At 38.2% G+C, this 72,089-nt stretch overlaps 1 protein-coding gene across 5 annotated transcripts; it reads right to left on the bottom strand.

Moving 5' to 3' along the window:
• Positions 1–35,924: 35,924 nt before the first annotated feature.
• Positions 35,925–60,131, bottom strand: VSTM2A (V-set and transmembrane domain containing 2A). 5 transcript variants are annotated; one of them, XM_061198319.1, is made up of 5 exons: positions 59,508–60,126; positions 57,555–57,721; positions 56,466–56,516; positions 53,339–53,675; positions 35,925–37,597 (listed from the first exon to the last, which is right to left on the bottom strand). In XM_061198319.1, exons 1-5 carry the CDS (start codon positions 59,581–59,583, stop codon positions 37,584–37,586), a joined length of 645 nt encoding a protein of 214 aa, XP_061054302.1. In that variant the 5' UTR covers positions 59,584–60,126; the 3' UTR covers positions 35,925–37,583. The 5 variants fall into 5 exon arrangements, with proteins under 5 accessions (XP_061054302.1, XP_061054297.1, XP_061054299.1 ...); XM_061198314.1 differs by lacking the exon at positions 35,925–37,597 and adding an exon at positions 37,608–37,863 and having other exon boundaries at positions 59,508–60,129; XM_061198316.1 differs by lacking the exon at positions 35,925–37,597 and adding an exon at positions 37,877–37,985 and having other exon boundaries at positions 59,508–60,131.
• Positions 60,132–72,089: the final 11,958 nt, after the last annotated feature.

Genomic DNA, 72,089 nt, shown 5'->3' with positions numbered 1-72,089 from the left:
ACACCCTTGTACATGTGTCATTGTGCGCAGGTACAGAGTTGGGGCGGAATTGCTGGGTGTAGAGACAGCACGTGTTCAGCCAGGTGGGACAGCAGAGCCGGGCTGTTTCCACGTGGCTGTAATCTCCTCCAGCGGGGATTAGGGGTCAGGTATAGCCTGAGTTTCAGATGGGTACTGTACTAAGTGCTTTACACATTCTATCCTGCTCAAGCCTCACCGCAGTTCTATATGAAGAGTAATAATATCCCCATTTTTATAGATGAGGAAACTGAAACTCCGAGTGGTGAATTAACACGCAGAAGTCCCTGCAAGAAGTAAATCCGGGAGTGACAGCAAGGTCTGTCTGACACAAGGTCTGTGCCTGTAAATGGGACACAAACCTGCAGAAAGAGCTATGATGACATTTACTGCATTGTTATTTATTCCTTCAACGATTTAGAGAAACCCTCAGTTTCCATCGATAGAAGCATATTTTTATAAATCACACTACCACTGTATTATGAAATATGCAGCCAGTAAAATAGGTTTGGGGAAGATATTTCAATAACATGGGAAACACTCATTACATAATATTAAATGAAAAGACTATGTAAAATGTACCTACCACATAATCCAAATGTACATATATATGTATTTATATAGAATAAATATAATTAATAAATATACATGTACTACACTTTTTTTCTGGATTGTGGAATGGTAGATGATTTTTTTTTCTTTTTCATTTATCCTTTTCTATATTTTCCAAGATGTCAACACAGAATATGTACTGTTTTCAAAATAAAAATAAAACTCACTAAAAAATAAAGATCCATGTTTGATGCCTGTTGCAGAATTTGGGGAAGCAGTTGTGATCTGAAAGACCGCTGAGTATTAGGGCACACTGGGTCAGTGGTTCTCACTCTTGCGTTGCTTCAGAAACACTTAGAGGGCTTGATAAAATATGGATGGCTGGACCCCCAGTACCAGAGATTTTGATCCAGTAGGTCTGGGAAGAACCCTGAGAATTTACCTTTTTAACAAGTTCTTCTCAAGTGAACTGGGGGCTGCTCTTTAAGAACCACTGATTTAGGCACAATGGTTATGAGGCTCTTTCTTGGCAGCAAAACTTATGGCAAATCTCATAGCTGCCTTCCTGGGATTTTCCTTCCCTTCTCTCCCCACAAGTCCCATGTCTTCCCATTTTTGGAGGCCTATTTTCTACTTTTCTCCAATGAAGTATATTCTCTAGTATCTTCCTGGGGTGGAGTAGATAGGAGGTGTTCTTTTTTATTATTATTATTATTTTTAATATTTATTTATTTATTTGGTTGAGTCAGGTCTTAGTTGTGGCTTGCTGGCTTCTTAGTTGCGGCTTGCTGGCTTCTTAGTTGCGGCTCGAGGGCTCCTTAGTTGCGGCTCGAGGGCTCCTTAGTTGTGGCATGCAAACTCTTAGTTGTGGCATACATGTGGTATCTAGTTCCCAGACCAGGGATCAAACCCTGGCCCCCTGCATTGGGAGTGCGGAGTCTAAACCACTGCACCACCAGGGAAGTCCCAGGAGGTCTTCTTCCTCCTCCTCCTCCCCTCTTTCCCTCCTCCTTCCTCTTCTTTGTGAGATTTTGCAACTTTGAACTCACTGCTACACTGTTTCCTGGCTTCTGTTGAGCTGCTGAAAAGTCAAATGCCAGACTGATTCCAATCCTTTGCAAAGTGACCAGTTTTCTTTCTGGGAGCTTTTAAGATTTGCTCTTTATCCTTGATGTTCTGAAATTCCAAAATCATGATCTTTCATGTGGATCAGTTTTCATTCATTTTCAATTTGACCAAGTTCTGTGAAAACTTGAATAGATGAATTTGGGATGCACTGACATCTTTACAATACTTAGTCTCTCCATCCATGAACACAGAATAAATCTCTCCACTTTAAGATCTTCCTTTATGTTTTGCAATAAAATGTTTTATAATTTCCTCTTGAACAGCTTTGCATTTCTTTTAGATACATTCTTAGGTATTCAGTATTCCTAGGTATTCCTTTTTTCTCCTATTGGAGATGTATTTTGTTAACAGTACATTTTATAATTGGTTATTGCTCGTACATAGACAAACTATTGAATTTTGTATATTGATCCTTAACTTACCAAAGTTAGTGGTAACTGTTCTAATAATTTTTCCGTGGAGTCTTTGATTTTCTTTGTAATCAGTCAAAGTATCTGTAATTATCTGCAAGTAGCAATTTTCTTTCTTCCTTTAATTGTAAACCTCTTATTCATTTTCATACCTAAATTTTTATTGATGACTAAGCAGCGTTAGCAGGTGTCTTTCACTGACACCTGCTAACGCTTTGTTCCTGACTTTAAACGGAAAGTGTCAACTACTCTAATATTAAGTAGGCTAATTGCTGGGGATCTTTAGTAGATACACTATTAGGTTCAAAAAATTCACTTTGATTCCTAGTTTGCTAAGTGATTTCTTTTTATCATAAGTGAGTGTCATATTATCCAATGCTTTTCCAGCGTCTGTTGTGGTGAGTATACTGTTTTCCTCACAGTATCTGTTAATAAGGTAGATTATATTAATTGTTTTTCTAATGCCTTGAGTACTCTTGGTACTGCCATCCCTCTGGCTGGGTTCACACTGCCTGTTCATGGCTTGGATCAACCACCAGTGGGCCCCAACTGTCCCCAACAAGACCAATTCTTCCCTCCCTTTCAGCACTCATCACCCTCAGGATTAATTCCATCCTGCCCTGCCTCTCTGTTTATCTCCATTACCAAAAGAAGCCCAGATCTTCTAGATCATCCTTTATCACCCAGACTCTTACCTCTGTATGGCTGTACATCTCCTGTTGTGATTCAGACTTTCATCTTCCTCAACCTTACATATCTTTCCAGGGTCTAGAGTCGGCAAAATGTTCCACATATTCAATTGCCTCTTTTAGCTTCTTGATGTAATTACATTTCCTGTTTTCCCTGAAGCCCTCTTACATGGTAGATGCTTTCTTTCCATAGTTCTACAATTGATCCTAGAGTTAAGGCGGTTGGCTGTGGCAGAGTACATTTTCCAGAGATGACCACATCATTAGATGTCTGATCCCTGTGTTCTTCGTACAGTAATGATGTTGACACTCCTTCATTGGGATGTGAGGTCTGAGTTCTTTTCTCTTGAATGTGGATGGACCTCTGTAACTGCTTCAGTCTCTAGAATGTGGCAGAGGTATTGGTGAGACAATAGAAGGCAATACCACCGCTGCCTGGCTCTCTCTCCCTTAGGGGGTGCTTGCCCCTGGGAACCCTACCATCATGCTGTGAGGCAACCCAGGCCACTGGGAGAGCCACGTGTGGGTGCTGCAGCCGACGGTCCCAGCTAGAAGGGAATGAAATGTCATGGATTCCAGCCCCTAGGCTTTATGTTTCTGGATGGGGCCCCAGACCTTTCAGAGTAGAGATTGACTGTCCCCGTCATGGCTTGTCTGAATTGACTCACAGAAACTATGAAGGATAACAAATGATTACTGTTCTTTTAGGTTTTGAGTTAATTTGTTATGCAACAATAAATAACTAATAGGGTTCCTTAATGTTTCTCATTTCTGTTTCCAGATCATTACCCCAGCTTCCTCCTCACAGAACCCAAGATTCTTTGAAGCTCATGCTGTTTCAGTACATCACGTGCCATTCTTATTTCTTGCTATCCCTCATCCCCGGGATATTTTAGCTCATTTGTCACCTCTTTTCCTAACAACTCATGAGTCATCCTTTTTGCTATGTCAGTATTCCCATAGGAAATGTTTCCAATACCCCCGGGCCTCTCATTTTGAGATTTCCACGTCCAATGCACCTGTCCTCTCTCTGTATCAGCCCTCAGGTTTTTACTTTCAATGTTGTCATTAGCAATAACTGCAGCCCCTCCATAACCTCAATTTTAAGTCTTTTACTTTCTGACTACCACCCTAAATCATTCCAGCTCACTCTCTCTACACTCCATTTTCAACAACGTTCATCCCAATGGGTCCTCCAACAAATTGACCCACGAACTTGTCCTTCAGATTCCACTCATGTTTCACTTCCCTTCTTCCCTAGGTTGGAGTTCATGGTCCATCACTGTAATCACTTCCAGATCCTTTGCCACTATTTCTTTTCATTCTTGGCAAAATCTCACACCTAGTTAATTCCAATTCTCCATGAACACTATACCTGCAACCATGAAGGAAAAGTAACCAGAGAAAAACATACAATGATACTGACTGGTTCTCACATCAGTCATGACCAGTACACTTAAAAGAGTTTTGGGGGCTTCCTGCCAATCATATGACATCTCCCTTATCTCTTTGACTTCCCTCTCTCACAGAAGTCTCTTTCCCTCTCTTCAGGCTCAAGTGATGACTTTTTTCTTGTTTCTATTTCTATGAGAAATATAAACATTAAGTGAGAGCATTCTCAGTTCCCACACCAATCTACCTGCATTTGTATATACATGTTCTGCCTTGCGCTATGCTCCCCTAACTGGTTCCTCCACTTGTGTAGTTATTTCCATTTCCTCTTTCTGACTCAAGCATGCACTTGAAACATCTACTTTTTTTGTATCAATAATTTCCTCACTACTGGACCATTGTCATATATGTATGCTTAAAAAAGAAAACTTACTCCCTCCAGCAATGTCCCACTTCTGTGTTCATTTATTTAGAAAAATGTTTGGAAAACATTTCCTGTACTTCCTTTCTCCATTTCATGTTCTCTAATTCTCTCTTGAACCCATTCCAATAAGCTTGCACTCCTACTATTGCACCAAAACCTCGCCTGACAAGGTCATCTATGAACTTTAAGTTTCCAAGTACAATGATAATTTCTCTTTCCTCATCTTTGTACCTGAGACAGCAGCAGGTAACGCAACTTGCTCTTCTCTGCTGTTTTAAAGGGTGTATACATCCAGCTATAAAAGGAATAAGTAATGGGGATCTAATGTAAGCTTAGTGATTATAGTTAATGATACCATATTGTATACTTGAAAGTTGCTGAGAGTAGATCTTAATGTGCTCACCACCCACATAAAAAGGTAACTATGTGAGGTGATGGATGTGTTAACTAACCTTATTGTGGTAAATTATTTTGCAACAAAGGTATATATCAAATCATCACAATATATGCCTTAAACATATACAATGTTGTATGTCAGTTATATCTCAATAAAGCTGGGGAAAAAAGTTCCTTCACTTGGTTTCTGGGAGTGATTTAAAGTTAATCTCCCACCTGTTGAATTATTTGTAGTGAGGTGGATGGACCTAGAGTCTGTCATACAGAGTGAAGTAAGTTAGAAAGAGAAAAACAAATACCGTATGCTAACGCATATATATGGAATCTAAAAAAAAAAAAGGTTCTGATGAACCTAGGGGCAGGACAGGAATAAAGATACAGACGTAGAGAACGGACTTGAGGACATGGGGAGGGGGAAGGGTAAGCTGGGACGAAATGAGAGAGTAGCATTGACATATATACACTACCAAATGTAAAATAGATAGCTAGTGGGAAGCAGCTGCATAGCACAGGGAGATCAGCTCGGTGCTTTGTGACACCCTAAAGGGGTGGGATAGGGAGGGTGGGAGGGAGACGCAAGAGGGAGGGGATATGGGGATATATGTATACATATAGCTGATTCACTATGTTATATAGCAGAAACACAGCATTGTAAAGCAATTATACTCCAATAAAGATGTTAATGTTGATCAAAAAAAAAAAGACTCCAATACTGAATGTTAGCAAGGATGGCAAGCAATGGGAACTCTCAGCCATGCTGCTCCGAATGTACAGCCACTTTATGAAGTAAATTGGACTTTTCTTGTAAAATAAAATATATACCTTCCAAAAAAAAAATAAAATAAAGTTAATCCCCCATCTCAAGGTGTTTTTGCCAATGTAGAATCTCTTCAAGAAAAATTCTTTAGAAGTCGGGTACCTCTAGGGAATTGTTAAAGAGATGCCATTTTTCATAAATAAAAATTACCTTTATATAAATGGAGGAGATGAGTAGGCATCGGTTATTTTTCTGGCTATAAAATTTGTTTACTCCCATTTGCCTACTTATCTCAGGAAAAAGCCATTTCATGGTCAGCAAAGTTGTCTCTTGTTTGATCAATGCAATTTCATTTTTGTTGTTCTGTTTAATAAGAATTTAAATCACACAGTGGGATGCAGATGGTGGTTTCTAATTGGATTGCTCAGAAGGAGGTGTCCTTACAGTGTGACTAGCTTTAGGTGGACAGAGTGGGATCTCTGATGGCAGTCATCTGGCCCTACTACTTACTTACACATACCACATACGAGATTTATGGCACCTTCAGAGGAAACTAAAATCCAAGTAAATAATAAACGCTAAAACTGGAAGTTTTAGAGAAAAAGAAAATAAACCGAACATGAAAACATAAAATGGTGCCAAGAATGAGGCAAAATTGAATGAACTGGGTCAGCCATAAACTTTTCAGCAGACAAAGCGAAAGGAAAATCTGTTAATTACATAATTCAGTTTCCTGAAAGTCAACTAAATTTTCAAAAGATGTACAACGAGTCTTTTATGAGTTCCGACGAGGACGTCCTCGCAGGGATAATCACTGCATGCAGTTAAAATTATCCTTGGCAGAATCATTTATATAAGCTCTATTAATATGTTTATAGCTTCTTTATTTTTCATACTGACACTCATTAGATGTATATGCTATTGCACTAAAGTGAACTAGAATGAACAAGAATTCTTGTGACAGGTGTGACACAGTCCAAATATACAGCTCCCAGATATTCTTTGACTTAGAGATGGAGGGCAAATATCTTCAGAGGAAGTTGGCAATCCTTCCCCTGAATTGTGGATTATCTCAACAAAGCTTCTGATAAGTACTGGGTAGCCACCAGCTCAAGGTTGTTTTCCCATGACGTGTAGTATGGGTGGACCTAATCCATGTTTCCTAATGGGAATCTGTCCTCATGATGCCGCAGATAATGGCTTGTGGATAAAGTTGATATTCTCTTTGAAAGTTTGAGATTTACAAGGCATCTGCCTGAATAAAAATATGCTTTCATCCATTTCAGTGAGACTGTCTCTTACAGGTAAACGAAGTGATCAGGAAACCGGAATGACAACAAAGAGGCTGGCTATTGAGTAAGAGCAAAAAATTACAGTTGTGTTAGGAAGCAGGGCATCAGTCAAGGAGCTTAACACTGGCTTGATTGTCCACACAGGACAATCGACCCATAGATAAGTTAAATATTTGCTAGGAAAGTGCAACATTCTAGTATTATTTTGGTGATTGAAGATGTTTTGGGGAGTTCTAAATGGCTCCAAATTAAAATTGGGTGTCTTTTCTATTCATAAATTTTAAAATGTCCCAATGTTTCCATCACCTCAGGCTCCATTTCTGGTTTCAGATACATGTTCAAGAGTTGTTGCTGATGCATATTTATAATAATGGAGTCTTCTAGATCGTGTTCAATTAAACAAATCACCAGTGCATGACAAACCGCTTCCAATCACATAAAATCACTCCTGCCTTGTTAAAATCTCATTTGTTATAGGAACTGTTACAAACATAAGGTGCCTCTGAGGAAAAATTATTACTACTCATATTGCAACAGGAAATAATGCTCTCCATAAATCAATACCAGCTGAGATGTTCTTATTAAAAAGGGATCCACAGGTCAATTGCTAATTTCCAGTAGACAGGATAATTTAGTAAGTCACACTGTGCCCTTATGGTGGTTAGTGATCATTTTCAGAAAGAGCAGGGGTTATTTTAGTCAGGTTCTGATAGAAGCAATTTGCAATAGAAATAAAATAGAATCAAAGTTTCATATACCATCTTGTTTCAGATATTTCCATTTTTAAAAACAGCTTTGTTGAGGTATAATTGATATACAAAGAACCGCACATATTTAATGTGTACAAATCTGATCTTTGGACACATGAAAATACCCATCAGCACAATCAAGATAATAGACATATCTAACCCTTTCCAAAATGTCTTTGTGTCCCTTTGTGGTTCTTGTTTTGTTTTGTTGTTTTGTGGGTGGTGAGAGCACCTAACGTGAGATCTACTCTGTGAACAAATTTTGAAGTGAACACTACTGTGCTGTTAACTGTAGGTGCTGTGTTGTACAGCAGATCTCTAGAACTCACCTTGTGGAATCGTACCTTCAGGCCCACTGAGCATCACTCTATTTCCCCCACTCCCCTGTCTCTGGCAACCATGGTGGTATTCTCTGCTTCTACGGATTTGACAGTTTTAGATTCCTCATATACGTGGAATCATGCCATACTTGTCTTTCTGTGTCTGGCTTACTTCACTTAGCATAATGTCCTTCAGGTTCATTCATGTTGTTGCAAATGGCAGAAATTCCTTCAATTTTAAGACTGAATAATATTTCATTGTATATGTATGCATATGTATATACATGTATATGTATGTGTATGTCTTCCATTGTATATATGTATATTATATACAAACTTTTCTTTATTCATTAATCTGTCAGTTGACACTTGAGTTGTTTCTGTATCTTAGCTAGCTATTGTGAATAATGCTGCAATGAACATGGGAGCTCAGATATCTCATTAAGATCCCGAATACAGTTATTTTGGACATATAGAAAGAAGTGGGATTGTTGAGTCATGTGATAGTTTTATTTTTAATTTTTTGAGGAACCTTCATACTGTTTCTCATACCTGCTATACCATTTCACATTTCTACCAGCAGTAGGTTCCAGTTTTTCCACAACCTTGTCAACACATTATTATTATTATCATTATTTGATAATAGCCATCCTAAGAAGTGTGAGGTGATATCTTAACTGTGGTTTTGATTTGCATTTCCCTGATGATTAGTGATGCTGAGCATCTTTTCATATACCTATTGGCAATTTGTATGTCTTCTTTTGAGAAATGTTTATTCAAGTCCTTTGCCTATTTTTTAATTGGGTTATTTATTTATTGTTGAGGAGTTCCACCTATATTTTGGATATTAGCTCCTTATCAGATATGTGGTTTGCAAATATTTCTTCCCATTCTGCAGGTTGCCTTTTCATTCTGTTGATTGTTTCTTTTGCTGTGCAGTAGTCATTTAGTTTGATGTCCAACTCGTCTGTTTTTGCTTTTGTTGCCTGTGCTTTTGGTATCACATCCAAAAAAGCATTACAAAGACCAATGTCAAGTAGATTTTCCCTATGTTTTTCTTTAGGAGTTTTACAGTTTCACTTCTTACTTTTAAGTCTTTAATCCATTTTAAGTTGATTTTGTGTATGGTATAAGGTAGGAGTACAATTTCATTTTTTTTTCTTTTTACACGTAGATGTCCAGTTTTCCAACACCATTTGTTGAAAGGAATATTTTTTCCCCATTGTGTGTTTTTGGCACCTTTGACCATATGTGTGTGGGCTATTTCTGGGCTCTCTACTCTGTTCCATTGGTCTGTATGTTTGTCTGGTAGATATGTTCTTTAGCATTAGAATTGAAATTGAACTATAAAGATAGTGACAGCTGATTGTCTTAGCTAGGCCAAGGGAATGTTTCACCAAAGGAAGCCGGGGCTCCTGAAGTCACAGGCCTAGGGATGATGCAAGGAAGTAAGAGAGGCATGAGATCGAGTTCTCTGACCTCAAGCCACTTCTTCTGTGCAGAGTGATACTAACATGCAGTCAAATCCCCTGAGAGATCTTGCTAAAATGCAGATTCTGATTAAGGTTGGGAGGCAGAATGCTGAGAGTCTGCATTCTAACAAAGTCCCAGGTGATGAAGGTGCTGCTAATCTAAGCAACACACTTTGAGTAGCAGGCTCTAGACTTTTCATTTTCGTCTGAGATAGCCTTCCCCTCTGTCCCCAAGAGTTACCCTTTTATAAAGAAACACTGTCAGGAAGGCATAGTGCTGCCTATTTTAATCCTCTGCTACTTAATTCCATAAATAAGAATAGTGGCTGACATCTCTTAACACTTTACTATATAACAAGTGCTATTCTAATGAAGAACTTTACACGAACATTACATTTGATTTAATCTTTACAAAACCCTATGGGGTAGGTGCCATTATTGTCCTTAACTTGTGAAGGTGGAAAGTGAGACACAGCACTTAAGTAATGATACCAGGCCAAGTGGTTAATGGTGGGGGCTGAACCGACACCAAAGTGTGGGTGCCTGAACCTAGGCTCCTAACATCTGTTCTTTGTTAAAACTACCTAAGAAATGAGTCTTAAGGGGTGAGTATCAAACTAACATTAATGCCATGATCTTGAATAAATTTTGCATAGTTTACTTCTTTTAGGTTTTAATGATTCCACTTGTCTGAATATTATTAATAGTTTTACCTTTTTACCCTATCTGGTTTAAAAGCATTATTTACCACTGTTTTACCAGTATTTAAAAATATATAAATATATGTTTATTTTAGATGTGAAAAAATACAACTAAAAGAATAAAGAAATCCTAAATATAAAGAATGGGAAACGTGTTCCCTAAGTTGAGTCAACTTGGTGACAGTTCAGTGCTGAGCCAAACTTCTCCTTTGATATGAATAAAATCCATTTTGATTTGGCTACACAATTATGCAGATGGTGTCTTTTATATCATATAAGTTCATTCTATCACCCACATCTGTGTAGATGTATGGTAACAATTTTTTTAATAAAGCAATTTTCTTTCCACATTATAGAAGTAGTGGTTTGTTGTTTTCCTAAAATTACTGTATTTCACTCTAACTGGTGAAATGATGGCATTAGTAGACTGTGATAAGTTATGTATGTATAATACCTAAAACAGCTACTAAAAAAGCTACATGAAAAGATACACTTAAAAAAGAAGACAAGATACACTTAAAAATCAAAAGCAATTCAGTGAAAGAGGGATAACCTTTTAAATATATAGGGCTGGAGCAACTGCACACCTAAGCAAAAAAAAATTACTAAGTTGAAAAGAAGATCTGTAAATATCCTTGAATCTCATAGTTCAATACAATGACCAATAATATTTTGGTTTATATGATTCTAGCATTTATTATGTGTGTATGTTTGTGTGTTTGTTATTATTGTTAAAATCACATAGTCATTGTAAGTGAAGAATGTGAAACCAGATGGCTTATTTCGGATCCTGACTCTGCCATGCACTCTCTCTGGGACACTGAGTAATATACAAGTTACTTAACTTCTTTGAACCTAGGATTCCTCAACAAAAAAAGAGATTGAAAAAAAGTGCCAATTTCATATGTTTATGAGAATGAAATAAGTTAACATATGCAAATATATTAGAAATGTGCTTGACAAATTGTGAATTCTTAATAATATTAGCTATCATCATCACATTTTTCTTAAAATTTCATGTTTTGATATTTTTCAATAATTTTTCCATGATACTACAAACCCTTAACTTGTCAGGAAGGCATAGTGCTGCCTATTTACACATCAAAATACTAGTTTGACTATATCATAATTGTACTAATATATAGATTATTTTTCCCATATTTGAGGTCATTTGTTGTAGACTGTTAGAAGTGGTTACACATAATTTGAGACTTTGTTTATTGCAACATTTATTTTTCACATACCAGTAACATATGTATCTGACTGACTTTTGTGACCAACATGAACTCTTTTTAATAAATTCCACTGTTTTTGGTCCATTTCTTTTTTTCTTTCTTTTTATAATTTAATTTTATTGGAGCATAGTTGATTTACAATGTTGTGTTAGTTTCAGGTGTACAGCAAAGTGACTCAGTTGTACATATACATATATTCATTCTTTTTTAGATTCTTTTCTCATATATGTTATCACAGAATATTGAGTAGAGTTCCCTGTGCTATACAGTAGTCCTTGTTGGTTAGCTATCTTATATATAGTAGTGTGTGTATGTTCATCCCAATCTCCTGATTTATCCCTCCCCCACGTTTCCCCTTTGGTAACCATAAGTTTATTTTCAATATCTGTAGGTCTGTTTCTGTTTTGTAAATCAGTTATTGGTATCTTTTAAAAAAAAATTAGATTCCACATATGAGTGACATCATATGATATTTGTCTTTCTCTTTCTGGCTTACTTCACTCTGTATGACAGACTCTAGGTCCATCCACCTCACTACAAATAACTCAATTTCATTTCCTTTTGTGGCTGAGTAATATTCCATTGTATATATGTGCCACATCTTCTTTATCCATGCATCTGTCGATGGACACTTAGGTTGCTTCCATGTCCTGGCTATTGCAAACAGTGCTGCAATGAACATTGGGGTGCATGTATCTTTTTGAATTGTGGTTTTATCCATATATATACCCAGGAGTGAGATTCTATTTTAAGCTTTTTAAGGGACCGCCATACTATTCTCCATAGTGGTTGTATCAATTTACATTCCCACCAACAGTGTAGGAGGTTCCCTTTTCTCCACACCCTCTCCAGCATTTATTGTTTGTGAACTTTTTGATGATGGTCATTCTGACCTGTGTGAGGTGGTACCTCATTTAGTTTTAATTTCAATTCTCTGATAATTAGTGATGTTGAGCATTTTTTCATGTGCTATGGCCATCTGTATGTCTTCTTTGGAGAAATGTCTATTTAGATCTTCTGCCCATATTTTGATTGGGTTGTTTGCTTTTTTGACATAGAACTGCATGAGCTGTTTGTACATTTTGGAGATTAATCCCTTGTTGGTGTCTTCATTTGCAAAAATTTTCTCCCATTCTATGGGTTATCTTTCTGTTTTGTTGATGGCTTCTTTTGCTGTGCAGAAGCTTTTAAGTTTAATTAGATCCCATTTTTAAATTTTTGTTTTCATTTTCATTATTCTAGGAGGTGGATTAAAAAAAAAAATATATATATATTTTTGTTGTTTTTGTCTTTTTTGTTTGTTCATTTTTGGCTGTGGCTTGCGGGATCTTAGTTCCCTGACCAAGGATCAAATCCGGGCCCCAGCAGTGACAGCTCTGAGTCCTAACCACTTGACTGCCAGGATATTCCAACAAGGACCTACTGTATAGCACAGGGAATTCTGCTCAATATTCTGTAACAACCTAATTGGGAAAAGAATTTGAAAAAGAATAGATACATGTATATGTATAACTGAATCACTTTGTTGTACACCTGAAACTAACACAACATTGTTTATCAACTGTACTCCAATATAAAATAAAAAGTTTAAAAAAAAGATCTTGCTGTGATTTATGTCAAAGAGTGTTCTGCCTATGTTTTCCTCTAACAGTTTTATAGTGTCTGGACTTATATTTAGCTCTTGGATCCATTTCGAGTTTATTTTTGTGTATGGTGTTAGAGAATGTTCTAATTTCATTCTTTTACACATAGCTGTCCAGTTTTCCCAGCACCACTTATTGAAGAGACTGTCTTTCCTCCATCATATATTCTTGCCCCCTTTGTCATAGGTTAGGTGACCATAGGTGTGTGGGTTTAATTCTGGGCTTTCTATCCTGTTCCATTGATCTATAGTTCTGTTTTTGTGCCAGTACCATACTGTTTTGATTACTGTAGCTTTGAAGTATAGCCTGAAGTCAGGGAGTCTGACTCCACCAGCTCTGTTTTTCTTTCTCAAGATTACTTCGGTTATTTGGGGTCTTTTGTGTTTCCATATAAATTAAAAATTTTTTTGCTCTAGTTCTCTGAAAAATGCCATTGATAAATTGATAGGGATTGAATTGAATCTGTAGATTGCCTTGGGTAGTATAGTCATTTTGACAATATTGATTCTTTGAATCCAGGAACATGGTATATCCTTCCATCTGTTTGTGTCATCTCCAATTTCTTTCATCAGCGTCCTATAGTTTTCAGAGTAGAGGTCTTTTGTCTCCTTAGTTAGTTTTATTCCTAGGTATTTTATTCTTTTTGATGTGATGGTAAATGGAATTGCTTCCCTAATTTCTCTTTCTGATCTTTCATTATCAGTGTATAGGAATGCAAGAGATTTCTGTGTATTAATTTTGTATCCTGCAACTTCACCAAATTAATTGATGAGCTCTAGTAGTTTTCTGGTAGCATCGTTAGGATTTTCTATGTATATTACCATGTCATCTGCAAACAGTGACAGTTTTACTTCTTCTTTTCCAATTTGGATTCCTTTTATTTCTTTTTCTTCTTTGATTGCCATGGCTAGGACTTCCAAAACTATGTTGAATAAGAGTGGTGATAATGAACAGCCTTGCCTTGTTTCTGATCTTAGAGGGAATGCTTTCAGCTTTTCACAGTTGAGAATGATGTTAGTTGTGGGTTTGTCATATATGGCATTTATTGTGTTGAGGTATGTTCCCTCTGTTCCCACTTTATGGAAAGCTTTTATCATAAATGGATGTTGAATGTTCTCAAAAGGTTTTTCTGCATCTATTGAGATGATCATATGGTTTTCATTTTTCAGTTTGTTAATGTGGTGCATTACACTGATTTTATTTGTGGATTTTGAAGAATCCTTGTATCCCTGGGATAAATCCGACTTGATCATGGTGTATAATTCTTTTAATGTATTGTTGGATTTGGTTTGCTAGTACTTTGTTGAGTAGTTTTGTGTGTATGTTCATCAGTGATATTGGTCTATAATTTTCGTTTTTTGTGATATCTTTGTCTGGTGTTGGTATCAGGGTAATGGTGGCCTCATAGAATGAGTTTGAGAGTGTTCCTTCGTCTGCAATTTTGGAAAGAGTTTCAGAAGGATGGGTTTTAACTCTTCTCTACAAGTTTGATAGAATTTGCCAGTAAAGCCATATGGTCCTGGACTTTTGTTTGTTGGAAGTTTTTAAATTACAGTTTCAATTTCAGTACCTGTGATTGCTCTGTTCATATTTTCTATTTTGTGGCTCAGTCTTGGAAGGTTGTATAATTCTAAGAATTTGTCCATTTCTTCTAGGTTGTCCATTTTATTGACATACAGTTGTTTGTAGTAGACTCTTCTGATCCTTTGTATTTCTGTGGTGTCAGTTGTAACTTCTCCTTTTTAATTTCTAATTGTATTGATTGAGTCCTCTCCCTTTTTTTCTTGATGAGTCTGGCTAAAGGTTTATCAATTTTATTATCTTCTCAAAGAACCAGCTTTTAGCTGCATTGATCTTTGCTATTGTTTTCTTCATCTATTTCATTTATTTCTGCTCTGATCTTTATGATTTCTTTCCTTCTGCTAGCTTTGGGTTTTGTTTGTCCCTCTTTCTCTAGTTGCTTTAGGTATAAGGTTAGGTTGTTTATTTGATATTTTTCTTGTTTCCTGAGTTAGATTGTATTGCTATACACGTCCCTCTTAGAACTGCTTTTGCTGCATCCTAAAGGTTTTGGACCACCGTGTTTTCATTGTCATTTGTCTCTAGGTATTTTTTGATTTCCTCTTTAATTTCTTCAGTAATCCATTGGTTGTTTAGTAACATTGTTTAGCCTCTATGTGTTTGTGTTTAAAAAATTTTTTTTCCTGTAATTGATTTCTAATCCCATAGTGTTGTGTTCAGAAAAGATGCTTGATATGATTCCAATTTTCTTAAATTTACCGAGGCTAGATTTGAGGCCCAAAGTGTGATCCATCCTGGAGAACGTTCCATGTGCACTTGAGAACAAAGTGTATTTGGCTGTTTTAGGATGGAATGTTCTATAAATAACAATTAAGTCCATCTGGTCTAATGTGTCATTTAAGGCCTGTGTTTCCTTATTAATTTTCTGTAGGGATAATCTGTCCATTGATAACAGTGGGTATTAAAGTCCCCCACTCATTGTGTTCTGTTGATTTCTCCTTTTATAGCTGTTAGCATTTGCCTTATATATTGAGGTGCTCCTATGTTGGGTGCATATATATTTACAATGTTATATCTTCTTCTTGGATTGATCTCTTGATCATTATGTAGTGTCCTTCTATGTCTCTTGTAACATTCTTTATTTTAAAGTCTATTTTGTCTGATATGAGTCTTGCTACTCCAGGTTTCTTTTGATTTCCATTTGCATGGAATATCTTTTTTCTTCTCCTCACTTTCAGTCTGTATGTGTCCCTAGGTCTCAAGTGGGTCTCTTGTAGACGGCATATATAGTGGTCTTGTTTTTGTATCCATTCAGCCAGTTTATGTCTTTTGGTCGGAGCATTTAATCTATTTACATTTAAGGTAATTATCGATATGAATGTTTTTATTGCCATTTTGTTCATTGTTTTGGATTTGTTTTTGAAGTTCTTTTTTCTTCCCTTCCTCTTTTGTTCTCCTCTATTGTGATTTGATGTCTACCTTTAGTGGTGTGTTTGGATTGCTTTTTATTTTTTGTGTGCGTATCTATTGTAGATTTTTGGTTTGTGGTTCCCATGAGGTTTTGATATAGCAGACTATAAATAAACAAGATTGTTTTAAGTTGCTGCTCTTTTAATTTGAAATGCCTTTCCAATATCCTGCATTTGTACTCTCCTCTTGTCATGATTGTTGGTGTTGATATCGTATTTGTGTGTGGATGATTTCCTTCCTTTATGTTTGCTTTTATTGGTGAGCTTCCCCATTTGTGTCTCTCTTGATTCTATTTGTGACCTTTTCTTTTCCACCTAGAGACATTCCTTTAGCATTTGTTGTAAACCTGGTGTGGTGGTGTTGCATTCTCTAGCTTTTGCTTGTCTGTAATGCTTTTGATTTCTCTGTCAAATCTGAATGAGAACCTTGCTGGGTAGAGTATTCTTGGTTGTAGTTTTTTCCCTTTTATCTAAATATATGATGCCACTCCCTTCTGGCCTGCAGAGTTTCTGCTGAAAAATCAGCTGATAATCTTATGGGGGTTCCCTTGTATGTTATTTGTTGCTGTTCCCATGTTGCTTTTAATATTTTTTTCTTTAATTTTTGTCAGTTTGATTATTATTTGTCTCAGCATATTCCTCCTTGGGTTTATATTGTATGGGACTCCATGAACTTTCTGGACTTTAGTGAGAGTTTCCTTTCTCATGTTATGGAATTTTTTGGCTATAATCTCCTCAAATATTTTCTCAGGCCCTTTCTCTCTCTCTTCTCCTTCTGGGACCCCTATAATATGAATGTTGGTGCATTTAATGTTGTCCCAGAGCTCTCTGAGACTGTCCTCATTTCTTTTCATTCTTTTTTCTTTATTCTGTTCCTTGGCAGTGATTTCCACCATTATGTCTTCCATCTCACTTATTCGTTCTTCTGTTTCAGTGATTCTGCTATTGATTCCTTGTGTATTTTTCATTCCAGTTATTGCATTGTTCATCTCTTTTTGTTTGTTCTTTAAATCTTCTAGCTCTTTGTTAAACATCTCTTGTAACTTCTCAATCTGTGCCTCCATTCTTTTTCTGAGATCTTGGAACACCTTTACTATCATTACTCTAAATTCTTTTTCAGGTAGATTGCCTATCTCCTCTTCATTTAGTTGTTCTTCTGGGTTTTCGTCTTATTCCTTCATCTGAAACATATTTCTCTGCTGTCTCATTTTGTCTAACTTTCTGTGTTTGTGGTCTCTTTTCTCCTGGCTGGAGGATTGTAGCTCCTCTTGCTTCTGGTGTCTGTCCTCTGGTGGTTGGGGTTGATTCTGAGGCTTGCACAGGGTTCCTCGTGGGAGGGACTGGTGCTTGCCCACTGGTGGGTGGATCTGGGTCTTGTCCCTCTGGTGGGCAGGGCCGTGTCAAGGGACATGTTTGTGGGTGGCTGTGATCTCAGGATGGCTTTAGGCACCCTGTCTGCTGATGGATGGGTCCATGTTCCTATCTTGCTGATTCTTTGGCCGGGGGTATTCCAGCACTGGAGCCTGTAGGTTGTTGGGTAGGGCTTGGTCTTGATGCCAAACTGGCGACCTCTGGTGAAGCTCACACTGATCAATATTCTCTGGGACCTCTGACACCAGTGTCCTTGCCCCCACCCCCAGTGAGCCACATCCAACCCTCACCTCCCCAGGAGACCCTCCAAGACTCATAGGTAGGTCCAGCCCTGGCTCCTATGGAGTTACTGCTTTGTGCAGGGTTCCAGTGTACATGACACCTTGTGTGTGCCCTCTAACATTGGAGTCTCTTGTTTCCCCCAGTCCTTCCTGTGGAACTCCTGCCCTCAAACCCCATTGGCCTTCAAAGCCAAATGCTTTGGGGATTCCTCCTCTCAATGTCAGACCCTCAGGCTGGGGAGCCTGACGTGGAGCTCAGGACTCTTACTTTGTGGGAGAACCTCTGCAGTATGATTATTTTTCAGTTTGTGGATCTCCCATCCAGTGGGTATGGGATTTGATTGTTGCAAAACACCTTTCCTGCCATCTTGTTGTGGCTTCTTCTTTGTCTTTGAATGTAAAATACCTTTTTTGGTAGGTTCTAGTCTTTTATTATTGATGGTTGTTCAGCAGTTAGTTGTGATTTTGGTGTTTTCATGAGAGGAGATGAGCGTAAGTCCTTCTACTCTGTTCTCTTTTCCGGAGTCAAGGGACTGCTTTTAGTTTGGATGCTTGCTGTCTCTTCTATCAGTGTGTGCTGACTGTTATCCACTTGATATGGGGCATGCAGTTACAGCAACCATTGCCCACTCCTCAGACAGTAGGGGCAGGTCCTGGTGTCCTCTGGTGGAATTTCTAGTGGCTGGAGCTGTCTGTGCCCTTCCGGGTCAATGAGTGAAAGCAGAGCCTGGCATCTGCCCGCGGGTCTGGAAGAGGCTTCCAGTGCCTGCCTCTGGAGCCCAAGATGGCAGCGGAGACTCATGCCTGCCCCTTAAGTTCCTGTAGGCAGGGTCCTGTTGTCTGGGAGCACTCATAGGGAAAGATTCTTATGGTGGTCCTGCCCTTCTCCTCATGTGCCCCCCAGTAATGGTGCCTTGCCTCTCTGGTAGTCCCAGGCTTCTTCCTAGTACACCCTCAGTTACCAAGGCCTGACCTCTTCAGGCTGTTTCCTCACCTAACCCTGGTCCTCTCCCTGGGACTGAGCTTCAGAGTATAAGCTTCAGCAGCTGACCCCCATCCTCACTGACAGAGGAGTGTCTCAGGTTGGGGAGCACAGGGTAGAGGTGCTGACCCTTTGTGCATGTTACTCTCCATTTTTCCTTCCACAAACTGGTTGCTACTCTCCCCTCTCAGGCTCTGAAGTTCCCCCTCCATCCGGTCTAATCTCTCTGCTGGTGAGGAGCCTTCCCAAGGTGCGGGAACATTTTCTCCTTCACAGCTCCCTCCCTGGGGTGCAGGCCCCACCCAGATTGCTTCTTTTTCTTTTTCCTTTTGTCCTACCCAGTTATGTGGCGGTTTACTTGTCTTTTTGGGAGTCTGAGGTCTTCTGTCGGTGCTCAGTAGCTGTTCTGGGTGAATCGTTCCACTTGTAGATGTATTTTCCATGTTTTTGTTGGTGAAGGTGAACTCCACATCCTACTCCTCCGCCATCTTGATCCACTGGTCCTTTTGTTTCTTAATCTTTGTATACATGAGTTTTCTCCTTTTGCAAAATTTGAACTGAGCTCTGTCAAGGCCTAGGATTTGCTCTCAGTGTACTGGGATTGGTCCCAGCCCTTCTGATATCCACCCTGGTGCTTCATGAATTCCCATCTCCAGTCTGCAGCTGCCGGACAAGCAAAGACTTTATGTAAATGTCCAGGGATTGATCTAATGTGGTTCTGCTGCATTGAGATGATATCATCCTTCACTGCCACCTGGCTTGCTTATTGACACTGAAGAGATGGTGGCAGAGATGAAAGCCCATAGTTCCCAGATTGCTAGTGTTAACCTTAAAAATAAAACAGTCAGTTATTTATAAACAGCAAAATGGGTTTATTTGGGAATAGCAGAGAATTGCAATTTGGGACCTGCAAGCCAAAGGCAAGTCCAAAGAGACAAAGTGAAGGCAAGCTTTCATTAAGTTTTAGGGGGAACCTAGGGAGGGTTGCTTTGAATAAAGTTCACTGGAGGAGAACAAGTGTTCAAGGTTGTGGCAGTTTGTCCTTGGCTGCAGGGGTGGTTAGTGAATTGTTGCTGGGCCAGGCAGGGCCCTTCCTTCCTTTCCTTAAAAGCAGGAGATGAAATTCCCATGTGAAGAATGTCCTCCTTGTAGCAGAAGAAAAGTAACATTCTTATCAACACAGACAAGAAGTTGAGACGAGAATTTTACACAAAGAATACTATACACACAGTCCTTCTTACGTTTGTTCTTTCTGTTGGTTTTCCCTGTGTGAGAGCCCCTCTCCAGGGCCTCCTGGCTCCATTTTAAATGAGGTTTTCCCTTATTTATTTTCACTAGGACATCAGAACTCTGTCCATCTTCTCCTGACAGGGTCCTCTGCCTTGGGGAGCAGAGTTCTCCAGCCACCGCAGAGCAGCCACTGGTCAGCAGAGGACCTACTACTCGTCTGCTCACAGCCCAGCTGTTGTATCTAGGAGGGAGTGTGGAACGTTGGAGGGTTGGTCTGTGAGTGCGGCGGACCTTTGAGGGCAATTCTAAATCCAGCTTTGCTGATGTTTTAGTTAATATGAAATCCTCCCTAATTCTGGCACTACACTTACTGCCAATCTCAGTCTTTGCAAATGGAATTTGTTTTCACTACTCTTCATAGGCACTATTTGGGAACTTTCTATTGAGACTGCGGTTTAATGTAGGCACGGTTGGTTTTCTTACTCAAAATCCTAAGGCATTGTGCTCTTGAAAAAATGTTTCTAAGAATTCATAAATGCTCAATCTTTTGCAAGTTTGGTACTTCTTTTGATATTTTAAAGGCTATTGGAAATTGGGAAAACGTGAATCAGACATCAGTTTAATCCAAACCTTGATTCAGTCCCCAGTGGGGACCTGTGTGATCATTTAGCTCATCTTTTTTTGTGTCATAGTTGGAAAAAGCGTTAGGCCCAAACAGCTTTCATTTTTTGTCATGGGTAACACAGGCAGTAAGTGGTTAAATCTGGTATTTTGAATCCCAGTGCTTTTCAGCTGTCTTCCATGTGAAGATAATAAAATGACACTTTTCATTTTTTATTAGCACTTCAGAAACTCCTTCACATACATTATCTTATTTGCTTCTTGCAGCCGCCATGTGAAATAGGCAGGGCAGAACTCATAATTCCCACTGACAGATGAGGAAATTGGGGACCAGGGAGGTTAAGTGGCTCATCACGGCCATGCTGCTTCTCTGGGGAAAGGCATCATTTTTGTTGAAAGGAGCATGTACAGGAGAAAAGACACCAGTTTGGGAAGCAGACTGTCTTAGAGTCCTGTCTTTTCCCATCTGCACAGTCATGGCCTCATCATTTAAATTCCCTGAAGTCTGTGTGTATAAAAGGGAAACCTAAAATGAAATACACCAAATAACGATAACACCTTACATACAAACAAGCTTAAGCTAATGAGTAGGATGAGCAGAGAGTGGGGAAGGCAGACCAACAAGCAGGGAAAAGTGACAAGATGTGGGATGAAATTGCTGAAAATGGAGTGAAAAGGTGATTTTATGATGATTGTTTGTATTTATTTACTTTGTTGCAACACTTCTCTGGGCATGTAATTTATCACAGACCTACAGCATTTTTAGTTGTGAGGAATATGCGAACATTATAGTCCTGGATATTGTAACATGTTCCCAAAGCACCTTCCACTTCTGGAAAAGAATAGGACGGGCAGGTGTCATTTGGGGAGAGATACTTTAGAAATAGGCTGAGATGTGTACCCCTGAGGCTTGAGTGATGTGTTTGTGGATTGCAGTGTCTTGGGGTGTGGTGAGTATGATTTTGGCTGGACCAGAGGCTATCTGGGAAGAATCCTTGTGGGGTGGGACTGAGACGTAGGCTGAATCCAGGTCTCAGAGACTTCCAACTGCCTTTTTACATAATTTATGCTCCACTAGCAAATTAGAGATATTGAAAAGTTTTGAACAAAGTCATACTGTGCATTCATTGGATGCATTCACTGGTTTCCAACTGGATTTAACAAATTAAGTGACTTTTTAAAATTCCAAACTATGCACGATATATCATTTGTATATAATTATAATTGTGTGCATGTTCCTTAATTTATTAGATGTTTACAATAAGTATGTAGACATTATAAAATATATATAGGCTAATGCCTTGTAGCAACAGTTCATGAAGCTATTCAGTCTTTACATTCTCTTCTGTATATTGTGGAGAGAGCAGCACAGGACCTAGAATGAACAGTAGAATATCAGTATCTATTTCAGAGTCTAATTTTGCTGAAAGTTTAGTGCTGGCATCAGTAATGCTATCTCTCCTTGTTCTCATACTATGAATGTCATTAATAGTTTGCTTTTAGAGATTTTTGATTGAATTTCTTCCTATAAAGATTGGTCTCCCAGGGCTATCTTTGTTGCTGTCCAATGCCAACAGCATATTCTTATCTTTGCAATTTTATTTCTGTAAATTTATTTCTGAATGCCCAAACACACATTCTTCTCAAGTTAATGAAATTTCTCTTCCCCCCCCCACCCCTTACTCCCTGAAAGAGTAAGGAGAAGGATGATCAAACTAATATGTAACAGAAAAATGTGTCACTCTCATCTACAAGCATATCTAATATCTCTACAGTTAGGTGTAATTTTAGAAGCTGGTACAAATCACTCTCATTCACTACCCCCAAACCATAGGGAATAAAATGCAAGCACGCATCACAACAAACATTTAAATAATGTGCCAATGCTGACCATCCAACCATGCTAGGAACAGGTATGTGTCCAGGCTGAGGAATAAGAGAAAATGTAATGTTCTTGCCAATTTAAAAATGAAACGGTGCTCTCATGAAAAAAAAAAAAAAACATTCCTGTCTTAGTATATTAAAATATTTTAGCTATGTCAGCCTTATTCATAACTGTAATTGAAGTGATACATACAGAAAACAAATGCCTTAAGAAAAATCTGCACGAGATAGAGGTGGAAATGAGCTCAGTTCCAAGGCAACCAATGGTGTCCCTAACACTTTCTGCATAGTCTCAGAAAGTTGAAGTATAAATTAAATACAGAAGAATCTGACTTATCATTATGATTTCCCAAAGTTCCTGGGCTGTCAAAAGGCTGGTGTTAAAACACTCAGAGCCCCATCAAGCTTAGAGAATGAATTCAGGCATTTGCATTAATGACCTCATCAATTCATCTTCATTTTTTATCTTTCTTGTCTTTCTTTTCTCCCTCCCTTCTTTTCTCTTTGTTTACATGCAAGCATTGCATTTTTGCTCTAGGCAAGAGGATACAGCTATTAATGATACAGATATACAACTCATGGGGGCTTATGACATGTATTACTAGCTTCCGCCTGAAGATCTAAGATTCACATTTTCAAACCTTTGAATTTGAGATGCAGGCAGAATAACATTTTATAGCAAAGGAATTCCTAACTGCATGATGTGGAAATACATACAATGTTGTGCTTTAAGGGCTCATTGCTTGCATTATAGTTTTCTTTGCTTAATTATCTTCACCATAAAAGTTTTAGTAGTGTAAGGTTTTAATATATATTTTGCATCTTGGTGTGTGAAGATTTAATTGTTGTTTGGCTTGATTTTTAGTTGAAGATACTGACCTCGTGACTTAGTAACATTGGCATGCAGTTTTAAAGACATACAAATAATTGTGGAATGATTGTTACAATCCTATCACAATCTTTGGCCTCAATGAGTATCTTGATTTTTTTTTTTTGGAAACACAATAAAATGTGTTGACATATTTTGAAGCATCTGAGTCAACTTTTTCTTTTAAATTAAAAGATTGTATTTTTTAGAAAAAAATTTAGGTTTACAGAAAATTCAGCTGGTGGTACAGAGAGATAAGATACACTTTCTCTTTCTCCCACTGTTTCCCATATTATTAACATCTTCCATTAGTGTGGTATATTTGTAACAATTGGTGAACTAATATTGATACATTAATATTAACAGAAGTTCATAGTTTAATAGTAGAGATCACTTTTGCATTGGACAATTAGTTCTGTGGATTTCGACAAATGCACAATGTCATTTAACCAACACTACGGTATAATACAGAATAGTTTCACTGCAGTAAAATTCCCCTGTACTTCCATCTCTCCTTCCTCCTGCTAAGTCCCTGGCAACCACTGATCTTTTACTGTCTTCATAGTTTTGCCTTTCTGGAAGGTCATATAGTTGGAATCATACAGTATGCAGCCTTTTTTTCACTTAGCAATATGTATCTAAGTTTCCTCTACATCTTTCCATGGCTTGATTACAAATTTCTTTCTATCACTGAATTACAGTCCATTCCCTGGATATACCACAATTCTTTACCCATTCACTTTCTAAAGGACATCTTGGTCACTTCCAGTTTTTGACAATTATAAACAAAGCTGCTGTAAACATTTATGTGCAGGTTTTTATGGGGACATATGTTTTCAACTCATCTGGGTAATTGCTAGGAGTGTAATTGCTGAATTATGTAATAAGACTATATTTAGCTATGCAAGAAACTGTCAAACTGTCTTCCAAAGTGGCTGTAACCATTTTGTATTCCCACCAGCAATGAATGAGAGTTTCTCTTTCTCCCTAACCTCACTAGCATTTGCTATAGTCAGTATTTTGAATTTTAGCTGTTCGGTAGGTATGTAATGGTATCTCATTGTTTTAATTTGGAATTCCTCAATGACTTATGATGTTGAGCACATTTTCACATGCTTAGTTTCCATCAATATATTTTTCTTTGGTCAGGTGTCTACTCAGATCTTTTGTATATTTTTAAATGGGTTACTTGTTTTCTTATTATTGTTTTAAGAGTTTATTGTATATTTTGGATACAAGTCCTTTGTCAGAAATGTGTTTTACCAGTATTTTCTCCTAGTCTACGACTTATCTTTTTTTTTTTTTATAATTTTATTTATTTTTGGCTGCGTCAGGTCTTTGTTGCTGCGCGTGGGCTTTCTCTAGTTGCGGCGAGTGGGGGCTACTCTTCGTTGTGGTACGTGGGTTTCTCATTGCAGTGGCTTCTCTTGTTGTGGAGCACAGGCTCCAGGTGCGTGGGGTTCAGTAGTTGCAGCGCACGGGCCCTAGAGTACATGGGCTTCAGTAGTTGTGGCTCGTAGGCTCTAGAGCACAGGCTCAGTAGTTGTGGTGCACAGGCTCAGTTTCTCTGTGGCATGTGGGATCTTCCTGGACCAGGGATCAAACCCATGTCCCCTGAATTGGCAGGTGGATTCTTAACCACTGCACCATGAGGGAAGTCCCTATGACTTATCTTTCCAGTCTTTTGTAAAAAATATCTTTCACAGAAGTTTTTAATTTTAGTAAAATTTGACATCAATTTTTCTTTCATGGAGTATGCTTTTGGTGTTGTATCTAAAAGTTCTTCACCGAATCTATGGTCATCTATTTTCTTTTTTTTCTACGAGTTTTATAGTTTTGTGCTTCACATTTAGCTCTTACATTTAGAAACATTTTGAGTTAATTTTTGTGAAAGGTGTAACACCAGCTCCTGTATTTATTGTTTTTCAGGGGTCTGTCCAGTTGTTCCAGTACCATTTATTGAAAAGACTAACTTTTCTCCATTGAATTTCCATTGCTTTTTTGTCAAAGATCATTGACTATATTTGTGTGGGTCTATTTCTAGGTCCTATATTCTGCTCCATTGATCTGTTTGTCTATTCTTTTGCCAGTACCACACTGTCTTGATTATTGTAGCTCTATAGTAAGTCTTGAACTCAGGCGGTGTCAGTCCTCCAACTTTGTTCTTCTTTAGTATTGCATTGACTTGAGTCACCCTTTTTATCATTTGTATTGTGCTTCCCTAGATGTAGATTAACCTCCTTATCAGAAAATAAACCTTAGGTTGACACAACAGAAATGGAAATCTGAACCATTCCCTGAAGTGACCTCGTCATCAGAAGTAACAATAGAAGGGTATATTTATTTTTCATGTACTATGTGCCAGGACCTGGGCAAATGACTTTTGGAAACTTTTGTGAAAACAGGTAAGAGGACTCTCTACAAACTGTTGTCAGACAGGTGACTTTTAGTTTGGCAGTATGGTTATATATTTTCCTGCACACTTTGGGATCTGTTATGAGCTCAGACTTAAAGCTAAAAGCAGTTTTTCTGACCAAAAGATTTCAAAACTTATATCTTCCAGCAACAAAAATGATGATATTTGAATTACGGTTGAAGAGATAATTTAGGTGAGAAAGAAATATCTTCACAACAAATTCAACATTAAGGATTTTTTTTTTTAAGTCCTAAAAGCTTCTGGGGAAAAAGCAGTTGACCAATCCATAGATAAAATTTGGTCTGGCTTTGGCCATTCCACAATACCAGATGCCAAAAATCATCTGAGAAATATATGAGAAATATATACAGAATACTGAATGAATGGAAAGAGTATGTAATGTCTATATTTCTTCCATGGTTGCATAGCTTTATAAAATGTCTTCTCTTATAATTTCAATTTCCTCCATTATCAGTTGTTTTATCCCTTAGAGAAAGACAAATACTCTGTGGTATCTCTTATATGTGGAATCTAAAAAATGGTACAAACGAACTTATTTACAAAACAAAAATAGAGTCACAGATGTAGAAAACAAACTTATGGTTACCAAGGGGGAACATGGGGGGGGGTGGATAAATGGGGAGATGGGGATTGACATATTCACACTACTATATATAAAATAGATAACTAATAAGAACCTACTGTATAGCACACGTAATGCTACTCAATACTCTGTAATAACCTATATGGGAAAAGAATCTAAAAAAAGAGTGGAGGTTATATATATATATGTATAACTGATTCATTTTGCTGTATAGCAGAAACTAACATAATATTGTAAATCAACTATACTCCAATAAAAATTAATTTAAATATATTCTTTTTTTTCTTTTGTCTAATAGCTATTTGTGTTTTTAGCCAATTTTCCACCTGGGGTGTTACTGCCTTCCTTCCATATTTACGATCTCCTTAAATATTAAGGATATAATCTACTCATCTGCTTCTTTTTTGTCTGTTGTTCCTTCCAAGTTGTTACTTTTCAAAAGTTATATTACAGAAAATTTATATTTCTCTATATTTTATCTATTGATTACTTGCCTGTATAATTGTTTTTTCTAATCTTTTATGCTTAAACTTTTTCACCATTTTTTTCCTTCTCTTTTCCATTTAATTGTCTAATCCACAATTTAATTGTCTAATATTCATGAATTCAATCATAACTGCTGATTGAATAATTCGACTTTCCCAGCTGCTTGTTCATATCGCCTTTATCATGTATTATTTTTTATATACACTTGAGTACTTTCTGGAACATTCATTGTGTTCCATTTATCTTCCTGTCAATATTTGGACCCAAACCACATTATTTTAATTATTGTGCTTTCATTATCTGGGAGGTTAACTCTACATTCATTACTCTTGAAATATTTTCTTTGGCTATTTTCCTTCCTTTCTTCTCCAAGATTAAGTTTAAAATAATTTGGCAAAATTCCAACCCCCCCACCTGAAAAAAAAAACCCACCCAAACCCTAGCTAAGATATGTTTGGAAATGCATAGCTTTGGGAAGGATTGTCGTCTTTATAAAGAATCATTCTGGAACATGGTATGCTTTCCAGTGATTAATTTTCTTTTGTGCCTTCAGTTTTGTTTTGTTTTTTTTTTCGAGTTTTCTTCACTTAGGTTTGGCATCTTTCTTGATATCATTATTCTTATTTAATTCGTTATTCTTATTTGTGTGTGTTCTCAATGTGAATGCATTTCTTTTCCATTAGGTTTTTCTAACTGGCATAGAGGAAAGTACATGCTGTTTTAGTATATTAACATTTATCTGTTATCGTATTATGGTCAATTACTAGCCCTAAAATATGTCCCTTTACCCTCTTATGCTTTTTCAGCAGATAATTATTTACCTCCAATTTATACATAGTCTTCTTTCCAGATTTTGTTTCTTATATTTATATTATCAGAAATAATACAAAATTAGCTGTTCAAGTTTACCAGGTTTTTTTTTAAAGAATTTTGAACTTTATCAAATATCATTTATTATCTGTAGAGGTGATCATTATTTTCTTAGCCATATTACAATCTTTATTATATTACCTTATTTCATCTTATATTAACACATACGTTTGGGCTCAGTGGCTGTGGTTCCCCACACAAAGTCTGTTCTGGCCAAGTACCTAACTAACTAACTTGCCCATAGTGGAAACCAGTGCTGAGCTCCTGATATGGCACCACTCCCAGGAAGACCTGTTTGGTAGTAGGTTGATTACATTGGATTCTTTCCATCACAGAGAGGATACCACTTGTTCTGTGTGGAATATACAAACATTCTGCACATGGGTTTTCTTCTTTTGGCACTATCATCCCATTACCTTTGATCAAGGAATTATTCCTCAGTAGTGTGCTAGAGGATGCATGCCCGTAGAATTCACCAATGTTACTACACACCTCATCACCCAGAAGCAGCAGCAGTAGACAATGACATGGTCTACTGAAGACTCAGTTATACCCTAATTGGTATCAACACCCAGAAAGATAATATATGGTTTGAATCAGCATCTGATACGTGGTGCTGATTTTCCCAAAGTCAGCATACATGGGTGCAGGAACCAAGGCTGGGAGTGAGAGTGGTTCCTCATACTATTATACATAATTACCCACTCACAGGAGTTTTGCTTTCCGTCCCTTTCCACCTCTGCTCATTTGGTGATTTTGGTTCTGGAGGGAGGCATGCCTCCATCAGATGACAGACAGTGGCTTCCTTGAATTGGAAGTTGAGGTTACCAGTTGCCATTGGAAGCTTTTTATGCCACTGAACTTACTACGGATTATCATGGACATATATGTTGTATTCTTGGGTAATGTTTAGTGTCTCATCTTTTGTTGTAAGTCTTAACCTTTTATTTTCTTCCACACTTTTTGAGTCCATCACCCAGAATTTTGCCTGTTTTATTAATTGTTCAAACAACGTTCTCTTATATCTGCTCTTTAAGGTTTTTCTATTATATTGTTCATTATTTTTGTGTTTATTTCTTCTTCCAATCCTCTGGTTCATTCAAATGGTAATTTTTACCTTCTTGGGCTGAGGATATAATTTATACAATTTCTTACTTGTTTTATAATAAAACATTAAAAAATATCCATTTTTCTCAAATTCAGATTTATGCTTACAAAGCATTGCTCTTGTTATCGCTTTCTTTTATTTTTAGTGACATTGAATATTTTCATGTATATTGGCTATTTATATTTCTTCTCTTGGAAAATTTCAGTTATTTGCTTTTTAAAAAACTGATCTGTTTTTCTTTTGCTTACTGATTTAAGATTAAAAATTATGGAAAGGATATTGATTTGGGCATATCATGTATGTTGAAGTCTTTTTTCTCTTAGTTCTTCTTTTGATTTTGAATTATTACTGACATAAATTTTGTTTTATACTGCCCTTTAATTTATTCTTTCCTCACTTTATTTTGCTTGAGTTTTTTCCCCAAAGAGTTAATCAGTTATTCCAAGATTGCTTATAGAACAACTCTCTTCTCAGTTGATTAGGAATGTTGTCTTTATCATATACTATCTGATATACTCATATGTAAAACAGGCATATATACAATTCTGATTGTCAAGGATCTGAGTTGGATATTTCAAGTCAAATTTTGTATGTTCTCTAGATATCTTAAAAGAAGAGAATTTTCTAGTTGCAAAATTATCCATAAGTCGAATTTAAACTTTTTCCTTATGGAGAACTAATTCATCACGACACTGTAATGTGGGTCGATAGAGGATTGATGGAATAGGGAAACTAAGGGTGTGACATTTTTATGCAATTACTTGTATTTTCAGGACCTTCTTAGATACTTTCTTACTTCTACTTGATGGCGCTATTGTGGTATCCTGGACTTTATAGATATTGCTAAATCCTGAGAGGTTGGTTAATTGCCTGGTGTCCCATCTTTATTTAATCTCTACCAGGGAACAGTGGTAAATGGTTTCCTAAAAGGAGATGAGTGACTTGCCAGAGAAGGCATGGCTTTCTTACAAAAGTCTGTTGATGTTCATAATGATTCTCCTAGAAAGATTTTCAGTAGGCCCCAAAGAGTGTCCTGAAACTAACGAGACACTTTGAACACAGTGGGACCTATAGGGTTATAAGGGTCAATGGGCAAAGCTACTTCCATCATGGCCTGGACCAGGTAAAAGTTCTACTCTTCCTTTCGTTTACACTCAAACTTGGAAAACTTTCAGGTCACTCAGTAAATTAATCAGAGCAGCACACAAGACTGTAAAATGTGTTGTTTTCAAAATCCATGAAACATGGGACTCTTTCTTAGTGTTAGGAAGGACAAGGTGTGACAAATCTTTCCATTCTGGAGGGAATTTTCCAGCACACTTCAGACACTGATTCAATCTTACTTATTCTTGAATTTTGTATGAATGGAATACTACGGTATGTATCCCTTATGTCTTTAATCAATTAACTATCAATTACGGCTTTAAGATTCACCCATAATGTTGTAAATAGCCTTGGTTGATTTATTTTCTTTGCTGTCCAGTATATCCTTTTATGAACATGCCATTTATTTACATAATCTGCCATTAATGGTCATTTGTGCTCTTCCCAATTATGGATCATTAAAATGCTTCTAAGAACATTCTTATCTGGTAGATACATGTGGGACCGTGGGCTTCCCATTTCCAACTATAAAGGGAAAGTATTCAGTGTCATAATAGAGCACGGTGTTTGCTACAAAAGTTTTGAAAATACCCGTTTCCAGGGTAAGCAAGGACCTTTCTATTCCTAGTGTTCTGAGAGTTTTAAATCATGAACGGATGTTGAGTTTCATCAGATGCCTTTCTTTCATCTACCGAGATAAATGCATCGTTTCTCTTTTGTTTTGTTAATGTGGCAACAGGAGTTGCTGTGGTCCACATCCAATGAGCCTCAGCACTTCAGTGTGTTCGAGCTCATTTCTCACTGCCAACACCTGCAGTCCTTTTCCTGAAGATTGCCTTGGAAGGTGCAGACAGCTGTTCTGTCTGTGCGCAAAGCAGGCTTGGCTTGAAGGGCCTGGAAATGAACCCTCCTACCCTCTTCTTCCCCCAGGGACGGCCACTCTCAACTGATTGCTGGCAGGGCTGGTATTTAACTACTCCACCTTCTCCTGCGCATGAGGGGTAACTCTGAGATGTGTCTTACAACGCTTGATTAGTTTCCGCAATGGTAGCTGGCTTGACACACAGCCTGCCTTCTCTCGTCTTACCTCCTCCTTTACTCGTGGTCCATGAATCCCCAGACAAACCAACTAGACCTGAATCCTGGTCTCAGCCTCTGCTTCTGGGGACAACAATCCAAGACCGCTGTTGGTTTTTCCAACTTTGCATTCCTGAAATAAACCATGTTTCTTCCATATGATGTATTATATATTATATATTGATGAATTCATTTTTGTTCTTTGGATGACTTTTGCACCTATATTCATGAGTTAGGGCCTGTAATGGCCCTTTCTCTCACTGCCATTGTTGGGTTTTCTTGCAAAGTAACGCTTGTCTCATAAAATGAGTTGAGAGCAACCCTTATTTTTCCATTTACTGGAATACTTTGTGAAAGACTGAGATTATGACTTCCTTGAATGTTTAAAGGTATGCTTGAAGCTATCATGGCCTTAAATTTTTTATAGAGTTTATCTTCCATCCTGTGGAGTATATGTATATTATTAAGGCCTCCAGGGTGCTGTTTCTTCCTGACCTCCAGATCTCACCATCATGCTGCCATCGCTGTAACAGACCAACAGGATGTCTGAGGGGCTGGTGAGGATAACTAATGGATTCTCCAGTCCTGGAGAATCAATGTAACTTTGAGGCAAGACGGTAAAGGAGTATTTTCATCCCTGCCAGGTAAAAAAATATCCCTTTAATTTATTCTAATTGCAATAAAGTAGAAAATTACCAAATTATTAACTGGAGCTCTGCTAATTTGTTCCAGTAAGTGCTCAAATTTGGACCAGCAGCTACAACTGCACTCAGCACCTAATTATGCTTATGATAACCCAGACTCAAGACTCAGCTATCCTTTGTACACCAGGCTAAAGGGGAAATGCTTCATCCATGACTTTAGTCGTGTAATTCATTACTGTCATTTTAAAAAATTGACTACTCTGTCATGTTTTTTTAATTGACTATTTTGGTAAAGAGGAGAAACTCCAGGGTCCTTTAAAAACTTATAGCCATCACCTTATGGGACAGATACCAATGCAGCATTTTTCTTCACTGCTAAATGTATACATTTCAACTGTGTTTTTAGAAGCTGGGGAAATAATTGCAGGTGGGTATAGTGGTCTCCATAGGCCAACATTGGATTATGATAAATATCCTATTAATCATTAGCCCCCTAAGTCTTGGACTAGTGCACCCCAGGGGCCCCAGGATATAGTATTAGGTCTGCCTGGTAACACAGGAAGGTCTGGATATTCCTCTTTCTTCGATGCACAGTTACTCTCCAAGCACCTTGGTTCCCTTTGGGGGAGGCTGAGAGAAATATTACCAGTGTACGTACGAAGTATTACCGTTGAGGCCAGTGATCGCTTCAGTGAATCTGACTCTGGTGATGGGTTTAGATGAGGATTGTGACTTCAGTGTCATGGCTCAAAACTCTCTTTTCAAGAAATAAAGGATTTTTCTTATAAGGTTTCACACAAATCAAGTGTGACTTCAAGAAGGCTGCCCTTCTAGTTCCTCCTGGAGATCCCACAATTAACTGACTATTCCAAACGGGGTCAGATGTTTCTTATTACCTTTTTGGGGTTGCTTCTTATTATGGTCACCACACATGCCTTTCCTCTAGTGGTTAAATACCACTGCCTCGATGTCCTCCACCACTTCCCTGGTCTCTGGGGACAACCATGGGAGTGGATTTCCATATGCTGGCATGCCACTCTCCAATGTACTTCTCAGCTTTGAAAAAGGAAAAGTCTTCTGGAGGACCTCATCAGCTGTAACTAGGAGCTGGGGATATCTCAAACAGGAAGGGGGTTCAGATGACGATAAACCAGCAAAGAAAAAGACAGGAACCTAAAACAGAACAGGAAGAGCACAGACACATACAACAGCCCTGTTACTCTCCTGCCCCCAACACGAGTCATGCCACTTTAGGAGAGAAAAAGAATGCATTGTTTTCCCCCTTGGATGGTCTCTAACTGCCTGTTTTTTTAAGAGCATAATAAGAGTTCAGAATTCAAATTATTGTTTTATATTATATACTGTCATTTAATTATGCTTGCCATTTGTACCAAATTTTGGAATAAAATACACCTGTGATATGTTTTTTTTTTTTTCCCCAAATTTTGCATTGTAAAATCAATTTAATGTTTTGTGACAAGTGTTAACAAAAAAGAAACAGAACAAAATAGAAAATACTAGAGTGCATTTCATTGCATGCACAAAATAAGGGTAAATATTGTTTTGTGAAACTTTTGTTTCATTCATATACAGTGAAATACAATAAAATATTCAATGATTCTTTGGACTTAACACTTTCAAAGCTCATATGGTAGACAGTTTATACTATGCCTATTTATTTTTAACATCACATTTGATTCCTATCTTGGTTGGAGCATTCAAGAGTACATACATGCTATTTTTCTATGAGCCTTGCCTACCTCAGAATAATTTTATTTCTTTAACAATGAAAATATAACTTAACTAAGTATAAAACTATTTTATTACAATATTTCCCCCATTATACTCTTTAATCCATTGTCTTCTGGGATTTGTATTATAGAGAAGTCTAAGCCCCTATTTTCTGATTTTTGGATCACTCTTTTTTTCTTTTATCTGGGTACATGTAGATTTTTTCCCCCTCCTTCTACTGTTTTAATCACAATGTTTACCAACAAGTGTCTAGAGGCAAGTCTCCTTTCTTTCAATCTGTCTGCACTTTCAATTTATATACTCATGTTTTTAGTTCAAATGACATTTGTAATTATTGTAACTAGCTCAGTGCTACACAAAAAGCAGTCCTGATTATCTTTCAGTTTTTCCTTTTCCTCCTCAAAATTATCAATTTTAAATTAGCATTAAAATGTTGAGTTCAATTCCCTCATGCTTAATATAGCCCTGCAGCTTCTATGCAAAAGTATAACTTGACTACTTCCCAAGGAAGTCTTGCTTACAAGCTAAACTCCACCCAATAAGAAGTGGGCTCCGGGGAGAGCCTGTGTCCTGATGGCAGGACAGCAGCTCACACTGGAATTTTCACGGCACTGTTCTGCTCCTCTGCCTTTTCTGGCTTTCCCTTGGCTGCTCTGACCCTCACTTCCCACACCCCTGCCCTCCCTCCAGCCCAGGAGCCTGGATGCACTCACAGCAGGAGTTTTGCACAAGTAGTTCCCTCTCTCTGGAGCCTCTTTTCCCAGATCCTCTCCTGACTGGCTTCTCATCATTCAACTTTTGCTCAGAGGTTACCTCCTCAGAGCAGCCTCGCTTGACCACTCCTAGTCAAACTCCTTTATGTCATCCTACTGCGTTTTCTTGGAATATACCACCACCTTATATTTTCTTGTTTTTGAATGTTTACTGTCTGTCTCTCCCTAGATACAGGAAACAATCTTCTCTATCCCATCCCTGAAACCATGAGGTCTATAACACTTCCTGAATAATCGACTTCTCCCCTTATTAATGAAAAGTTCTAAAATTAAAATTATTTGGGCGTAATACATATTTTGTAGCTTCATAGTCTTAATTCCAAGATGCAATCATCAGAGTTTATGTATTATCTGAGACTGATTACATTTGCCCTTTCTCATTATTTTTTATCATAGAATTTACCACTAAGTTAAATTAAGTATTTTGTCTTTTATATATGATCAATACCAGGACTATTTATTTGAATTGTACCTGTGTATATTTTGTAAAATCATATCTTAAACTCTTAACATTCATTCTAAAAATTCAATGAACATCATCCCATATCTGTTATCCCATGCTATACATGAGAAATTTAATAAAAATTTCCTGTACTTAAAAATGTATGTTTTCTTTGCCTATATATATATATATATATATATATATATATATATATATATATATATATAATATTTCCCTAAATATGTCTTGCTCCAAGAACTTTAAGGTAAACTAGTTCAAAATTATAAGTAGGACCTTTTAGGTGCTCAGAAGCATCTAAGCATTCTTCTTTTAGGTCAGTAAGTCATAATTTAGTCACTTTCAGAATCAATGAATGTGAAGGACCATCTCCATAAAACAAATACACATTTGCAAAAATATGCATATAGTTTCAGTGGGTTTATGAAGTCCACTGAGTTTATTTACTAACTCAGATTAAGAACTCTTGCCTTAGATAATTTTTGTTATTTTATCTTCAAGTGATTTCATTTGCGTTGTTTCATTTGTAAGCAGTTCGTAAGTCTTTAAGAAAGAACTCAAGAATTTGACTTGAATTCACGTAAGCAATTTGAACTTTTTGTGACTCCCTCTTATAGAAATATTTATCATTTAACCTTGGAAATCAAGGTTGAGAAAGTCAAATAATTTATTTTTCGATCTTTATTTGTTTCTATAGTTATGGTTACACACCAGGTAATAGTCCCAGAGGGACAATATATGGTGAAAAGAACTAGATGTCTCTTTAATTTGTTATAGCTTCTGTTCCAATATTTAAGATTCCACATTAAATTTTCTAGTTTGGAGAAATAGATTGTATGCCATGTTCTTTCTCAAAGAAGTTAGCGAGTCAGACTCTTGGTAGCACACTGACAAAGAAATCTCTGTTATTCTGTACCCTGACACAATGAGTGTAATGAGAGTTCTTCCCAACCAACATAATGTCCTTTATTACAAGTGAGCATGGTGAACATCACTGATACAGAGATACATGTCCATCTTGCTTTAGAACTGACCAATCTCATGACCTGAACTTTGGGTGAAAGTAAATTACATGGTGGATTTTCCCAGACTGACTGAATTTGAATCAGTATACTTATTTATATGTGAATGTATGCAATCTTTAGAGTCCAGATAGACTTAATAAATAATATTTGTCTTATCATTATTTTATGCATTTTAGGCATTAAACTTTGAAAGAAAATAATTTTTCTAGGTTAATAAAATAGTGCAATCAAATCTTTTATTTATTTTTCTCATTAGACTGAAATAATAAACCAAATGAACAAGAAAAATGTCAATAAAATATTTAGCATGAAACATTATTTCTCAGAAGATAATGTCAAGGATATTATGAAAATATCACATTGCTTATAATTGAATTGCAGAAAATCAATGCATTTACCTTTGAAAAGCAGAGGTATTCATTGCCTTCAAGCTTCAGTCTAGGACCTTAGGCTTGGTGCTGACGGTCCTATAGAGATGAACTTCTGGTTTGTTATGAAAGAAAATGGAAGAATCTCTCTGGAAGGAAAACTTAGGTCATTTCCATCTCAACCATATCTACTCCATAGTGTATATGGAACACATCGCTAGTCTTGCCTATCATTCTTTGCCAGAGTAGAAAACAGGTTCTAAATAAAATAGTCTGAATTATCATAAAGCCAAAAATAAGAATGGAATATTTAAAGTTATAATTCACTTAACTAGTGAAAACTGAACACATTATCTTCTTTAGTCGGGGATCTGCAGTCATCTTTTGCATATTATGTTTAGCCAACAACCAAATTCTAATTTTTAATTAGGAGACATTAAAATATAATTAGCAGCAAATAACAGAATGACAAAGCTACAAAAATTCATAAAGGTCAAAGGAAGCAGCATTTTTTAGCCACAGCAAGAAGTGTTCTTCCATGAATTTAGGGATTCACGATGACCACTTCACCTACCCCATATTCACTTCCAAGGCAAATTTTCTAGACGCGACACTGCTTTTTGACAATAATGATGATGATGATACAGGAATGGCTGTCAAAACCAGAGAGCTTACATTCTTCAGAGTCAAAAGATCCTCAAACCTCAATAAACACCACATATAAAGGAACATAGCAAATTTCAACACAGCATACACACAGCAAAATTAATTCATTTATCAGAGACCGATACGATTTTGAATACGCATTTTCCAGAAGGAAGCAGAGGGCAACAGAAACCATCTGCAACTGTCAAACCTGTGGAAGTGAAACAATGCATTACAAAATCCCCACAATATAGGAATAAGTGAAAAACATACGTTTTATCCAAAAAAAAGTTGGTTGATGACCCAACATATAGATACTTATTTGTATATATTTATATAGAGAATGATAAAAATCAGCTTGCATGAGGCTCATAGTCTATCTACTTTGAAGTTATATCACACATACTATAAGCAATTTACAGAATTTATCATTTGCATATACAAGAATTGCAAAATGAATTAAAATGCACTGAAATATAGAACACTCAAAATGTTTTTATATAAACCTCCCAGGATTGACAGGGATTGGCCATAATCAGCACTTGCCATATTGAACAAGAACTACAATGAAGAAAAAGGAGAAAAACCCAAGAAAAGGGGAAAAATGCAAAAAAAAAATTCTCTTTTATTATTTCTTATTTAAAACAATGTTTTCATTGTTGACTCGCAGTGTTGAAAATTTTGTTCTTGCCCCCAGACAGGAGTTTTGTTTGATGATAGTTTATGTTCTGTAGCCTTTTGATCTCTGCTTACTTCCTGCAGATAATGGGTCTTTTAGTAGGTAATCAGTGGTATCTGTAGTAAACATTCACTATACCGATGACGGTCAGGCCAACCCCCGAGCAGTCAGTGAGATGATGCTTTGAGTAGCCGAAAGAAAAGGAAAAAAAATAGATCTTGCTATTAGAAAATGTTCTATCACTTCACACTAATTCTCTTGAAATAAAAGATCAATGATTTGCCCAAGAAAATGTTATGAACAAAGTAAGAGAGCCTCTTCGTTTGTTTCCGAAAGCAGGTACTCCTTATGTAGGTAATTAGAGTACAGTGGGTGCAGAGTGGTGCTTGGAGTTTAGGGTCAACTTTGCTGTCCGCTCCGTAGATTTTACAGGCGATTTGCTCTTTGCTTTAAGAAGAGAAAGTGATATTGGAAAAAAGTCAGCACTTTAGACTAAAGCAAAGCACCCTTCACAAAGCCACAGACAAGAAGCAGGACAGAAAGTCCATGGCTTGTAGCTATCCTCGCACCTGCGGAAGAAGTTATAAGATATTCGCTCATCTCGAAGATTTCCAATGCTCCTTATTAGGCTGTTTTAAACACATACATATATATATTTAATTAGCTTGCCAGCTTGGCTCTGGTGCCCATGAATGTCTTGGCATGCACTGCAAATAACAACACATACAAAGTATTTCAGTCCCAGGAAGTGGTCTTGTTTGCTTTGTCTGTTTTCAAGCCATGCCATCCCACAGTTGGGAACACTTAGAGGAACAAATGCAGATACTTTTCCCTCAAGTAATTCTTTGAGGATCATTCCCTATAGTCATTTGGTTGTTCCTATACGGGTGTCTAAAACACATCCCCTGTTTTACCACTGCAAGCGTAAAACCACAGGAGATAAAACCCAAACCAAGAGCAGCAGCTTTCTCAAGGGCCTGGAGAACGGGTTCTGGAGTGGGTGCGTTGGGGTATCTGCTTTTAGAGGAAGATCTTTCTCAACTTTTTATCCTTAAAATCTGAAGAAAAGTTAGCGCTATCAAGAATTGGAAATTTTTGAAAGCGCTCTGAGACTCCATAAGGGAGAGAATGAAATTGTCTTTTTGCATTTTTCTTCACATATTTTATCCAGTAAGCTACAAATGATGTATTTAATACCTTTATTAGTGAGAAAACAAAAATGTGATGGACCTCAAAGCATTTCTTTTCTTTCTTCTTCTTTTCTTTTTTAATTTAAGAAAGGTTAAAAAGGTTTGAAGGGGGTGAGGGTAGGAAAATTCAATCTTTTGAATATTTCAGCTAAATCATGCTCAAGTCCACATCGGCAATGATAGAAATTGTGGTGAAAACACATGCTCTCAAAAAATCTCTGTAGAGTAAATATTTGGGCTTCTAAAGGGGCCGTTTAGCAGACTCATATTTCTGTTTTCAGTTAGGTTACTTTAGTGTCACCACAGATCTGCCTTCGTTCAGGAGATGAGTCATGTATTTAACACAGAAACCTAATGACTGAGGACCCAGAGGTTAGTGGTGGGTCTCTGGAGAGTGTTGCTTCACTCAAGCTGGGTGACAAGGTTCAAATTGCAAAAGTAAAGGTACAGCCCACACGCGGCTCTAAGTACAAAGATCATGCAAGGAAAACATATAAAATCTATGTAGAACCACTAGCATCAGAGCTTTCCAAAATTAAATATATGCCCTTGTTATCTTTTGAAGAGAGACTCTTTGACAGGGATTCAGTCAATTAAAAAAAGAAAGAAAGAAAGAAAATGATTACATGGCTCCTTAAATTGCTAACAGCACTTGACACAAAGTATGTCTGATGTTGAATAAAGGTTTAAAAAATGCTAAAAACAATAAAACCAAGGGAAATGATTTGCTCTTCAAAAACAATATTTTGTGAAATAATGGTTTCCTTTTCAGCATGAACATTGCAGATGGGCTCAAACTTGGTGAAACTGTGAATTATGCAGCTCATTTCTCGACTAATCAACCCTTCACAGGAGATGCCCATCATTCCTGTGAGATTCGAAGGGAACAGCTACGTCATTCTAACCCAACATTTCCTATCACACTGTGTCCAGTATGTCCAAGTTAAAACAAAATTTACATGAGCAGTATAACTGGAAAAAACCCAATTATATACTGCAAAGAGTATTTCAAAGTTAAAAATTTGAATAGCCATCAGATATGCAATAAACCATTGCAACACACCACTTTTTTTTCCAGATTGTAATCATTCATCTGCTCTAGGCACCTGCACTTCCTAGCATATTTTTCATTAAATGAAATTTATTTCTGTCAAGCCAAATATATTTTTTTTTCCTGCACAGTAAATTCTAAAGCAAATCTGTTTTGTCATCAAATCACTGATTGTTTTGCTCTTCTTTCTAGGCTTTATTTATGTCTGGAATGAAGGGGTATGTGCTCCTTTATCTTTGTAATCCCAAAGACTTTGACAGTGAAATCTGAGAATCTAAAATGCTATAATTTATCCTGTGTAATTTTAACAAATAATCATCGTGGTCAATTTCATTCAGATGTACACTATTCTGAATATAATATTACTATTTATCAAACATGTTATGGTCTATTCTAGAGAAAATTAAGCAAATGTTTTTTGTAAAATGCAAACTTTGGCCATGAGTCATACTCTAGTCTCATTTTTACAAATAGAAACATTTTACTGTTTTGAAATAATGAGATTCAGGATTGCAATCAGGAGCCCTGAGTTCCAATTTCCTCTGCAGCCACTCACTTCTGAAATCCCAAATAAGGTATTTATTTCTTTGATGTTTTCTAAAATGAGCATAATAATTGTTTGCATATTATTGTTTTATATATATGTTTTCATGAGTATGCCAGACATTGTGTTTGGTTATCTGTTTTGCTTTATTTGGTTTCCTTTTGCTCTATGCCCAAGCCAAGCAGGGTAACCTGTTATCCCCTAGGACGATCATGCATTTAAGCAACTCTTGCCCTCAAATAGCTGCGTTCCGTTGTGTGTGTTCCCACCAACTAGTTGTAAGCTCTCTCTCCTCTGAACTTCCTCTGTATTCTGGTTTTCCCTCTCTTGTGCCCTTAACATGGCTCACATTGACTTGTGATTCATTATATTCATATCTTACCTCACTGATTACACTATAAGCTCATTAAAGGCAAGGATGACATTTTAGCAGTTTTTTATTATTCTCAAAGTTTAAAACAATGCCTTGAGTTTTTAAACTTTTGTCCCCAACACAAAATACCCTGTGAAGAAGAAAGGGAAATGCTATTATCTAAATTATGGGAAGAAAATGTGCAGATAACATGCCTCGATGAAGAGTAGCCTAATAGAACCTAGAGATTTCTCTCTGACTCAGAGTGTGATTTCATGATGTCCTTTGACTTCAACTTAATAATGATGCCTTTCATTTGTTTTTATGCTTAAAGGTTTCCTTGGTGCTCTCTCAGGTGTAATTTCTCATGCCTTTGTAAGGTAGGGGGAGGGAGGATTTGCTCCATTTTGCAAATGGAAAAGTCTAAGAAGTCTTCTTAGAAGTTTAATGAGTACAGACACTTAGCTTCCATTTTTCAGCCCTTTTTATACTTCATGCGATAGCGCATCACATCGCCCTCACTGGGATGTGGACATCAGGCACGGCCCAAGACAGTGTCTGTGACAAATGAGTTTGGCCAAGGAGAAATAGGAAAAAGAAAAAGCCTCAAATACTGTATCTTCAGTATGTATAATTATTATTTCAGAGAATAACAGAAAATTCCATCTATTTCTTAAAAGAAAAACAAACAAAACAAAATAAGAACGAATCACAACAAGAGTTGAGACCTTGGCATCCTCAGCGATCAGGTAGAGAAGGAGCAGTTTATCACCGTATCCTCAGAGTCACTGCCATCCGCCTGCCTTGCTTAACTCAGCACAGCCTTCCAGCTGGGAAAGCCTGCCTGGCCCTCATCTGTCTTGCCTGATGGAAGAACTTGGCTCCTTTTTGCACCTTCCATCTACATTGCCATGTCTCTCCTGCATCCACAGCCATGAGGCTGGGAGACACTGGGCATACTGAACAAAGCTGCACTCTCTTCTCCTTCACATCAATCTGCAAGATGGCTACAGTGGATTGGGTACCTGCTATGTCAGGGAATATGCATACATGTTACATGCATACACTGTCTTGGCTCATCCTGTCATCAGCCCAGTATAGTAAACGTACAGGTCAGGACAATGTAACTCAGCAGCATGGAATAACTCACCCTAGGTTACACGGTTAATAGGTAGTAAAGCAAAAGTACAGAAATGAAGAAAGAGCCCTGCAGTCAGATCGACTCAGAGTCTGGATGTGCTTCTTTCTGAAACTCCCTGAGGCAAGCAACCTTGCCTCACTGTCTCCACATCTGTTAGATCAAGATGTGAAGCTATTATTTAAGTGTACGTTTATCTTTTCAGCGAAAATGCACTGGCTATAACACACTTTAGAGAAAAATTAGAAAACTTCTTTTCCCCAAGTCTGAACTGATAAATATTGGATATGAAAACACTATCAGCTTCTTTGTTTTCCTAAACGTTAATAAGTAAAGTTTGTTTTGCCCCATATAGTGTGCCAAATGTCTGATGATATAATATTTTGAACTTTTCATATTGCAGTCTTTTAGATCTTGAAGGTTCCTCCAAATTCATTTAAATATTTGAATGAGAGGTGGTTCCACCACTGTTCTTGCATGCCCTCTTCTTTCTATGAACTTCTCTTTTCTAAACTTTTGATTCAAATTTTATAGTCTGAGGCCAGGAAAGGTTAAGTTGATGTTCAAAGTGCAACCATTAGTGACGGGAGAGAAAGACAACCAGCGCTCTTGGCCACCGGAAAAGATACGGGATATGGGTATTTAATTCAAAGAAGTAAGTAGAACGTTAAGACAACTAACTAGACAATTTATCCCATCTATATCTTGCCAGCTCTTCAAATATCCTCTTTCTCTTGGCTGGGATTATTTTGTGATGGGTTAATTTCCTCCGTGAGCACAACTCTTGGTTTCGATATGGGGAAGAGTCGTAATTCAGGGCACCTGTCTACAGATTTAAGTACGATTCTCATAGGTTTTTCTCTTTTCTTGTTTGAGTATCAGGTAGGGTCAAAAGGAGCAAGAAAAGAGAAAGAACACAATTTCTGTCCTGCTGTGGCTCCCTGGTCTGAATCCAGCATCTTTATTTTGTAAAAGTGAATATTCATGATGCTTATCATATGAACAAACCTAAAAATGGAAATTTTCCAATTATAAAAGAAGCAATACTCAAATAATTGTTTTGCCTGTGAAGAGGCTAAGCTTATAAAGAATGGAGTGTCCGTAACAGCTCTAGGGATGGACAGGCCTTTGACTTACCTCTCTTTCATTTCAGATGACAGCTTTAAGATATGAAAAGAGCTGTGTGAGAAAATCTGAGCTAGCTTTTAATGCAATTTTTATTCAGGTTTGCACATACTAAATCATGACTTAAGGGGAAAGGTCAAATAATAGGATGATTTTATTCTATAAGTTTTTGAAAAGAATATCTTTTTATTAGATTCTTATGGGTCCAAGGCCGATTTCTTCCAGAAACCCATTTTTTAGAAGAAATAGGCTTCATTTTGACCTAATACATAAATCGCCCATTTTACTTTGCCCAGGCATGTCGGCAGCAGCTGTTTAAATTTCCTTTCCTGCTTTCCTTTAGTCAGCAAATTTACATGTCTATTCAGTTCCGAGGCCTCTTACTGTAGCTGAGGGAGCCAAGTGCAGCTGTCCACATACACAGGGTCTAGGTGACAAGGTGCATGGGTGATACCCCATTCACCACAGAATGTTCTAGACTTTCTTGCTTACAGCTAATCCCTGCAGGCTTTCAGGGTTCCTACCTTCTACGGCGACTCAAGAATGGGCAAAAAAATGATGCTGCCTCCTGCCTGCTAAGGCCACAGTGCATCTTTCGAAACAGCACATTTTCACTGTAATTGACTCATTCAAGTAGGAACTGATCTTGGTGCAGACAGGGTGATGATTAGGACAGCAGCAGCTAGTATTTCTTTACCTCTGACCATGGTCCTGGGAGGCTGCTATATGATCATTTTGCTGATTAAGGAAGTGAAACCGAGAGGGATTATATAACACACTAAGTTTGCTCGGTGAGTACATGGCGGCCGCTGAGACTCAGAACCAGTTCTGGCTGACACTACAAACTGATTTGCATCATAATCTCAGCTGGAGAGTCTTCATTCCTGAAAACTCTAAATTTTCTCAATTCTGCCTATTAGAAATATATGGAAATATGAGTGGTTTTGACAAAATGGGAGAACAATATAAATTCATGGAAAAACAAAATGTTTTCCAAGAATTAAGTTTAATGCTACATATATTTAATCACTGCTTTAACGCATAAATAAGAATGATTCACTAATGGCACTCCATTTACGGGTGTATAAATAAATGCTGCTAAAGTGCTTGAAACTATTTACTCACAGTTTAAATATGCCTTCTGTGGGTATGTTTTCATTATTAAGGATCAAACTCTTTATTCATAATGGGAAGGTAGATGTTCATCCACACCTTGTTGGAATGATCACAAATCCACATTAGGGATCGCACATGTGTAGCCTTGTTGCACTGACACTGTTGTTGAAGTATCGAGTTTGTCTGAGGGCTTAAAGAAGCACATTCAACTCAAGAATAACTATGAGGACAAGTGGTGCCAGTGTGGGATGGCTTTGCTGAGGGGCTGTGATCCAGAGCACTCAGTGGGGACAGTGTCCTAAGGAAGCTGATAAGAGGCGCTCCTAGCTTTTACAATTTGCTTTAATTCAAGCATTGAGAGTGTAACCTATATTTCTATGCAGATAGGATTCTGAATTCATGAACAAATGCTCTCTCAGACTTTTTCGAAGCAGTCATATGAAATAAAACATAATAATCATTTACAAATCTCCCAGTGTATTGATTTATAAATGATGGTGCAGTCATCATCTCCCAATGACCGCACCACTGCTCACCACTTTGATCTCCCTCCAAACTGGGGGCTCAGTGAGTCACACAATGGAGAGGGAAATGATTGCATGACATTTTATTTATGAACGTTATATGTGCTTGATTTATTTTATCAATATATTTACCAAGATCACACCCATTACGTTTAGAAAAACAAAAAGAGTAATTTGATGGTCAGATTCTCCACCCAGCTCCCAGGAAATAAGATATAACGTTCTTAATTTCAATGCTACTAGCAATTACTGAGGACATCACTTTCACAGTAGTGCTTTCAATTTTCATATGCACACGTGTACATGCATGTATGTATATTTTTGTCATGAGCTTCACAATCACACAACACCTTGATTTTACTTTGCCTTTCTTTGTTTATTTGTTGAATATATTTTGTTTGTTAGTTTGTTTTCTCTCTCAGGAGCTGTCTGTCATTGGCCTATCTTTAAATTTGGGAAATTTAAAATAATATTTTTTTTTTCTTATAACAAAAGTAATAAATTATCAATGTACAGATGTTATCAATACAAACAAAATAATGAAATAATTAAAAGTTGTAAGATATCTTGACTTTTGATGGACATTTTCATATATTTCTTGTCATTTTTATATGCACATATCTGAGATTGATTTAAAATTTAGTATTCTTTATTTTTTCACCTTAAAGTTTTGTATCCTATATTTTTTGTATCCTATATTTTTTCACATTATATTATATATTGGTTGTTTTCTAATTTCATTAAACATTTTGGAAAACATGATTCTAGAAGGTGCTTAATACTCATTGTATGGTTTTGTCACGTTCACTGCGACACTTCCCTACTACTCTTGGCCCTTTGAGTATTTCCAGCTGTGGGCAGACCTCTGTGATACGCATCCCTGTTCTTGGGTCTGGGTCTGCCTCTCTCCTGAGCTCCTTGGAATTTCCTCCCAGGAGTATCATCTCAGGGACAATCTCAAGTCCTGTGACTTATCCTTCCTGCCAGTTTTCCTCCAGAAGGGAAGTACCATTCACCTTGCAAGTAATGATACAGCAGAATGCCTGAGTCACTGTAAGCTTGACACATGTTGATTTTTAAAATCTTTGCCAAGATTATACGTGTCAAACTTTTTTAAATGACTAGGGATTTGACTGGGACTGCAGTAAGTCTACAAATACTTCTGAAAAACCTGACGTATTTAAAATGGTGAGCTTGTTCATCCAAAAACACCATATTTACTCATTTATTCAAACCTAAACTCTTAACAAAGTGTTCTAATGGTTTTCATCTTTATACTACTTATTCGCTACTGCCTTAAAAAATAAGATATTTCATACCTTTTTCTTGTTGCTACTATTGAGGATTATATATTATGACACAAATATTTTCTGTTTGGTTATTGCTGTCATATGGAAAATTGATTTAATTTTATCTTTACTTTGATTTTATCAATATTATTTGATCACATCTGATATCTCTAAGTCATCTGGAGTGGATCATATAATCACTGCATCTGTAAAATGGACATTTTCCCTTCTTTTCCTGAATATTAGACACAAATATTTCCTTGTCTGTTATATCACTTATTAGTTACACTTGATTTAATCAAACAAATGTTTTAAATTATTTTTAGTAAAATGTTATTTTCACTTGTATATTTTGTAACTTTAAATCTTCAGTCTCAGACCTCTGATTTCATGTTGATGTTCCTATGTCGAATATTTCTTTTCTGGTCAGCTCTTTAATTAATCGACGTTCATTTGGATATGTATTGTAAATTGTAATAATATGTTTCTATTTGTTATTTATTAATTGAATAAATCCTCCCTTAGTTATTACATTTTTAATTCATCAGATATTATTTTATCTTACCAATTTTAGAGCTTCCACACTTCTTATTTTCTTTAATCTCTATGCATATTTCTGTTCCTTTATGGCCCTCTTAACTCATGGTTATTTGATAATATACTTTAATATCTGGTAGGTAAAGGGGAAGAGAACTAATAAGGGCCAAGCTCACTCACGTGCCAGGTTTACTCTGCTAGACATTTAAAATACATCATGTCACTTAATGCTAACACGACCCTTGGGGCACATGTGTCACTGCCTCAGTTTTACATATAAAGACTCTGAGGCTCAAAGAGATTCTGTGTGCAGCTCACTCAACAAACGAGCTGGTAGAGAGTGAATCTAGGAGTCAAATCTGTATCTATCTACTACCACAAACTATGCCATTCTTAGTATAAGGTTCTAAATCCATTTTTTCTCTCTTTTTAAAGCTTTTAATAATATTCTCACATGTTTATAGTCTCACATGTTTATATTTTCAGTTATATTCTCTATAACTATTTTGTGATTTAAGAAATTCCAAGGGTCTTTTTGGAAAGCTTGAATTTAATTACGGTAGCAGCCAGTGTGTATAACTTCAGCTTCCTAAGACCCATTCTTTATTCAGGTCACACAGTTCAGAGTCCTAAAAATCCTTTGGAATGTTATTATTTTTTACCAATAAAGTTAACCATCTGGTTACAGCCTTAGGCAAGACAGCTGGTGGCTAGTATGGTATGTAGTTACGTTATGTAGGGGACAATTTATCATCAATTAACATCATTGTGATAGAAGGAAAAAAGGAAGCTCTGAAATTATGAACAATAAAACATAAGTCAGGAATGAAGACCCAGTCTCCTTTCTTTAACTCAGTCACCTACACACAGCCAACCAGGAAAATATTGGCCACAGTAGAGCCAGGTGGTGGAGACCATTTACTCTCATCATTTCATTGCTGCTGCTGCTAATAATAGTATATAAGCACATGCAATAATAGTCGTATTAATAGAGCAACTAGTTGTCACTTATCGAGAGTTGATCAGTGTCATGCTCTCTATGTATGTAATTTCATTTAATCCTCAAAACTCTGTGAGAATCACACTACAGTTTCCATTTAATAAATGAGGACTCGGAAGTACACGCAGCTCTGTGTGATGGCCATGAGGTGTGAACAGTCTCTCTCCTTAACAATTGTGCCCACCCCCTCTACTGGTGAGAGGCCCCTGCAGGTCTAAGGAGCATCTTCCAATGGATTTCTGCTCCTTTGCAGCTGAAATGAATGCACCTGTGTCAGCCTATAGGTGGCAGCAGTGTTCCTTGGGAGAAGGAGCCTTTGCCTTTCTTTTCTCTTGGAGGACTCTTGTTATTTTAACCAACAGAGTGAGGTCTTTCCAGCAACTTCTCAACCCGTTGGTCATCTACCCAGAAAACTGCTCCTCTGGAAACTTCCTGAAATCTCAAGGATCACGAAGTCATTCGAGACAAGACCTTAAAACATTGGCAAATTCTGCTTCATGGCTCCTCCATCACAGAGCTCCTAGTAATCACAAACGAACCTGAAGGAACCCTAAGGTGGCCACGCATTGAAAAACCCCTCTGGCACACAGCGGAGCCCTGGTTTTACAGACCCAGCCAGTTACTGAATTTCAATGAGTTAAATACAGCTTGCAGGAGAATTTAGCAAGTATAGACTCCTAATCTACATAATTCCAGTTCAAACATAGCTCTAGCAGATTCCTTACCCTGTATTATCCAAAGCATTGCCTCAAATCTATTTTTCACCTTATGCATAGATGTTTGATTTACATAGCAGCCATCTAACTGATAGAATTACAATGATCAAATTAATTTAGCCTGTGTCAACAGCCAAGTTGGATCATTTAAACCAAAATCAACATTGAGGTCTGGATTATACAAGTGGCTCTCTACCTGGATGCCGTGCACCATCTCCTCATATTTTAAATCAGGAAAATAATTTCCTGCAAGACACTCAGCCCCTTATCTCCCTCCCCTCACCAGCTCCGAAATCTGCTGTAAGATCTTTCTTGCTAACTTTGGCCACTTTTGGAAAGCTGCCATGTTTGTCAGCCACAGAGGAGCTTCCGGAGCCCTTGGCTTCTAGCAGCTGTAGCAGCAGCTGCCTCTGAAGGCTCAGGTTCACATCATGTTGAAAACACAATCATCATATTTCTGAGTTCAGAGAGTCAGTATTCCTGCTGAGCGACTACACGTGGAAACATAACTACACCTTAACCATGGCCAGTTTTCTTATGAGTACCAGCTGTTGATCACAGGAGTGAAGAAAAGTTTCACAAAAGTCCATCACATTACTGGAAAAAATAATAGCAAAAGACCACTTTCTAAACGTGTATTTTGTAGCATCACACACATGCACACACATCTCACAGTAAATAATAAAAATTTTTTTCTCTCACCCATCAGAACTCATTAGAGATAATGAGTCTCATAATTTACTGCACATAAAAATGCATATTTCTGCTTCTAGACTCAGAAATTTGTCCTGGGATACGAATTTTTAACAAGCTCTCTGGTAAGTCTGGCACAGGACATCTGCACTTCGAGAAACACTGTTTAGGAGTCTTGATCATTTTTGCAATAGTGGCAATATTATCTATTTATGCAAATATAAGAAAAAGAAGATAAAAGCAGAGACATACTGGCCCTCTCTCTTTTCCTTTTCTTGCCACACGTGAGCTCCACTGTTCTAGGCACTTAGAGGAATGCAAAAGGAAGTGGTGATCTTTGCAGCCAAGAACTTATCTTTAGGGTGATCACCTACCCTGTTTTGCCTGAGGGTCAGGCCTCCCAGAAAGTGGGACTTCCAGCATTAAAAGGAGAAAAGCCCCAGGGAAAAATTACTATAAGACCCAAGGAGGGCTTCAAAGTAAGTGTAAACAAACTGCTGTGGGGACCTGAATGAGGAAACAGGCAATTCTAAGACAACAGGAGGAAGAACATTTCTTTTTTGGTGAGAAAGCTAAGATAGTAAATTTGATTTTGAATATTTGAGTTTAGGGGCCTGACCTGAATATTGATTGCTGTGAAACAAGCCACCCTAAGACCTAGTGAAAACAACAATTTATTATTATCTCTCAGGAGTCTGGGGGGTGGGGCAGTCAGCTGGGGCTGAAGTCAAAGGCTGGCTTCAGTCAGCAATGTGTCTCCTTCCCATCTCACTGTCACAGTGGTCACAGGCCAGCCCAGGCTCGGGGTTGGGGGGAACAAGAGGCGCCACGCGTCAATGGCTGGTGTCAACAACATGCAGGGGCTCTGCTCTGCTCTGCACTGTGCTCGTGGGACAGACATGGGGAGCACGACGGGGACAGCGGGGTGCTCTCGTCCGGCTCTCCAGAGGGAAATCAGCATCGGAATATCGACTGATAAGTTTTCTAAGGAAACGTCAGCGGTCGAAACCACAGAAACGGATGAGATCAGGGCGTTGAGAACGGGAAAAGAGCTACATTTAAGAGAGGAATTTAGGAGGAGAAGCCCACAAAGAGAGGGGAACACTAACGGCCAACAAGCAGGGGCCAGAGGGGAGTTTAGGAGACCAGCGACTGGAGAGCTTCCTCCCGCCCCCCAGGACTCGGGACGGGGAGACGGGAGGTCCAGGGGTGCGGAGGGAGGGCGGAGGTGTGACCTTCGGGGGGCGGGGCTGGGCTATAGTCACAGTTTTGTTGGCCTGTTGGCTGGGGTTGGGGGAGAGGACCCATAGAAGGGAACGTAGATGGGGGGAACAAAGGAAGGGAAGTGGGGTGGTGGTGAATGGAGGGGATGTTTGGCTTCTGTAAGGAGTAGATGTTCTCCATGAGACAGGAAGAAACACGTAGAGAACGGTGTAGTTTATTGAGGTATTTGGGGATCTGTTCTCTGTGCAGGTGGAATTAAACCACTTCATGCTAGAATCAGGAATTGTTACCCTCAGAGCACCTACAGGACACTCTTCAATGTCAGTTATGGGTACAGACAAAGAGCTGGAGAAAAGAAACAACTAAGGGATGGCAAATCCAAGTTCTACCTGTTTGCTTTATCATTTTTCTTCATTGTTTTGGTTCTAACCGTGGATTATCAACTGGAGGTAGAATTAAAAGAATTTAAAAAGAGATATCATAAAGATACAGCCCAATGGGATAGTCACATGCTCACTAGCTTTTGGAAAAATATCTGGGAAAAGTAGCTATATTGAATGATAGTTAAATCTTTTCTTTATCTTGTGATATGTAGATGGTAGTAGACTATTTTTCCATCTTTTTTTCATGTAAATTTCTGCTTTAGGAAAACTGGGTAATTCTATGACAATTTGAACATCATATATGTGTATACCTACAGAGTTATTTTCAGCTAATACTTTTCCTTCATAGAGACACAGAAATTCTCTGACAGAAAAAAGTATGAATTAAGGGTTGAGTATTCAATCTAAATAGTCCAGTCAACTAAGTCAAAAACTATGATGAAACTAAAAGGCTGACAGACCAGCCTTTGGTAACAGGTTGTATTACAGTGTCATATATACCACGGCTGACACATGCCTCCCTGTATGAAGTGAAAATAACAAAAGGCTAGTATAGCTTTTGGTCTGTAAAGGCAAGATTTTAATTTTTGTGTCTTCATCATGTCTTGCCTTTAACAGAATAAGAAAAGAAAGATGGAATTTACAAATACTTTGTTTTCTCACAAATAAAAATATAAAAAAATATAAACCCTTTGAAGAATGGAAGTATGTCTTCCATTTTTGTGTCATTGTGCCTGGCATATAAGCTCTTGAAAGGATGGAAAGTGAATAAATGAGTGAATAAATGAAGCGTGGGTATTGAAATCAGCTTTATTTGAATATAACCTGAAAAATTATAAAGTGAAATTATAAATCAGGACGTGGGTGTTACAGGAAATATAATATTACATAAATATCCATCCCAAATATGGTATTTTATGCAATAATTGTGCAAGCACAGAAACTTACACATGAATAAAATGGGTGGCTGAGCCACCCTAGCTTCTGCACTAGAAGTTAGAAAATGTTAAATGTATATAAAATATTTTCCAGTATTCACTGGTAGAAAAAAATAGAAATGAAAAATGTTGATGTATTTCCGATTAATCTTTGCTATAGCAGATAATTTTTAGTGGAAATGACTTTGAATGGATATGGGCTTCCATGAGTCAGCATCCCCTGTCTCCTTTCACTCTTCCTCTAGGACAAGCAATGAGTGAGGCTGGTAATGGGGTGGAAAATGAGCAGTGATTTTTATTTGAAAATTGTTAGAAGATGTGTAGAGTCTACCACTTAGCACCAATCACAATACTAAGAAAGAGACTAAAGTAAAACAGATCTTCTTAGAGTAGGTTATTCAATCCAAAACGTAAAGAGTTTAGAAATAGAACATTTCATTCTACGCTTAGAATCCTTCACTTGGGATAGGTAATCTGTCTGTTTGATTCCACAGAATGGATTTATGATTTCTGGCTTGGAATATTCTATGTAGGCTAATAATTTCAATTCCATGATTTGGAGTCCTCACCAATTAGGTTGTAAACTGTCGGCTGAGGGTACTCTGTAATTTTGCATATAGTGTCTAGCTTCTTCTTTTGATGGTATGAAAGGGAGGAGGGCAACGTCTCCAAAGATATAAAATCTTTATCAAATAATGGCTACAAAAATTATAACCATTAGGTGTGTGTGTGTATATATATATATATATATATATATATATATATATATATGGGTGTGTATATATATATATGTGTGTGTGAATATATATACACACATATTCTAGCTATGGTTTTTTTCTTTACTTTGGGATATAAAAGAGATGATAAAGAGGAAAATAAGGCAAAGTCACACAAATTTGGCTTCAGAGAGGCTAAGCTGTCTATTCATCAGACTGACATAAGTTGCCATGACCAAGGCAAGCTGGGATAGCTGCTCACCTACATTTAAAGGCAGGACAAACTCACAGAGACCCTGAGTTAAGCTCAGGACAAATCATCTCCATTAGCACATGAAGCCTAAGGAGGAACCTAGGGCAGCACACATTATTTTAAAAGTGTTGTTTACAAATAAGGATTTAAAGATATATATACATATACATACTTCTCCATATAAATGTAAATATATAAAGATTTAAATATATATTTATATATATATATAAATATCATCCTGATAAAATGATGAGATTTTTTAATGTAATGGTTAAAAAGAATTTGAATGGTAGCAATAGAATTTTCTATTATCAACAGTAGTATCAATAATTCTTCAATGATAAACTATAAAGGGAAAAACTTAAAAATGAGAAATTAAAGATTTTATGCTCCCTTCATCCTATAATATTACGTCAAGTGTGTGAGCGAAATACAGAACAGTCTAGGGTGGTGTAAGGTACTGCCTATCCCAAGGTTAAAACTTCAATGAGTTTCCATTGGCTGAATGAGCGCATAAATTAATGCTATTCAGAGCAGCTTTAACTTGCACAGCTGACTTAGGAAACGTGTGACTAAGCTTGACTAAGCGTCTAAATTGGCATCGGAGCCACACTGATAGGAGCTGCCTTATCTCTGCACCCCACCCCCCTCATTTCCTCCCATTATCATCATCACTTTCATCACAGGCAGCTGAAGTTTCTCCTTCAAAATCAGAAGCCCTTGGAGACTGGTCCTGCTTAAGGCTACGGGTCCCTGAAAATGTGGTGTGTCTCTTTCATTTACACGTTGATTAAGTGAAAGTCTCTTAATTTGGGCCATTATCGATACATAAATCTGTAGAGAAAATAAACATGCATTTATAATGCAACCAAACATTACATGATTTATTGTGCTTATAATGTGTAAACACAGAAGGAAAAGAAGTCCAGCTCTCAGATCCCCTGGACATGAGGCACTGCCAACGACTAACGGGCAATTCACATCCTCTGGGAAGGCCAGCCTCCCTGGCTCTCATAGCTCATCCTCATTTCAACTGAACTAGGTCTCCAATTTTAAAACCGTCCTACATAGATCTGTCTACTCTGACCATATTCCTGTGGAGGGTTTGTGAGGGGTAAAATGGGTTTCCATACCTGATTGTGGACTTTGTTTGGGGATTTTGGCTACCGCTTGAGGGCTGGAAGTGGAGAGCACTTGCTGGTTGGCAGAGCCATGCATGCTGCCGGGAGCGGCCGCCGAGACGTTCCTGCGAGGCTTCGCATCCTGCAGCCACATGGGCGAGGCCTCGAAGGCCTGCATCCTCCGAGCATGGCTGTTGGCGTTGACTTTTAGGTAGGCCTGGGCTTTGTGTTCCTGAAGCTCTCCGTAATTGGCGTCGGTCACCCTGCATTCATATACGCCTTCATCCTTTTTCCTCACTTTGGAAATCTGAAGCTTGTGAGAGATGTCATTGCCTTGGACTTTCACTGTCTGAAAAATTGCAAGTAAAAAAATAAAGTGCTACATCAAGAGACTGGGTTCCAGTACCTTGTCCCGAGCTTGCTAACGCTGGAAAATTAAAGGGTCTCATTGGCCTCACAGCCATAGGCTGAAAGCTTTTTATTTTCTCAGCAGCCAAATCGGAAGATCTTATTTATCCTATTCTACTAACACCTGGATTCACAAGATCATGGAGACTTTAGTTCAATCCAGCTGGGCCAGATTCCATTAGCCACGTGGTTCCCATTTCCCAGGCTGTGGGACCAGCTCTGCCATGTTCCCATCATGGGACTGGCCTCTGCCTGGTGAGCTCAGCTGAATGAACGCCCTAATGAGGCTGAGTGTGTAGTTTACACAGCCTCTCTCACTTCTTCACTGCTGGCGACCGCTCTTGAGAGATCACAAAGACATGTTGTTGGTCACGACTGAGTTTAAGTGAGAATGTGCTTTTATCCCCACTTTGGGATGATTACTAAAGGGACTGACAAAATAGACTTGGATAGTAAAGTAATTTTTTTTCTCAAATTGTTGGTGCAGTCTGACCTATAGTCATGGGGTGGCATGATTTAGGGAGCAGATTAATGTCACCTGAAATCCTATGGCTCAGAGTACATACCCCCTGCTACCATAGGGTCTGTGTGCTACTGGAACTTGAGATGCCATCAGTTAAACACTGCTTTGATTTTCAAAATAGAAATTGACTCTCATTTCTACCAATAATTTATATGCCAGATTAACAGCAAGATTATATATAAGGTTATGTATAATATATAAAATTCTATAATATGTAATATATATATCTATAAGCATCTTTATCAGAACAACTAGATTTGATATACATCATATATAATCCATGATTGACAGAATGATGGACTTCATAAGACATTCAAGATTTAAGGATTTGGATAATCTCAAAAGATAAGAAAAGAAGTGAGGAAGGCATAAAGTTATTTCTCTACTGGCCCTCACACTTTCAAATAGCCATAAGTAATTAAGAAAATTTGGGAAGTGTTCATCTGGCTTTTACACATAGAGTTGTATATACAAATAGTTTCCAACATCTGAACCATAAGTATGCATTTATGTGTATGAAAAATTACATATGAATATTACTAATACTGTAAAAATAAAGGGAATCGATAGTTTCAAATATATTTTCAGCTGCGTCTCCTGATTAAGGTTGGGGTAGTCAGAGTGCTTATATTATTATTATCCCACTTTACAGTATAGTAAACTGAGGCTTAGGGGGTTTGGGTCAGTGATTTTCAACACTGACTGCCCACTAGAATCATCTGAGGAGGTTTAGAAAATGCTCTCATTTGGATTAATGCAGAGACACTGTGTGCATCCCTGGGGGCAAAGCTCACATCAGTATTTTGTGAAAGCTCTCCTGAGAATTCAAATTAACTGCTGGTTTAGGACATATGTTCAAGGTCACACAGCGGATAAACTGGGAACACACTGCTTTCTACCTCAGTTTGTGTCTAGAACTCTTTCCAGTTTACTAGATTATATGAACTCTGGGCATAGATAATACCGCTAGCAGTTGTGTGCATGGCTACGCATCTGATTGTATGCTTCCCTAGCTCAAGATGTGTGAGGCTGCTTCACCACTGGTCTTTGGAGGGTTGGGGTATGGGTGAAGGATGAAAGATGAATAGGAAATAAACAATCTATCTAAATGTATGTGTATATGAAAAATGAAATATTTAAGAAAAACATCATTAATAATGGATCTTACCAATAAAGCTTTTCTAGCACTGTCAGAAAACAACAGTTTCTGTGATATAAGAATAACTGAATTGAAAGATTTTAAAAAGTCCGTGAGTTTATGAATAGAAACTGGAGTTTCTGGTTTGTATCTTATTTTTGTTTGATATTTTCTTCCATGTTGAGATTATACATTTAGATTAGAGAATCTGATTTTATTAGTACAATACATTTTTACACTTTTAGTTATAATAGCCTCAGAATAAATTTCTTTTTAAAATGTGGGTCATTGGATTTTTAGATTCTTTATACATATATTATTTCTAGTAATGGTAACTTGTTTACTAATTATCAACAAGCTGAGCAGTTGTACAGTATAAAATGATTCTAGATGGCTTCATCTGAGGTGTAGTAAAAAAAAGATTTTTTTTCTAATTTCACTCACAATTATGAAAAGAAATACCAGCAGAGTAGAAATACATCTCTGTATTATCAACAGGTTAACCTCCGCCAATAATGTTTTTATATTTATATTGGCTTTTGGTTTTATATTTACATTTATATGATTTTGAACACTGGCATTAGAAATACGTTGCATGCATTATGAATGACGTTGAAGTTGAGATGTTTTCATTACAACTTCAACACTCTGTTGGATGCTCTAATTTTTTTCAGCCTGGGAAGATTTTCGTACCGTTAGTGTTTTACTTGCTATTGAAGGATAATTACTGGTATAATTTTGAACGGATATTATTAGCATCGCAGCCCTTTAACAGTTATGTAACTGTTAATAAGAGCAAGAATAAAGTCTCACACACTTCTTTGGGTGGCAAAATGACTCCCTAGTAATTGTTCAAATATCTACGTCATTAAGATAAATAATTTTATTGTATGAACTCTGCTTCAGTGTGTATGTATCCAGTGAGGTAAAACACGACACAGACAGCGGGCTCTCGTCCTGCGTATGCAAGTTGCCTGTTTCAGGGGCAGTAAGTTAATAGGCTTTTGAAAACCTGAAATTCCCTAACTGGTGCCCCCGGGCTCGAGGGCAGCCGTCGCGGTGACACTCACGCTGATCTTGGTCCCGTCGCCGTCCGGGTCCCGGTATGGCAGCAGCTCCGCCTGCGGGGGGGGTGGAAACCGACGCTCAGACCGGCCCCGGCCTGAGCCCTCCGCCGTGCAAACCTAGCGGGGGGCGCTGCCCCGGGCCGCCCGGGGGCCGGGCTCGGGGACTCGGGAGCGGGGATTAGGGTGGGGACTGGGGGGCGGGGGCTCGGGGAGCGGGAGAATTAGGGACTCCCGAGAGTGGGGATTCGGGGGGGGTGGACCGCGGAGGCTGGGATTCCGGAGGGTGGGGAATCGGGGGCACCCGGAACGCACCCGGGAACGCACCCGGGGGGCTGCGTTCGGGTCAGGCCCCCGGGGCGCGCCAGTCTGCGGGACGGGACTCTGCGTCGTCCCCGGCCCGCGTGCCCTCCCTGCGGTCCCTTCTACAGGCTTCCTCTCGCCCCCGCACGGCCGCCGCCTCTTCTGCGGAACTGTGTGCCCCTCCGTTCAGACCCTGGTTTCCCCGCCCCTCCGCTCCTGCTCTGTTCCCCTCCCCTCCCCGCCCCTCTCCACTTGGGTCGCCCCTCCGTCAGTCCCCATCCCCTTCTCCCCTGTCACTCTTTCCTCCCTCTCTCCCCGTCCTCCGTCTCCCCCCACCTCCCTCTCTCCCCCTCCACGTCCCCTCCCCCCCCCTCCCCCCTCTGATTACGGCGGAGGTGAGAGAAACCGACGGGGGTGGAGGGCGGGGGTGATGGAAACACCGACATAATTCCTGTCCTCACACCACCGTCCCGAAGGGGACACTGAGTGTCCGGGGATGTATCAACACGGCAGTGCCGTCACGGACAGCTCACAATGACCCGTACGAAATGGAGGAGGCTATTCCCAGTCTTTAACCGGGAAAGACTGGACAACATGCCTTCCCTTGGTTTTAACGTGGTGTCACCAGGGCACGCGGCTCACCCCCTGGCATCCCTGGGCGTCCTCCTTGCCGAGAGAGCCAGGGGGCTCCCCATGGGCGCCCAGGCATCATTTTGGGCCCGACCCCGACTGGACACTCAGAGGTCTAAGTCAGTGGGTGGCACGGACGCGAAGGCGACGGGACTCCGCTACCTGTGCCCCGGCCACTTCGGCCCCGGGGTCCAGGTCCTCCGGCCCCCGCAGGAACCACCACTGGATCTCCAGGTACACCGAGGCGGAGCCGCTCTGGAAAGCGCAGGACATCTCCACATTCTGCCCCTCGGTTGCAGTCACATTCCGCGGAAACTCGGTAAATTTTGCTGCAAAACAGAAACGCACCCTTTTGGAATATACACACCACTCTTGGCAGCGTCTCTTGAGAGCTCACTACATTTTCCTTCGACTTAAAAATAAATAAATAAAAACCGCAACAAAAACCCCTCTGTGACATCCCAGAGGCTCCCCAACCCCCTTTCCTTTGCCTCTTTCTTGTCTTATTTTTGGTATCGTGCCTAAATCATTTTATTTTTGATCAAGTCCAGATAATGGAAAGGTTAACAAGCTTGCCAATAACTCCCCTCTGTTAGCCAAGATGCCCACAGTTAGATACAAATACCTTTTGTCAGACTGCAGTATTCCCCAAAACTTACTGAGGGTTTCAGTGAAGTATATTTTACACAAATCTGTCAAGCTGATACAAGAGGAGAGCCTCCTGCCTCCAAGTTTCTAAACAATCTATGACTAACTGGACGTTTCATGTTAATAGAGAAGGGATTATGATTATCTGTCAAAATTTACATTCCTGATAGATCATGACACTTATTAGCAATTGTGATTCAAAGGCTACAGCAGTGAAACAAGTTGCACACTTTCTAAGCTGTGGATATTTCTTTCCAAATTAACCTTCCTATTTGTTCCCATCAAACAACTGTATTGTAAACTGTCATACATCGTGGGATGTAAGAATCACACACCTGGGCTTGATTCAGATTAAAGATTTCTCTGAAGTCACTAGAGACATTTTTTCCCAGCCTTTTCATTACCAATCTCGACACTGCTAGTTTGCAAGATTCATGGAGTCATGGTGAAACTCACAAAAATATGTTTCCTCTCTCCCAAAGGCACTTCTCCAACATGGAATGCTTTGGATGGTTGTTCTTATCTTGTCTAAGAAATATTTTGCAAAGAGCTGATGATTCCCTAAAAGTCTTGGAGAGATCTGTGGCTGAAGGAAGGGCACGGCTACAATGCGAACTCATGGGGAGGAGGGCTGAGGGGGCTGCAGGGCCGATTCAGGGTGGATGCACTTTGCCCCCACTTTTCAATGCGAGGCACCATCAGTGTCTCTTTCCAAAAAAATTTTTTATAAAATCCCAACGTGATCTCTATTGAAATTGAACTGTATTTATACTTAGAGGAAATGGGAGATGTTAAGAAGACATTCTGATCTGAAAAGGACTCTTCCGTTCAAGCTGGAAGGAAGAGTGTGGCATTTCTGTTTGCAGAAGCGATGCAGTCCTCTGACAGCAGAGGTGTGATTTGTTCACGGTGCTGAAATGATCACTGCAGCCTGCGAAGTCCTAAAAACTGGATTTAGCAGGCTACTGCTGCTTTTGCTTGTAATGCAAGCCGTGCCTTTTCATGGGTCCTCAGGGGAGTCTGTCCTTTGATAAACACACAGGCAAACGAAGTCACACGGACCCAGAAAAAGGAAACTCGAAGCTCATACTGCCTACATCGAGGAGGAGAGCTGCCCATGGACAGTCCCCAATCCCCAGCTCTGTTTGCGATGATTATGTATGCACGAGTGGTCGCCCTGTGGATGCACACAGATACAAGGGACACACACACACACACACTTATAACCCTGTGTTTGTGCTCACCGAGGAACCCACCTCGTTGTCGGGCACCAACTAGATCTGCTCTCAAATCTAGCAGGGCTACTATTTAATAAACTTTAAAGAAAAATGCCAAACAGAACACTATTCCTCTGTTACTTGCTTAGAACCTTCACCACATCTGCCTGGCCATTCTTTGAACACAGAGAAGACACACAAACACACACAGCGCAAGCAAATGTATATTTGCCAGTGAGCACAGACTTACCTTGAGAAGAAAGCCCTTGCTGTACATATAAAACGGAAAAGAAAACAAATCCAACATACGCCAAAAAGATCCCCATCGTTCCAAAAAAAAAAAAAAAAAAAAAAAAGGGGGTGGGGGTCGTCACATCAGTGTAGCCAACAGCCAAAAAGCCCTAAAAGAAAGGAATGCCGCTGTCTCGAGGGCTCGGTCTCAGCGCCCGGGGCGCGGCGCCGCGAACATCCTGCTGCTTGCCGGCGCGGACTGGCTCTGGGGACCCGGAGCGCGGAGCGCGGAGCCGGCGGCGCAGTGGCGGGCTGGGCGCCGGGCTGGGCTCCGGCGGGCTGCGCGTGCACACCCGGATCGCGGCGCGGGGCAGTGCCTGGCCGCTCGGCCGCCCGCCTTCCGCTTCCTGCGGCGGGTCCGGCGTCAGCCCGCGGCGTGGGGCGCGTGGCGCGGGGACGGGCGAGGGGCGGGGGCCTCGCGGGCTCGCGCCGGCTCCCCTCTCCGCGCCGCGGCGCCTTTAACTCCGTGCGCGCCGGGCCGCGCTCCGTCTACGCTCGCCTTCCGGAGAGCGGCGGCATCGTTCCTTCGCAAAGTGCTTCTTCGCCGTCGACGGAGCCTCTCTCGCCTCGGCGGAGGCTCGGCGGGCGGACCGCGGTGCGGGGCTCCTGGGGACCAGGGGGAGGGAGGGGGAGGTTGGGGCTTTGCTGAAGACGGGAGGGATGGGACGGGGCGAAAGACACTGCTCTGGGGCGATGAAAACAGCCATTGGAGGGAAATGTCTGTTAACCAGTTATTAACTGCTAACTAGAATGAGCGCAGGCTATTATTTCACACGAATTTATTGCTGAGCAGCCTCTAGTGGAAGAGAAGCAGCTCATGCAGGGACCGTACCACTCTCGCTGGTGAATGGAAGAGACGTAAAGTACAAAAAGTCACGTCTTGAGAGAATTTTCCAGAAAGAAAACCCAGAGCACGTTTACTTTTATTTTTATTTTTATATACTTTTTGCTAATTCGTATACCGCTCCGCCTTCCCAGCCTCCATCTCACGTGTATTTTGTATTGTGGAGTGGAGGAGGGGTTTCAAACACCATTAAGGTCTTTATTGCAAGGTCTATTTTTGTTTTGTTTATTTGCTCTTTTTTTTTTTTTTTTTGCCTAACACAGTCATGATTTAATGTTCCCTAAGATTGTATTAATAAGGAATATTGTTTTAGGATGAAAAAGCACGTAAGTTTTAGGATTTGGAACAAATCTAGCTATCTTCCCTGGAGAAGACTTGAGATGTATATTCTATTAATTATTAAGAATCTAAAAACAATATCTGTCGCCTTAAAGACTCTCTTTGTGCATATGAAGTCTAACCGTTAGTGCATTTAAATCTTTTTCACAAAATTGAAATCATTTGCCATCTAAGCACAGTACCAGATATTTCATTCCCACGCTTACTTCTATGCAACTCTGCCACAGATCTTCGGTGTTATTTAGAAATATAACTTAGTGTTAACATTGCTGTCAGGAAACCAGTGCAGTATATGCATTTTCATTTTGTTGCTATAAAATTTGTAGTTGGCTAATTCCTTCACTGACCAGAAAAAAAATTACTGTCGGATTATTAAACCGCTTATCCTTCTGCTGAATACAGCAGTAACTTAAATGATCAGAAAATTAAGGCACAGTAACTTCGTAACAATATTATTATTTTCTGAAGATATGTTTATTTTTCACTGTGGTGTGTGGCAGAATATAAGATGTGGAGAAAGTCATGAAGGACGTTTTATATCTGTTCATGTTTAGGCCAGCAAGACTCCATATCCTTTTATTGAGCAAAGGATTCTGAAGGATGTCATTTCAAGAAAATAAATCTTTTTATACCCAAACACTCTCTCATGGGGAATGTGTCACAATATAGGAAAAAAAAAAAAAAAATCCAAGTTAATCCACCTACCCCATATTAAACATTATCTGAAAAATAAAACAAAACTTTGCAGGTATTAGATCCTCAGAGGTTAGTCACCTCCAGCTTTAAATTGTATGCCTAACAAGATGTGTTCAGTGTTTATCACAAGGTTTTAGCTTTCTTTGAACATTTGACATAAACATGAGATTAATATGTCATGAATATGACCTGACTTGAAGGTTATCTGCTGTTAGAGCAGTGTCCAATATAAAGAAAAGGGCATCCATTTTAAGCAAGGAAAGTTCTGAATTAATTTAGCAAAGCACTTCAACTCCTTTTAAGGGGAACTTGGTCACTGTAACTGCAGAAGTACAATAAAAATAAGTTGAAAAATGTGAAAAGTAAAGTGTGAGAAAATTTTTATAGGACAGATAAACCATCAGGCTACTTTAAATAGAAAATTATAAGCATTTAAGCAATGAAAGAAAGAAAAAGAATGATGGAAAGGAACAAAGGAAAAAAGGAAAAAGAAAGTAAGAAATGAAGAAAGAAGGAAGATAAAATTGGAAAAGGATTTATGCTCTTTTCCTTATGAAAAGTGCCGATATATATTTTATTTTCAGTTCTGCCAGTGTAGACCAAAAATTTTATCTTAATACCTGGTACATCATCTCAAGGACTGTAAATAGTGCTTCTAAACACATTTGTATTATCTCCTTTAGAACATTTGCCTTATTAAAGACAAAGCATCTCTGTATAAACAGTTTGAAATAAGAAAATTGAGTTAAAAACCAAATATATCCAGTATATCAAATGACACAGTTCTGAGACTAAGGCCCATTATTTTAAATAAGTCCTTGTAAACACTATATTCTGCTACAAGATTGGAAGTAACTTATGAGGAAAGACAACTTGTCTGCATCCAGATGTGGGAGAGATGTTTCCTGCCCATTTCTTCCTACCTGAAATTATTGCTGATGCCTTATCCTATAAAGGTGATTGCATATCTCTTCTTTAAAAATACTTATTTATGAAATAGATGCTCCAAAAATAAAATACTAAGATCTCATTTTTATTATTGTGTTCTTGCCCTTTAAATTAGCTTTTGGTTTCTTATTTTTCTTTTTAAAGTTTAAATATGTGTATTGTTACAGCTACTTTTCCCCTAAAATTTATAATATAAATGTTTATATACTCCTTCCTCAGTTTGAGTTCATTCCGTTGCCTTCCTTTTGTATCTTATTTTGATTGTGATTTATTCTTTGTGTGTGTGTGTATAAAAACTTGTTTAACTTTGTCTTTCAAACACTGCTCCCTTATGATATCTGTAGGCATTTACAAAGGCTTTCAGAGCCATTGATCCATCCAAGAGCTAACTGGAGAGGGGTCTCTTCAAGTTCTGTGATTATAGACTATATCCTCCTAAGAAGGCTTTGGGGCATTTTTGCATCTTGGACTTAATGGGGAATCACCATATTTCACTGCCATAGGCTCATGGTAGAATGATGTTTCATATTACATTTTCATCATCTCTCCTAAATTGGGACTTAAGTGCCCAATGTAAAAATTTTTCATTTTCTGAATAATTGGAAGACACAAAATTAGGTATTTTATTTAGAAATAACCTTTACAATAAAGCCAACTATGGAATAGGAAGATCACCCTTAGGGATTGGAGGCATAAGCTTCATTTCTTCACCTCTCTTGCAGGCATCTCACTGGGTTATGGAGCTGAGAACGCTTTTTCATTCCTGCACCTAAAGTGCATCCCTCTGTGGTCTTGAACACATTCTTTGGAGAAGCTCAAAACTGAGTAGGAGAGATTATTTCACGGTATTGAGGAAATTTTTAATTTGTAACCTAATGCCTGTATTATTTCTTTCTCACTTGGGGAAATAAGAGGAATTATTACAGAGTCTTTAAATATGGAAACAGTATTAAAAATCCAAAGAAACTCTATTTCAACTGAAGAAAAGTGTCCAGGAGAAAGCCACTAACTCATATCAACTAAAGATGACCTTTTAAAATTTGTTTTCCACTGAATTCTAGAAGCCTTGGTAATGCTGTGTTTACCAGTATCCTCCACATTGTCGAATTTCCAAAGATTGACAGAGTCAAGGACACACAATAATGACAGAAGAAACAGCATGTATAATATTCTTTTCAGACATGCACACAGCGTTTCTTCACAAAATGAGTGAATTTCAGAACCGGAATGGAGCTCAGTAAGGAGTTAATCCAAACCACTCATTCTACATGCGAAGGACTAGGGCTGCTAGTATAGTCACTAGAGTCACAAAAAACAAATCAGGACCTTATTTCTTCAGGTTCTCAGCTCCAAAATGCTTAAAACAGAGGGCAGAGGATTAACTATTTTAAGGCAAACAAAAAAACCCTTGTTGTTCATGCTCTAGGTTCTACTATTTGTACTGAAAAAGTGACCATTAAAAACAAAATTAATTGCACCCAAGCTCTTTCCTAGACACTAGTACACAGGTCACTTGAATTTTCAGACTCTGAGAAATAGTCTGTGAATCTCCTGTATACAACTTCTGGTTGTCTCGTACCTCGTGTCTTATAAAGTAAACAATTCAGAGAGAGAGGCTACTGATGGTTGTTGGAAGTGATCAACCATTTCAAAGAGCCAGGTGGCCTATATGAACTCCAACTGTCCATCATATGACTCCTGTTCATTTTACACTTCTGCACGGGATTTCTCCCTTTATCTTTTCCTTTTGCACATGACTAAAATGTAAATTACTTAGATCTAACTTATATTCTGTGGAGCTCTGTGTAACTTTGGAACTGAAGTTCACGAAGTTAGAACTCATGTTATTCATGAGGTCATGTTATGTCATTTTAAAACTGTAATGTCTGGCCTAGAGGTGACCTCTGGAAAGAGCAAAGGTAAGCTTCACATTTTCTCTAAAAGTTAATATCATGATCCAATTAGATGCCCTCTATAAACCCATGGACCCTTTTATTTTTATTATGATATAGTTGACGTACAATGTTATATAAGTAACAGGTGTACAACAAAGTGATTCACAAGTTTTAAAGGTTATACTCCATTTATAGTTTTTCTAAACTATCGGCTATATTCCGTGTTGTACAATATATCCTTGTAGCTTGTTTATTTTATACATAATAGTTTGTACCTCATAATAGTTTGTACCTCCCCTACCCCTATCTTGCCCCTCCCAAAACTCATGAACCCTTATATCCATTTTTTTTCTCTTAGGAGAGTTTAAGATGGGCTAATAATCAAATATAAGTTGTGTCTGTTAAGTTCTTCATTAGCAAAAAAGTTAACATGAATGGTATGTGTCCATCCCATAGTAAAATATCTGTAACTAGAAGCCACGAGGTAGAGAAAGCTGAGGATCTTGTAACTGAATCTACTACCTCCAGACTGTTTCTTCTTGCTTCAAAGTTATGCTGCAGTAGGAACACAGCGTTTATGATGTTAATTTTAACATATGCTTTTTATTCATTAAAAATTCTGTGGGTTTGATTAGACATGAATAACTACCTTCTACACCTATTTTTGTATAATGGATAATTATTTGGGGAAAGAAAACCAAAATACAAGAAAACCAACAATTTTTGGTAGAGTCTCTAATTTTCACACTTGTCCATGGTTCTTTGCCTATATTTACAATTTGAAGGCAAGTTAATAATAACTTATAATAATGCTGTTGAAAAGCTTTCAAGAAACAAAAGCAATTTATAAACATTTAACTAGCCTTACATTTTTAAGTACACATGTTTCCCAATTATTGAGTGTTATAGACTGAGTTCAAGGTTCCCCTCAGTATTTATTATCTCTACATCCTTAAGCAAGTGAAGTGACTTGTCATCCCTAGATGTCACCCAGTTTCCCCATAAATAAGAGTTCCTGTTTTGTACCTTGTGAGGAAATGCCATGTACCCAGTAAAGCCTCAGTAAAAGCTAGCTATTATTTTATTGTCATTTATCCCTATTTTTGACTCAGGAGCCTTTTTATAAAATTCAGACTGAATGAAAAGGGAAGTCTTGTTAAACCTTACAATGAGTTTTTAAGAGGAAAGTATTGGAGTATTCTGGGTTCCTCCAAAGGCAAACAGTAGTAAATTAAAATTGTGTTTCTGGGATAAAGAGCCTGATGTTTGAGAGAAACACTGGAGTTAGTTCAAAACATCAACACTAAATAAAAAATACACTAGGGCCTTGAGGCTGTATTCATGAGATGCGTATGAGGAGGTGCCAAGGCAACAGTCCAGAAATTCTATATTTGATGGAGCCATGTTCTATCTAACACAGTTACATCAGGGAAAGGGCTTGGCGTGACTTCAGTGTGTACCGAGGTCCCATCTGTGATCTAACCTGTGTCTGGAAACTTAGTGAGAGGATTTTTAAAAAATCTTTTGATAATGACTGAAGTCATGTTTCTGTTCATCAGACGTGAAGGTTTTTTTGTTTTTTTTTCTCCCGAGTTGTACAGATTGAGTAATGCTTTGCAAGAGTAGTCATCTATTTTATTTCTAGTGCTCTCATGATCAATTGGCCACAACCAGAGATCCCTAGAGGTCAAGACCCTTTGACTACCATAGCATTCCTTTGGCTTATTATTGTATTTTTGTGGTTGAGTGTTGCCACCAGGTAATTATTCCCATCAGAAAAGGAGCTCATTACAATGATGCCCTACAGAACATTGACCCCATGGCGCTGGTTTCATGGAAGCTGGTGACACTTCACTAAGGTATTTGCCAAAGTCTTCATGAATGAGGTGTCTTCCTATCTTTCATAGGGAACAGTGGGAAGGTTAATGTGTTTCATATAGTAAATACATACAGCACTCCTATGTTTCTAAACATTTAGCTATCTTCTTGCACATTATACTAAGGAAATTTATCATTTTTGACTTTGTTAAATGTAAGCCATCTTTAAATCCAAGTTTTAGTTACTGAGTCAAGTCAATTCTGAAGGTTACTTTCAACTTCTAATGCTACCACCTTAAATCTTGGATCTCATTTAGTGAACCATTTTGATAAATTAATAAAACTATGATAAAATTAAATATCCATTTATGATTATTGTAAAAAAATCCTTTAGTACACAAATAATATAACAGAACTTCCTTAATCTTATAAGGGATATCTATTAGATATCAATATTAAGCATCATATTTAATCACAGTCTTAATGCATACTTCTGAGTTTGTGAATTAGACAAAGATTTCCACAATCTTTACTACCACCCATCATTGTACTGAAGGTACTAGCTAATGCATTAAGTTAAGAAAAATAAATAAAATAGGTAAGGATAAAAACGGTTGAAACTATTAATATTTGCAGTTGATATGTTATATATGTAGAAAATATAAAATGTGAAGATAATTTGTCAGAATTTATGAGTAAGTCCTGAAAAAATTGTTGGACAAGAGGTCAATATATCAAATCAATTACATTGCTATATTCTAGCAATAAAGATTAGACTATTACAATTATTAAAAAAAATAGAATTTACAATAGAATAAAATTGTCAAATACCCAGGGATAAATCTAATGAAAAATATCAAGTGTCTTTATACAGAAAACTATAAACATTTGGGGAGAAATAAGGGAAGACCTAAATAAAATGAATGTACTTCCAACTTTATTGATTGAAAGACAAATGGACATATGTATCTATGCAATTCCAATCAAGATCTCAAGAAGTTATTTGCAGTAGTTGATAAACTAATTTGAAATTTCTTTTGGAAATTTTTGAGTATAAAAATAGGCAAGATTAGAAGAAAAGAGAAATGAAGACTTGGTCTACTAGATATATTGAGACAGTGTAAAGAATATTTAAGATATTGTCACATTAGCATGATTACAAGTGGACAAATGAAATTAAAATAGATCTATTCTACAGTAGATAGACATCTAGTTTATTTCCAGTTTTGAGTTATTAAAAGTAGTGCTACTGTAAATATATTTGCACAAGTTTCTCTTGTATATATAGATATATACACATTCATATGGTATGTATACATAGGAGAGGAATAACAGTTTGTAGTGTTAAGTACACCTTAGATTTCATAGACATATCAAACTCTGTTTAAAAATGGTAGCACCAATTTGCTACTCCTCCTACTAAATAACATGAGTTTTCCTATATTGCTTCACAGGCAGGCCAACACTTGGGAATATCAATTTCTTAGTTTTAGCTATTCTGATATTAGAATAGGAATGTGTATATATGTATTCTAAGAGACTTGTGCAAGTATATTCACAGTAGCACTACTTTTAATAACTCAAAACTGGAAATAAACCAGAGGTCTATCTACAGTAGAATAGATAAATAAATTGTGCCGTATTCATATATCAGACATCAAAGAAAATTAACAAATACAGCTATAGACAACAAAATTGACACACCTCATACACATATTGAGCACAAAAATCAGACACAGAAGAATATGTACTGTATTGTACTTTTCAATACAATTACAAAAAACCCCAGATATCGCTACACCACACAACTGGAAGTCAATATTGAAATTGTAGGAAGTGGCGCGAAGGGGGCTGGTTATATCTATTTTTTGACCTGGGAACTGGTTCTATGGGTATCCTCAGTGTGATAATTTATTGATTTGAACATTTATGTTTTCTGTAGTTCCCTTTAATAAAAAGTTAACAAGAAATTCAAAATCATTACCATTAAATTGACATCATTAAACATTCATTTTCACCAGCCTCGAACGGCCCTCAATGAAGCCTGTAACTATGTTATTTTCACTGCAGCAATAGCAAATCTATTATTTTCTTAGTTGGGTCACTCCACATTCTCCACAGTTACTATTTCAGACTTTTGCCGGCTTCTTCAACCTTCAGCCTCAGAGCTCCCCTTTTATGATGTGCAGATACCCTCTGTTCTCACTCCAGATATTAAATAGAATCTCTCAATCAGAAGAAAAGCTCATCCAACTTTCTGTCACCAGACACACAAACTTACCTGCAGGATTGAAGTTAATTATTTAAAGAGGACAGATTTATCAGTAAGAATTCAGTTCTGCTCAGAGTGATTAAAAAAAAAACAAAACCAAATAATAATAACCTTAAGCAAGATTGAACCTCATCTCTCAGTGCCGCAAACAACAGGGTCAGTGGAAGTCGGTGGTTCAGGGCCCATCAGGCTTTCTACTCTTGGGAGCCTCAGAAAGGCAGAATGTGCCTTTGTCTTCATGGTTCAGCACGGCCACATGTGCGTTCCAGACAGCAGCGTAGGAGAAAGGAAAGGACACAGGACAAACATGAAGATGGGCGGGGGACTTGTGATGGACAATGCACGTTCCTCTAGGTCTGCTTTTCCGTTTTACTGATTTTCTGTACTTGACTCCACACTCACTCTATTGGAATCACTTTTTCCCAGACCATCCCCATGGGCCAAATTTAGAATGGTTCTAAACTGGCTCTCTCTCCCATTTGTAATACATTTTATCCATAAGAGCTTCTATAAAGTGCAGCCAGCTCCAGTGCAAACAACCCATCCATTTGCACACGTAAAAAATGACATAATATACTCCCTCTCATTCATTACTTAATCCAGTGTAATCTAGATTTTGCCAACAAAAATTCCCTGAAATTACTTCACCAAGATGACTTAAATCTCTCTTGCAAAATAAAACCCATAGACATTGTTCACATCTTATCTACTTTGATTTCTTAACATCATTTCATCTTGAAGGCTACCCCATTCTTCACCAACTGTCTTTTCCCTTGATTTTTGAACATCTTTCTCTTGATTTTTTACCTCCAATCAAAAGACCCAAACTCCCTGATGGTTTTCAGGCAACTGTTTATAAAGGCAACATTTGAGGAGAGGGCTGGCTGCAGGGTGCATGACTTTCTTCTGATGGTTTGGTAGTGAGATAACAGGAATCTTAACTGTCAACCTTCTGGTTCCAACCAGTCTGGGGTCTAGGGCTTGTGCTCAGCATGTAGTCACCACCATCCTCCACCTGGGCGGGGGTCTTCTTAGTTTCTGCAGAGCAACTCAAAGATATGCATCAGATTGTTATGTTTATCTCTTGAGGAAGAACTAGGACTCTGTTTTATCACTGACTATTGTTTAACCTCCCATTAATTTTCTGGTTGGATTGCTTTTCCTTTGTTTCTGCATTCCCTCACTTCCCTAATTAGTAACTACTTAAGTCTACTCTTTGGAACTAAGGGAAGGCCTAAGAGACTAACACCTTTTACTACAAACAAGAAACAGGGAACACCTGGGAGAGCCCTGCAGGATCCTGCTCAGTTTCACTCAGTATCTTTTTTTCAAGGCCCTGTTTTCCACCCTCCACTAAATGTCAGTACTGCTAAGAACTCTGTTCCATGCCACCTTTTGTTTGTTCTTGATCTAATTCTTAACAGTTTCAGCTACTTCAATTTCATTACACTATTGGTAACTCCCGAGCCTGCAATTTAATCTAAAATGTCTTTCCTGAGATCTAGGACCACTTGACTATTGAAAATATCCAACTCTAATATCTCCCAGGCACACTGAACTCAACGTGTCCAGGACTTATCTTGTGACCTTCTCTCCAAATCTGTACTTATTTTGCTTTCTAACTCAGGAATGGCCTTAGATTGTACATCACTCTGCAATTAAAAGAGCTGCGAGTCATCTTGCTTCCTTCGTTTTTTTTCTTTCCCTGTGTTCACCGAGCCAACAAGTGCTGCTGATTTTACCTGCTATTATTACTCAAATTTCAATTCTTAGCTTCAACACCAGGTCACTAGAATCACTTAGCTGAATCACACACAACTTTCGAATGTGATCGTTTCCCTCCACTCTTCACTACCCCGTGTCTTTTCCACTCTGTAGTAATAAGGCTTTTCCAAAACTGCAAATCAGATATTGTCACTATCTCAACATGATCACTGGAATAATTGCTGCAAAGTCTTAGGGTGACTTCTATGACCAGATTCCTGCCTACCTCTTTAGCCGTATCTCTTGCCACTGACACATTTAAATGTTACGTTGCTTCTCATACTTGGTGAAGAACTATGCTTTGTCAGCACAAAATCTTCTCTCGCTGAACAATACCTTCCCTACTCCCACCCGTGCCATTTGTAGTCCCCACGCCCACCTTATGACTCGAAATCAACATGAAAATAATACGCTCCCTATCCTTTCATACTAGAATACACTCCTATGATTCCTAATCATCCTGTATTTCTCTTGTAAAACTTGTTGTACTGTTTGGTAATACTAGAATACACTGTCCTATGATTCCTAATCATCCTGTATTTCTCTTGTAAAACTTGTTATACTGTTTGGTAATTGCTTATTTAATATTCTGTTTTTCCTGACAGACTATTAGCTCTGTTGATGCAGAATCTGAGTTATTTTGCTCAATATTTTTTCTTCAGTTCCTAACTTGGTGTCTGTCAATAAAAAAGTTGTTCCTGGGAAGGAATAGCAAACACAACTCAATAAAACATTATATACCTAGAAACTGGACGTATTTTTTGTTCAATGCCTGGACCATTGCTGAGATAAATACTTGCTCATTAAATAATGAAACTAGTCTAAATCTATTATCCCTACTTTAAGAGATTTTGGAATATGTGTCCATGTCAGTGATTTAAAATACATTAAGAGACAAAGGCACAAAGACAACTCAGTGTAGAAAAGATAGTATTCAACAAATGGTGCTTTAATAATTGGACTTCTGTATGTAAAATAATGCACCTAGACATATACACTATACTTTTCACAAAATTTATCTCAAGAAAGGATAATAGACATAAATCTAAAATGCAAAATTAGGGCTTCCCTGGTGGCGCAGTTGTTAAGAATCTGCCTGCCAATGCAGGGGACGCGGGTTCGAGCCCTGGTCCGGGAAGATCCCACATGTTGCGGAGCAACTAAGCCCGTGCGCCACAGCTACTGAGCCTGTGCTCTTGAGCCCGCAAGCCACAACTACTGAAGCCCGTGCACCTAGAGCCCGTGCTCCGCAACAGAAGAAGCCACCGCAATGAGAAGCCCGCGCACCGCAACGAAGAGTAGACCCCGCTCGCCACAACTAGAGAAAGCCCGCGCACAGCAACAAAGACCCAATGCAGCCGAAAATAAACAAATAAATAAATAAATAAAATGCAAAATTATGTAACTTCTAGAAGAAAACAGGAGACAATCAATGTGACTTTGGGTTTTGTGATGATTTTGTAGATACGAAGCCAAAAGCATAATCCATGAAAAAAAATAGTTAAGTTGGACTTTATTAAATTAAAAAATGTCTACCATGTGAAAGACAGTCTTAAGAGAATAGACAAGCTGCAGACTTGGAGAAAATGTTTGAAAAACATATTTGATAAGGAACTTAACAATATTTGATCTCAAATGTACAAAGACCCTTAAATATCAACAATAAGAAAACAACAAAATTAAAATATAACAAAGGATTTGAACAGACACCTCACCAAGGAGATGAGGATACCCAAAGGGGATATCTGCAGAGAAGACACGCAGAGTGAAAACAAGCATGTGAAGAGACACTCAGCATCTTTGTCGTCAGGGAGATGAAACTAAAATTATAATTATAACCCTATACCTATTACAATGGTTAAAATCCAAAAAACTAACAATACCAATTGCTGATGAGGATGCAGAGCAACAAGAACTCTCATTCATTGCTTGTGGGAATGCAGTATGGTACAACCACTTTAGAAG

Source organism: Eubalaena glacialis, chromosome 8 (genome assembly GCF_028564815.1).
Source record: "Eubalaena glacialis isolate mEubGla1 chromosome 8, mEubGla1.1.hap2.+ XY, whole genome shotgun sequence".
Lineage (NCBI taxonomy): Eukaryota > Metazoa > Chordata > Mammalia > Artiodactyla > Balaenidae > Eubalaena > Eubalaena glacialis.
The sequence above is the reverse complement of the archived record's forward strand: the minus strand, read 5'-3'. Positions and strand labels throughout refer to the sequence as shown.

Excerpts from the sequence above, each read along its gene's own strand:
- VSTM2A (XM_061198314.1), bottom strand. The coding sequence starts at position 59,583 with ATGGGGATCTTTTTGGCGTATGTTGGATTTGTTTTCTTTTCCGTTTTA. Across the intron at positions 53,676-56,465 it reads GCGACGGGACCAAGATCAGC|ACAGTGAAAGTCCAAGGCAA; the intron begins GTGAGTGTCACC and ends GCAATTTTTCAG. Across the intron at positions 37,864-53,338 it reads CAAACAAAGTCCACAATCAG|CAAAGAGCAAATCGCCTGTA; the intron begins GTATGGAAACCC and ends CTCTTCTTAAAG.